Source organism: Hyperoodon ampullatus (genome assembly GCF_949752795.1).
Source record: "Hyperoodon ampullatus genome assembly, chromosome: 1".
Classification (NCBI taxonomy): Eukaryota; Metazoa; Chordata; class Mammalia; order Artiodactyla; family Ziphiidae; genus Hyperoodon; species Hyperoodon ampullatus.
Window position 1 is genome coordinate 127,377,370 of NC_136914.1, and position 71,109 is coordinate 127,448,478.

The following is a 71,109-nucleotide window of genomic DNA, read 5'->3' on the forward strand; positions in this document are numbered from 1 at the left end:
ATCAATGACCCCTACAACTGAGACGGAAAGGTGAGGAATCTGATTCATTTAAATTTTTATACAAATTGAAGGTTAAAAGGAGAGGCCTGGGAATTCCAGTGGGGCCTCAGGTCGAATGGTGTGGGGAGTCCCTTCCTGCCACCCTCCTGGGTTCACTGGCAAGCAAGCAGGACCCCGAGGCTAAGTGGCTTCTGCCCAAGACCCTCAGCTATTAAACGGGGCCAGACCCCCCTAGCCCGGCCCCCACTGGCAACAGCCAAGGCCTGAGGCTCTAACTCCATGTGGGAAGGGCTTTCTCAAAGCGGGAAGGGGGTCAAACCCAGGGGGGTCACAGAGGATCGGCATTCTCCAAAAAGCCCTGTGAAGTAGTGAGCTCCCTGTCACGGGCTGGAAGGGGGTCACCAGTCAGGACGTGGCCCCTGAGGACCGCTCCTGCCCCACCGCCTGGCCCCTCCGCCCACTGGCGTCGCCCTTCCCTTCCCAGGAACCGCGGTGGGTGAGGGGCCGACACTGATGCGTTCGGACAGCCGAGAGCAGCTGCAGACAACTTTCTCGGCCTTTCTGAGTAATGAGTCCACTCTGACCACACCGCTTCCGCGAACAGTCAGGGAGCTGGCCTGCCCAGGAGAGGCCCGCAGCCTGCCCGCGGTCAGCCTGTCTGTCTGCACACATTTGACCCTGGTCCTCCCTAAACCTTTTCTCACACCTAAAGAGCAGACCTCTGACCTGGGCCTGCAGAACTCGATCAGCGCCTCTGGGGTCTGTTTATCTTACGTATTAATTCTGGCCACGTGGGCTCGGCCCGGAGACCGCCTGACCCCCGATTCTGGGGGGGATGGCAGCCACTGCGCTTTCACCGTCACTCAACACGGGAGCCTCGCCGGCCAAGCCAGATGGGTCAGAACCAGCAGTACTGTTCCTTCTTTCCGCCACTCATCACGTGTCTGGGGGATGCCCCCTCGGGGCCAGCCTGTGCACACGGAGGCGGTGGACCAGAGCCTCCAAAACCCATCCTCTCTGTCTCTCACATTTTATTCTTGAATTGCGCTGGCTCAGAGATGAGTGTTTCAATCCAGGTCAGGTCTGAGCCCCTCCAGAAAACTCTTCTGAACTCTTCGAGTCAGATGCAGTCAGATCAGACAGAACCGGGAAAGTGCACAGGAAGCTGCATTAGGAGCCTCTCGCCTGGGTCATGGGGGCTGGGACCTCATGCAGTGGTTGGAACCATGGGCAGGACGGAGCTACCCCCAGTTCTCCCACCTGCCGTGAGGCTTGGAGCAGGTCACACGTCACCTGTAAGGTGAGACTGGTGATCCCTGCCAGGTAGGATGGCTGTTAGGGTTAGAACAGCGGATGTGATGTGAACAACACGTGGGTCACAGGGCTCCTCCCATCCACAGACCGTGTTCCATTAGCTCATGGCTGTATCTCCAACACCAGGCACATAGTAGGTCTTCGATAAACATTTGCCTAATGCAGTCATTTATCACCCACTTTCTCTTTTGCCAGTTTCTCTCAGGCCCCGACCTGAGAACACCCTGTCTTTCCTCTGAATAAATGACATTTTAAATCTTGTGGACACTGCGAACCATGAAATGATCCTGTTCTCATCTTTGGTCTGAAGTCCAGGCTTGAATTCCACCGCCCCTCACCTGTGTACAGGGGCTTCTGGTGGCATTTTGTGTGTGATCCTTACCTCTGACTTATTCTTCTGTTCCTATTTTCCCTTTGTCCAGATTCCTTCATTTATTAATTCTTTCCTTTATGATAGTATTTCTATAAACTCTCAGACGTTTTGGGACATGGAACAGAATTAAAATTTTTTTTTCTACTTCCACAGCCTTCTTTTTATTTTTTCTTTTAAATTTAATTTTTATTTCATGTTGGAGTATAGTTGATTTACAATGTTGTGTTAGTTTCAGGTGTACAGCAAAGTTATTCAATTATACATATACATATATTCCTTCTTTTTCAGATTCTTTTCCCATACAGATTATTATAGAGTATTGAGTAGAGCTCTCTGTGCTATACAGTCGGTCCTTGTTGATTATCTATTTTATACATAGTAGTGTGTATATATTAATCCCAAACTCCTAATTTATCCCTTACTAGAATTTTTTTTTAAATCACACAGATAAATCCTCAATGGACAACTAGGTCTCAGTTATCAACTTGTGTAAAGGAAAAATAAAAGTAACAGAGGGCAGCTGCTCTTTCTCAGCCCCACACTTGCCACAATGCTCCTGGGGGTCCAGCACACTAATAGCAAACAGCAGTTGCCAGATTTTGAGGGCCTACTGTGTGTCACACTCTTAGTGACTTCATTTGATTTAGTGGACACGATGCCAGTCTGATGGATGAAGAAGCTGAGATCCAGAGATTTCGAGCACCTTCTCTGGGTTACCCCAAAAGCGAGTGGAGGGGTTGGGATGTGAACCAGGATCTCGCCCACGCCTGAAGTCTTCTCCCGTGTCATAAATGCCTCCGAGAAAGCCTGAAACCAGCGTGAGTCTCCAGCCTCGCAGGAGACAGACTGTCCCACCGTCTGGCTCACAGCCACCCTCCCACCCAGCCCCGGCATCACGTGTGGAGCAATCGAGTCAGCAGAGTGGAAGCCCCCCACCCCCAAGCGGGTCTCCAGCTCGGGTCCCATCTCAGAAACAGGCTGACGTTTCCCACAGGAACTCTGAGTTCAACTAATCAGTCATGCCTCCGGATGTGAACCAAAATACATGTTTACCATAGAAAATTGGGAAAATGCTGGAAGCGGAGAGGCACAAAATGAACATCAAGCCTCCGATGACAATTCTGAAACAAGTGCCAGGGCCATGTTGCCGTGGATCTTCTAGCTTCTGTCTGCGCTTTCCACGTGGCTCCTTCACACTCTGTTATCTGCCCACAGAACCAATGAAGAGGCCCTGCATTAAGTTTTTTCTTACGGGTTCCTTCTAGAAAATGGAGGAGCCCGCATTTGATGGGCGTAGTGGCTGGCGTGGAGGTGAGGTTGGACCAGCCGGGAGGAGGAGAGCGCTGATTGGCCCCTCCAGTTGTTGGTCATTGTCCTTGTCTTCTCTTGTCGGACGTGGCGCTCTGGGGGTTTCTAAATCATTTCTGTTCTCTGTGAACAGCGCCTGGTCCTGCCCTGAGGCAGCAACCTCTCTCTTCCTGTAACACTTCCCGTAACGGTATCTGTGTGTCAGGGGCCCAGAGCCCAGGTCAGGCCAGCACGCGTGTGTGCTCCTGCGGCTCTGGGGCCTCGCCCGCAGGTCTCGGTGCGCACATGCTCGGCGAAGCACAGGCCCAGGGCCTGAGGATGCAGCCGCAGGTCCCGCGGTTCCTGCTGCCTGCTGCCCCCAGAGGGCTTACCTGCTACCACTGCCAGCCCTGCCAGAGCCCGCCCTTCCTTCACCCAGCAAATCTCATCCTCTAACTGGACGGCCGCCCCCGCCAGTGACAGCCCACGTCCATGTACAAATCAATTTGTCTCCACTGAGGGGAGAGAATTGCAAAGCCAACCAATTATGCGCGTCCCACTGCACTCGGGGCACGCGGGCCACAGCTTCCGAGGGATTTGCTTCCTTCACTCTCACAGAGTGACCGCCCTGGGGAGAAACGTGATGCTCCCCAGCCCCTGAGGAATAACTGCCCAATTCCTTTTCCCTTGAATGATCCCGTCACCAGATGTGAAGAGAGGACCAGCCATCACTTGAGAAGGGTCTGTATCGTTTCCTGGGGAGGCCTTAATGGAGCACTGCAAACTGGACATCTTAAAACAGCAGAGGGACTTCCCTGGAGGTACAGTGGTTAAACTTCACCATCCAATGCAGGGGGGTGCGGGTTCAATCCCTGGTCGGGGAGCTAGATTCCCACATGCCTTGCGGCCAAGAAACCAAAACATAGAACAGAAGCAATATTGTAACAAATTCAATAAAGACTTTAAGAAAAAATAAAAATAAATTAAAAAAAATTTTTTAAAGGTCACAGAAATTCCTCTCTCACAGTCTGGAGGCCAAGAGCCTGAGACCCAGATGTGGGCTCACCTGAGACTGTCAGGGTAGATCCTCCCAGGCTGCTCCAGCACGGGGGCCACCTCAGTCCTTGCATCCTTTGGTTCATGGCTGCGTCACTCCAGCCTCTGCCTCTGTCATCACGTGGCCTCTCTCTGTATGCCTGTGTCTCTCCTCTTCTTAGAAGGACACCAGTCATTGGAGTGGGACACAGCCAGTCCAGCATGACCCTGTATTAACCTGACTACACCTGGAAAGATCCCATTTCCAAGTGAGTACCTGGGGCTTGGACGTCAGCATAGCTTCTGTGGGCACACAGTCCAACCCCCAACGGGATCCACCCACCATCCTCCAACCTGTGGACCCACCGGGGAGGGAGGCCCGAGGAGCGAGGCATACACCAAGGCCTCCTAGGCATCATCCCATGTGGTCTCCCCAGGAGGGAGCATGTGGCCTCAGCCTCGCAGCCAGGCCGGTCACACAGGTTCACAGTGAGACCTGCTGTCCCCGCTGCCGTCACTGCACAGGGGGCCTTAAGGCCTGGCACCTGGCCCACAACATTTGGCTGGGAGCCCAACGCATGGGGGCTGCCTATAGCACAGGTCGATCCCAGAAGATGCATTGGGCACGATGCCCGTCTGGCCACCAATGGGCTGTGCGACTGAAGCCCAGGCCTCAGTTTCCCCTCCTACAGCCTGAGGGATGGGGAGAAGCAGGGTCCAAGTCCTCCTGCCATCTCTACCTCAGGAGCCTCCAGCTCCGGGAAGGGGGTCAACCCTGTCTCCCTCCAGAATCAGGGCATCTGGAGGCGTCCTGCTGATGAGGACTCCATCTACCTGATGGCAGGCTCTGCCCCAAGTTCTAGTGGAAATGATGCGTTCCCCCCCAAGCACTCCGCTCCTGCCCGCAGAGGGCCGCTGCACTGCGGCCGTCAGTCCACTCATTGTTGAAGGCAGTGGGGACCTGGGTGTCCATGCTTTTCTCCATTTAATCCCGAAACAGCCCATGAGGACCGTGTCAGCATCATCCCATTTCCTGATGAATAATCGGAAGTGGAACGTTTAAGTCACTTGCCCCAGGGCGCTGGGCTAGGAGGTGACGGAGCTGGTCTGACCCCAGCTTTTGAGTCGAACTGGGATGCTTCAAACGTGAGGCCCAGAGGCCTCTTCCGCTGGTCACGGAGTCCCTCATTTGGTGGGAACTTGGGAACCCCCGCTGGCCACTCCACTCTGACACTGCACAGTAGTAGCTTCCAGCTGCTTCACTGTAGGGCCCCCTCCACGCGTCCTTGGAACCCCTGCGAAGCTTCCTTCTGAGGCTGGAGACAGCTGACGAGGAGGTCCCCCTCCTGGCTCTAGACAGTCCGCATGGAATAAGGCGAGAAGCCACGTCTGGCCCAGTCCCTCCCAGGACCCATATTATTTAAAGAGGTATTGGCTGCCTTCTGTGGAATCAGTGGGGAAGGACAATGCCATTCTGACTAGGGTGATGGTGATGGTGAAGCCTGCACGGAGAAAGCAGAATCTGCACTGGGGTCAGGGGTTCAAAGGACTTCCCCCACCCCACTTTTTCTATTGAATATTCTTTGGGAGCCCTGACCGGGTGGCGAACGTGGCCAGCCTCAGACATCTCCTGAGCTCCTGGCCCCTTGTCTACATCGTCCTCCTCCACGAATCCTCCGCCCCAGGAAACCGGGATGCACAGTAAGCAACAGCCAAGGAGGCTGAACTCCAGCCTCCCAGAGCCCATCCTTCACACCCGCCGTTCTCTTCATCACCTCCGACCGGGTGGCCCAGCGGAATCACGGTTCTCAGTGATCCGCTCTGCTGGTAGAAAGAGGTGTAGCCCAGGCTGGTGCTGGTGGCTCAGACTATCCCTGTGCACCGGAGGCCAATCCTCTGGACACCACTGCCATCTTGGTAAGACGTCATGGCTTCAGTTCAGCTGGGAGGGACACAGACTGGCTGAAACAGACTCTGATTCTCTTTATTGAATTGGGTGCTATTGAATTTATGAAACTCAACTTTCTGATGACAAAAAAATTATCTGTGTGGCCAAATAAAGATGAACGAAGCTCAGAGCCAACTCCAAAGGCAATTTCGTCCGCTAATCCAGCTCATGGGTTGCTTATCGTGTCAGGGGATGGTGTCATCTGCAGGGTTGGGATATAAAGTGCCCTTTTGGATTTTTCTTAAGCTAACATTAGAAAATTGTGTATAAATTTAATCTCAGCTAAAAGGTAAAGATAGTCCACAGCCAAAGGGCAAGGCCACCATCACATGGCAATTGCTGTGCTTTATGTCCAATCAGACGCAAACTAAGAGGGGAAAATAGGGTTCTCGAGACTAATCAATTACATTTGAGTAATTGATCGTATATTATTATTGATGAAAGCCCGTAATATGTGAGTTAGAAGAAAGTAGGTTCTCAAAAGATTAGATTTGTATACGAAAATGGAAGGGAAAAAATGACTCTCATAAAATCATTTGAGAGTGGTTTATGGTTTAATGCAGAGTGGAGCGTGGAGACTGGTCCCAGATTGCTCTCTCCTCTCCCTGCAGACTGTCCACCTGGGAAGGAGGGACCTGGACGCTTAGCAGAGGGGAGCACAGGGAGTCCAGGGGAGCTGCCGGGATGGTGGAAGAGTTGTCATGGGAAGAGAGAGGACTTGACGTAAGAAATGGACCCCCTTTAAGGAAGTGCTTTCTCACAATACGAAACATCTACACAGCGATGGCGTCCTTGTAAGGGGGTAATCTTCCCACCCCTCAAGGCACGTAAGCAAAGATTGTAAGACTAACTATCAGAGATGTTGCAGAGGAGTCTCTGCTTGGGCAGAAATGTCTCTAGAAGACCTGCAAGGTCACTTCCAATCAAGAGTCTAGGGTTCTAGAGAATGCCCGACACCTAAGTTGTGGGTGCGCTGGAAGGGACCTTGAACGTGCACACCCTTGGCGCAGGTGAAGCCCCTCCCTCACAGCCCCTGAGTCTTGTTCAGTGGTCCCCTCCGATTTCCCAGGATGACTCCCCATACCATCACCCTCCCACCCCGCTTCACTCTCACCCAACAGTTTCTTCTCCTGCTTCACAGGGAGAAGAGAGGCCCTGCTTTTCCCATGCCTGTGGCCACCCCACCTCAGCCTTGGCAGTGGCCAAGAACCCTCACCACCCCTGCTCTGGTCCTTGGCTCTCTCTCCTCCCCTGTCCCTCCCAGGCCCTAAAGCAACAACCAACAAGCAAAGGGGGCTCAGGAAATGCTTGGTCAACAGTCAGGCCACATCTCCTCCATCCTGGGAAGATGAGAACCCTCGGTTGACCCCCTCCATCTTCTGGCGAGAGCCAATGCCCATTTTCTTCCCAGGCAGCCCGGAAAAGCGTGGCCAGCACCCCCAGGGCACCCTCAGCCCTGCCCTACCTCACCACTCCCCAGGCATGCCCAGCTTTCCTCCTGTTTCTCACTCATTCATTCCTTGTTCAGTGAACATCAGAGATGCACTAGCCTCTCACAGGACCTGGGACCCAGTGACACCTTCCCTCCCCCGAAGACCTCACAGTCCCCGGAGATGGGAGGATGCGTGTGTGATGAGCATCCCATGACCGAGGACAGATGTGCCCCAGACCCACTCCCACAGTCTGTACATCCCCTCAGTCCTTGACATCCCATTAGTGAGCACTGTCACCTGGATGTCACTCAGTGTCACTCAATTCTTCATCTCTGGACGCTCCTTCCAACGAGACTTCTCTCTACCTTCTTTAAAAAACAGAGATAAAATTCATAAAACATAACATTCGTCATTTTAACCATTTTAAAGTGTACAGTGGATTTTAGTATATTCATAGAGCTGCACAACCATCTCCACTACCAAATTCCAGAATATTCTCATCACCCCCAAAAACCCACACCCATTATATTAGCAGGCACTCCCCACTCCCGCCTCCCGCAGCTCTCAGCACCCATGTTTTCATCTGCTCTCTAATACATGATTGGTTCAAGTTACCTACCTACCTTCTTCTTAGGTTAAGTCTTAAAATTTATACTTATTTTAAAAATATATTTTATATATTTAATTCACATTTTCCCAGGAAACCATCTTTTTTTCTCCAGGTCTTCAATTTTTTTTTTTATTTTTTTTTATTTTTTATTTTTTTTGCATTACGTGGGCTTCTCACTGCTGTGGCCTCTCCCGTTGCGGAGCACAGGCTCTGGACGCGCAGGCCCAGCAGCCATGGCTCACGGGCCCAGCCGCTCCGCAGCATGTGGGATCTTCCCAGACCGGGGCACGAACCCGTGTCCCCTGCATCGGCAGGCGGACTCTCAACCACTGCGCCACCAGGGAAGCCCAGGTCTTCAATTTTAATGCCATTGAGTTATATAAAACTTTCTGTAAAAAGATATGTTTAAATCTCTTCCAATTTTTTAGTTATTGTCTTTTTTTCTCATTTTTGATCATGTCTCTTTTACTCTCTTTCTTAACCAGGTTTGTGAGAGATTGATCTGTTTTGTTGGTCTTTTTAAAGAGCCAGTTCTGGAGCTTGTGAACACTTTCTACTCTTTTGGTTTCTTTGCTCTCTTTATGTTTTTTTCTTTATCATTTTCCTCTTCTTATATTCTGAGTTTAAAAAAATAGTTTCTTCAGGTGATAAATTAACTCCTATATTTTTAGTCTTTCTTCTTCAATGATGAATGTATCTAACCAGTGTACCAGCTTTCACTGTGTCCCATTGAGAAGCTTTCCTTGTCACTGCTCTCAGATTAATTTCAAATTCCAGTTTTCATTTCCTTTTACTCCGAGGATTTAGTACCAGCTCTAATTGTCTTACTAAATCCATTCTCCTCTTTTCTATGGTAACAGAGCCCTCAGTTTTTATTGGACATAGTCCTACCCAGGATAAAAACTACAAATCCCAGCATTCCTTAAGCTAGGCATGACCATGTGACTGAGTTCTGGCCAATGGGATGTGAGCAGAAGTGATGGGGGCAAGTTGGGGACCATGTGGATGAGGGCAGCCCCGGGATGGTGGAGCAGCAGGATGATGGGACCTGGGCTCTCGTGGAGCATCCTGCTGTCTGACCACAACCCAGGCCAGACTTTTAAACTTCCATCGTGTTAATTCACTCTTCTGTTGGTTCTCTGCCATGCAGCTAAATCTATTTTCTAAGATAAAGCATAATTTAAGAGAGTGTGCATGTTACTTTCCAACTGGGAAAGGGTTGGGTTTTTTGGGGGGAGAGAGATCGAAATTTTATTTATTATTTCTAATTTTTCTAGCAAATGGCTAGAGAAAATCTCAACCTTTTAAATTTTTTCTAAAGGTTTACTTTGTGACTAAGTACATTATCAATTTTCATAAATGGTCAGTGGCTCTCGGAAAGAATGTGAATCTGTATTTGAAGTATGAAATATTTTGTATACATCTATTAAATTGAGTTTGCTGGTGATTCCATTTCTCTAAAACTTGATTTATTTATTTATCATCTACCAGATTGGTCTGATTCTGAAAATGGTACATTGCAATTCCTGTTGAAATTCTGCTTTTATGATGTTCTCCTCATATTTTTAAATAACTTGGTTTTATATAGTTAGCTGCTAAATTGATTAGTGTATAATACAGATTTATTATTTTATCTTACTCATAAATTGTCCTTTTAATCCTTCAGAATGCCTCTCTCCCATTTAATGTTTTTGATTTCCAGTTCCACCTTCTCTGGACTAAAAATGATGCCCTTGCTTTCATTTTGTCTGCATTTCTTGGCATCCTTTCAACATCCCTTTATTTTCAAGCATTCTTTACCACTTGCCTTGAAAACTGCTTCTTTAAGAGAATGTAAAAACAGAATATAAATATTTATATGTGTATATATATATATATATATACACACATATATATACATATATATATCTGAACCACTTTGCTGTACACCTGAAACGAACACATTTTAAATCAACTATATTTCAATAAAAAATTTTTTAAAAAGAGAATAAAAAATAAAGTAAAATACATATAGGCTTTTTTTTTTTAAACCCAAATTGGTGGTCTCTGCTTTTTAACAGGGTATTCAGCCCATGCACAGTTTTGGTGGTCTGCATTTTACTCCTTCCATGTTCTTTATGCTCATTGCTTACTTTTTCCTTGCTGTGTGATCTTTTCCTTTTCCTCCTTTTTTCTGCTATTTACCCCCACCCCCTTTCTCCTCATCAGCATCTGTGAGTCATCTGGGCTCTCTCTTTATGCCAAGCGTCACCTTCCCTTTCCTGCTTCTACATCAAACTCCCAGTTCTGTGTTGAAATCAAGACCCCCTCCCCCCAACCAGTGACCCCCCCACCCCCAGCGGCTGCGAGCTCTGCTCCCTTTCGAAACCATTCTTCCCCAGTGCCCGGCCCCATGCAGGAGAGCAAGGACCAGCTCCTGCAGCCAGTGCTACCCAGTGCCTGGGATTCTTTGCTGCCCCTCAGTTTTGTGCCCTCAACTGCCAGGACTAGTAAAATCTAATAACTTGACCTTGTATCTTTAATGGGTTGTTTCCCAGGACAAAAGAATTAAAAAAAGGAAAAATTTGAGCTGTTTTCCATCATCACACCATGGGTGGTGGGGCGGTGGTGTCCTCTGAGGCTGGTGTGTGTGTATTCGGGATACAGCAAATGAGCAATTATAACAAACACTCACTCTATCTTCCCCATTGCTGTTGAAAACCGGGTTTCTCAGAGTAGCACAGAGGGCTAAGTAATTCTGCATTTGGATTGGAACCATGAATGTGAACTCATCTATGTTCCCCCTTCAAAGGAAACCTATTTCCAGCTCTGTCTGTAACAGGGAAGAACCTTTGTATTCTGTTACAAGTTCATCACTAAAGGGATGTTGCCTATAAGCTTAAATTACACATCATTGCCCATCTCTGGGAACCCTGACTCCCAGGTAATGAGCATTAAGCTAAAATACCTTTGTTCAGCTCACAGGAAACATCCTGACCAGGCCCACCTGTGAATGACTGCAGGGGGAAGAAATTAACACATCCCCTCTGGAGGCTGATGGGAACCAGGAAGTGTTTGACTTTGATCCCTCCCCTTTTAGTATAAAAGGAGTCTGAATTCTAACTCAGGTGAGATGGTTCTTTGGGTCATGAGTCCACCATCTTCTCTGTCTGCTGGCTTTATGAATAAAGTCGCTATTCCTCGTCCCAACAACTCGCCTCTCAATTACTGGCCTGTCGCGCTGCAAGCAGTATGAGCTTAGACTCAGTAACGTGTCCTCTGCAGGGCCTGGAAACCATGGCCAACCCCTGGGGGAAAATGAGGAGCTAGGTGTGCGGGTTATATTTTTAAACATCATCTCCCACGATAGAAACCAGGAGACTTGAAAAGACGGGGTGGAGCCAGAGGACCCTGGCTCAGGGCGCTGTCAGAGGGCAAGGGTGTTGCCAAGGACTCCTGGTTTCTACCGAAAGGACATAAGAGCTACCACAGGGACTCTGCTGGCCACAGACAGATGATGTGAGCACCAGTAAGGGGCTGGGGGGGGGGCCTCTTGGACTTCCATCTCCTCGTCCTCATCCCCATTTCCGGGGCCCTGCTCTCAGCACCTGGCATGAACCAGGCGCTGGACAGAGCTGTTTCTGCCTCTCACACTGACTCTGGGAGGTGGCTGTGATCAGCAGAGAAAGTGAGAGATGCCGGGAGAGCAGGAGCCCCACACACGGGTCCTGCAGGAGGGGTCCAGGTGCTGCCCACATGCTGCGAGGTCCTGGGCTCCTCCCACAAGCTCTCTGGGCAGTACCCATATCCGTGCAGCAGGGATAGAGTGCCCAGTACACAGTAGGGCCAAATAAGTGCTGGTCTTCGGGACCACTGACACATGAGGGGGTGAATGTGAAGTAGAGGGGCTCTGAAAGCTGTGACGTTTGACCAAAGCTCCAGATCATCCCTGGATGCACACACGTGCCTCGCTTTGCAAAGTGTGAACTGCTGTATGGGGCCGGATTGTGTGACTGGGGGATGCCCTCGTCCCCTCCTGCACCTTCCCCCCCAAAGGCAACACTACCCACCATCGGAGGCATGCCTGCTCCTGTTGGCTTTGGCCCAGGCTGACAGGAAGCAATCCCACAATGCTGATGATGTTAGTAAGTGTTGGGCTGGTATCCAGCTGGGGTGAAGGCACTGCTCCAGAGGGATACCGCACTTCTGTGTGGGGTCAACCCTGACCAGGCCAGGGACACTAGGATGCAAAGGACCCCAAGAACACAGCCAGGAGCAAGCAAGGATCCCATTTCTCTTATGGGTTGAATTGCGTGCCGTCCCCCACCCGGAATTGATATGTCGAAGTCCTAAGCTCCAGTACCTGTGAACGTGACTGTATTTGGAGACAGTCTTTACAGAGGTGATCAAATTAAAATGAGGCCATCAGGGTGGACCCTGATCCAATAAGACATAAAAAGAGGACATTTGGATAGAGAGACAGACAGGCATGGAGGGAAGAGGATGTGAAGAGACGGGGTGAAGACAGCCATCTAGAAGCCAAGGACACAGTCTTAGAGCAGATTCTCCCTCATGGCCTCAGAAAGAACCAGCCTGCTGACACCCTGACTCGGACCCCTAGCCTCCAAGACCAGGAGACAAGTGTCTGTGGTCTGAGGCCTGGTCTGCGGTGCTTTGTTACGCAGCCCTAGCTGACTAGTGCATCCTCTCTATGAGCCTTCTCTGATAGGCTACCTCACTCCCTGCCTGATAGATCCCAGGACCGACAGACCCATCGAACTTCAGAAGCGGACCAGAAGGGGGTCCTGTGGGGAGTTTGGAGCCTCAGGTACCCCTGGACCTAAGTTGGTGGCAACATAGGATGAGGATGGGGCCGAGGGAGACCCTCCCTCCTGGAGTCAGGAGTCTCTGAGCGTGACCATTGGGTGATGCTTCTTTTTTTTTTTTTTTTGCGGTACGCAGGCCTCTCACTGTTGTGGCCTCTCCCGTTGTGGAGCACAGGCTCCGGACGCACAGGCTCAGTGGCCACGGCTCACGGGCCCAGCCGCTACACGGCATGTTCCCTGCATCAGCAGGCAGACTCTCAACTACTGCGGCACCAGGGAAGCCCTGGGTGACACTTCTTGCCAGCTCTCCTGCCCTTGAGGCTGTGACCCTGAGGGGGTCACCTGCTGCCCAGCCCCCACGCCCCCAGCCAGGCTCCCCCCACCTTTCTCCTTGGCCTCCCACCTCCACATATTCCCAGACACACAACCTTCAGCTGTAGGACCCAGAGTCTTGGCTCCCAGCCCGGCACCACCCTCTGCATGTGTGACCTTAGGGTGTCACGTTCCCCGCTAAGCCTCGGTTTCCGGTCTGTAAAGTAGAGGACCCTCTGGATTCAAGGGCTCACTTTCTGGGAATGGGCCACACACAGAGGGTTTGAAGGGCAACCTCGCTACTGGCCGCCTGCGGGACAGAGGAGCCCTTGCCCAAGTGACCCTCTCTCCTCCAGGGACCGTGTCTTCCCCTGCAGAGCCTCACACACAGAGCCTCTCATCACAGCGGGAGGTGAATAGAAACACTTTAATAAAACAGAAACGGCTTTGTGGGATGTCTTTGGAAGATGGAATCAAGAGCAGGAGAGTGCATGGCGGGGCAGGGGTGCCTAGTACTTGAGCAGCCAGCGCGGCTGGTGCTGGCCAAGCGACGTGAAGTAGGACCACCACCAGGGCTTGCTGCCGCCAGCCGCGGGCTGTCTCCGGGCCCCCAGGGGCTCCTGGCTGGGCTCCTCGGGCTCCCTGTATGGGCCGGCGCCTCCGGGCCCACTTCTCCGTGGCCCGAGAAGGAACGTTTTGGGCCCGATCCTCAGCGGCTGGAGAATGAAGTCCACACGGCCGGCCCTCCTCATCCGGGCAGGGATGGTGACTTTCTTGATGACCTTGGAGTAGCCAGGGGCTTGAGCGATGACGATGTGGGACCCTGGGGGCAGCAGTCTCCAGTAGTCACCGTCTGGGGCTGTGGACAAATGGAATGAAAATGACTCTCAGACCTGGGCTCAGATAGCTTTGTGATAACGGGTAATGGGGGGCAGGGGGGCATCAGCCTGGAGGGCAGCAGACCCCAAAGGTATACCTCTGCATTGGCCTGGAACGTCCTTCCCACCTGCTCCCTCTGTCAAACTCCTATCCATCCCTCAAAACTCTACTTAGGCAGCACCTCCTCTCTGAAGCCTTCACAGACCATTCCATCCCCCACACAGTTAGCAATCCCTCCCTCCTCTGGACTGTGTTTCCACAAGGAATTCACATCACAATGTACGGTATTTTTCAAATCAGCTGTGAAATCCCTGAGGGCACCTGGAGCCCACATGGGCACCCCAGCTTATCAGTGGGATGTAAGCTCTAGGATAGGAACCAATGGGCTCCCTCCTGTAGTCTTTGAGAAGGTTTGCCCAGCAGTCACTTCTTGAGGAACATGGAATCCGCATCGATGGTCACTGGCAGCCAGGACGTGAGCGCAACCCCTACCCCCGCACTGGACCCAATGCTGCAGGAGACACAGCTCGTGGTGGACGCAGACCCCAGGGCTCCCCACCCTCACGCCCACAGGCCGGCGCAGGACGGAGGGAGTGGCGGGCACGCTCTGAGCACTGCAGGTGCCGGCACCACGTGGCCCCAGGAAGTGCTCACCGGTGGTGATGTCATGGCGGATGCCCTTGACTAAGATCCGGGCGTTTTTGACCGGCTTGCCAAATTTGTCCATCACCACGCCTTTGATGCCCCGGTGCACCTGAGGAGACAAAGGACAGGGCATGGATACGGCACGTACCCTCCTGAGTGCCCGGCAGCCCTCCCAGCCAGTTCCCACCCATCTCCAGGGAAAGGGCCTGGCTAAGCCCAGCTCTGCACCACTCGCCTTGCCATCTTGAGTAAGCCACACCCCCTCTGGGCCTTGGTCTCCTCATCTGTGAAGCCAGGGTGACCAGTGAGCCCGCCTCTGGGGTCCCCCCGTGGCAATCAACCCCCTCCTGGGTTTGTGAACGGCCCACAGTCCAGCTTGGGGGTCTGGCTGACATCGTCTCCTGGGCCATGAGCGCTGAGCAGCAGACCCCTACGTGTCCACCTGTGAACACATCTGAGCCCCCTGCCTTCACAGGCAGAGCCGGCGTGACAGGTTCTCTCTGAGCCGAGGTTCCGAAGGCAGCGTGCGGCAGCGGGAGGACAGGGGCCAGAGGGTTTGGACCCCGGTGTCAGTCCTGGCCGGGCACCAACCCGCTCCTTGACCTTGGAAAGCTACCTGGCATCTCGGCCCACTCTCCCCATCTGTAACACAGGGTCACCGTGCCCACCTCAGGAAATAAGAATTAATACACGTGAGGCGCAGCGGCCGAGATGGAGGCAGGATGGCCCACCCTCCTGATGGGTCCTAAGCACAGCCACTCCTGAGCACACGCCCTGCAGCTCCTGCACACATCACAGTCAGACTAGGAAGCCGCACTTTCCAAAGAAATCACCTCCTGGAGCCCTGAGCCCATGCACAGTTCTCCTGAAACAATCAGCAACAAACACGCTGAACACCCTTGCTCTGTCAGGCTGCAAACAACCAGAGGTTGAAGCTCACATCAAAGGTGGCCGGGACGCCCTGGGGGGAGGGGAGACTCAGCACGTGGGTGCTGTCCTATCCCCGGAGGCTGCCCCTCACGCCTTCAGGGCTGCCCCCGGACTCCCCGCCTCCATCCTGGCCCTTCCTTTGCTCAGAACACCTGACCAGCTCCCTCACCTGGCCTATTCCTCTCCCCCTTAGAGACACAGTTCACACTTCTCTTCCTCAGGAAAGCCCTCCCTGATGACTGGCCACATCAGGGGCCTCTTCTGGGGTCCCACAGTCTTGGTTTCCACTCTCCCAGCCCTGACTTCACTGCGATGTCATCTGCCCTTTCCCCTCCCCCCCAGCCTGAGAACAGAGGCCAGCACACAGTAGGGCCTCACGTAATACCGGCACGCACCAGCGAGATTTTGGTCCGGCCTCACTCTCGGGCTGAGGAGTCACCTTCATGCGGAACCAGGGACGCGGAGCTCTCAGGCAGAGGAGGAGAGATGGCGTGCCTGCCCCTCCCCTCCTGTCCAGGGGGATGTAGACGCCCCCCGCCCCCGCCCAGGCCTGGTCAGGATCATGTGCAAAAGGCCTCAGTGGACACGACAGACGGATCCTTATCAGGAGGCCCGGGCAGCTGTCCTGGGGGCCATCCTAGGAGGCTGGCCACGCCCGGCCATGTGCTGCCCAGCCTTCCACGGTATCGCACTTGCTATTAAATCTTTATACCCCGAGCCTTCACATACAATATCCACGGAGTAATCCCAGCTCCATTTAAGGCTCCTTAAAACTCATTTTCACCAGACAGCTGTAAAATGAAACAAGCCAAGAGGCCTGGCCTCGAGCCATTATCGATGATGACCAGGCCCTGCAGCGAGGTCACTGGCACAGCCGCAAAGAAGGAGCAGTGCTAACAACGGCCAGTTATTATCCGCGGCCTTGCTTCCTTCCTATTGCTGCAGCTGCTGGTCCGGAGGCTCGGCTTGCTTCCTGCCTGGAGAAAGGTTCCTGATCTTTCTAGAAAGCAGGGGGCTCGACAACAGAACTGGCGTTTGGGGCAGGCACATCTGAGTTCGAGCTCTGCGCAGTGGCTGGTGACACTGGACCCGCCCGGTCACTCTCTGACCCTCTGTCTCCTCTGGCTGTATCACAGCCTCTGTGAGCCAGGATGGGAGCCCAGCGACCCCTGACCAGCACGATACTCCCCCCAGCACCCCTGTTCCTCCAGCACGATACTCCCCCCAGCACCCCTGTTCCTCCATCTAAAAAATGGGGCAGCCCCATCGCCTGGCCAGGACTGGTGTCAGGATTCGATGTCACGTGGACACCAACTGCAAAGCTCTGTGCACTCACAACCTCTCGTTGTCTCCCTCGGGCAATCCTGTTTTCCTCTTAGGACCTGCTTCTCACCGGGACACTGCAGCAACACGCCATTTTTATGATTCTTAAAAATGCTCAGGGATAAGCAAAATGTAGAGGCTTCTACTGTAATACAAAAGCACTGTCTTGTTCCATTTTGAATTCCTGTGTCCCTTTCATGAGTGTTATCCTATTCAGAACCACATCCCCTGGTGGCAGGCCATGCTGGGGAGACTGATGGGTGGGGCAGGGCTGGGAGAGGCAGTGGGACCTGCGGCATCTGGTCCCCACGTGGGCACCAGGCCACTGGGAGACCTGGCTCTTGGGGTCCAGTGATGGGCGATTGTAGACACGTTCTCCAAGGCCCCCGCTCACAGCCTGCCCACCTCTGGGTGACCTCAGCCCCATAACTGGTGGGGGGGTTACCCCTCAGTCCGGGTGCCTCACTGCTGCCCCAGCAGCCTGTGCCCTCCCCTCTGAGTCCCAGGGGCAGATGTGCACAATGCCCTGCCCGGACCGCAGACACCCTGCTGCCCAGCCATCACCTCCAGGCCCGCCCCCGACCAGGGCCTGCCACATTCCTCCGGCCACGGCACCCCTGCAGGCCTAAACGTCCCACTGAATTCTAACATGTGCTGTCCCCTCTGCCAGAGGGGTCCCTGTCCTGTCACCTGATCTCCTTCCTTCTTCAAGATGCAGCCCAGGTGCCGTCTCCTCCAGGAAGACCCCCGTGGCCTCTGAGGCTGGGTCAGGCGCCTCTCCTGGGCTGCCCTGGTCCCTGCACTCCCCTTGTTGAGACCTTTCCTGTACTGGGGGCCCTGTTGTATGCCCCATGGTGTCCCCAGCCACCCCAGGGTGGCCAGTGAATCTTCACTCGTGAACACAGGTGGTTAACTAATAAACAAGTGCAGTGTAATCACGTGACAGCACGGGCGCTGAGCCCCTACGCACGGCCTGGGTCTGGCCCTCCCCACGCCAGGCCCCAGGGGCCACCCGGAGCTCACCATCTCCACGAAGTTCAGGAGCGGTTCCTTATTGTGCTGCCAGATGGTATAGAGGGCCTCCTCGGGCGGGAATTTCACACAGCCCAGCTCCACCGTGATCTCAAAGCAGTTGCTGTGCAGGTAGTTGAAGTCGGACATGCCTGCAGCACAGGGGGTGGCTCTCAACGCCGGCCCCGCAGGGCCCTGGGCCGGGCAGCTGGGAGGGGCTGTGGTCCTACCCCCGCCTCCCAGACAAGCAGACTGAGGCCCGGGAACGTCACAGCTCCCACCCAAGGTCCTGGGAGCGGGCAGCTGCACTGTGGACCAAGCGGTCTGGCGCCCACGTCCACGGACTCACGCAGCATCCCTGCGGCCCCTTGCGGGGTACGGAGCAAGCCCACTTCCAGCAGAGAAGCTGGGAGCATGTGGGGGCCATACGTGCCCCTGGGGCCCAAGTTGCTGGCCCTCCCCTGGCCTGAACCCCCAGTGATAACGTCCATCTACCTGGACGGTCCCGAGAACAGCCCAGGGAAGAAGGTCCTACTACCTTCCTCTCCGGGTGAGCCTGGCCCAGCGAAGCCGATGGCCAGCCAGGGAGATGGCAGAGGCTTCGGAGCAAGTGGGGCTGACCGCCCCCCCGTGTCTGCCCTCCACCCCATCTGCTTTGGGAGGTCTTGTCCAGCAGAAGCTGCAGCCGGGCTCTGAGGCAGCCCTGGGCCCTGATGGGGCAGCGGGAGCCCCGGCCTTCAGAGCTTCAGAGCCTGCTCCGAACCCCGGTACCCACCTTCCCGACTTAACGTTCACGTCCACAGAGGCCACACTCCCCTGCAGATGGCCCTTCTGTCCCTGGTCACTGGCCCCATGCCCTCCCTGGGTCCGTGTCCTGAGGGAGGGGAGCCCAGCTGGCCTCTCCCAGGCTCAGCCCCCCAGTGGGGCCTTTGCAGACCCCAGGAACAGGTCGTGCCTGAGACTTGGAGCCCACCCCCCGAGGGTCAGGGAATCCGTGCGTCTGGATCCTGGGAGGGAGAGAAGCCGCCCTGACCCCCGGGAAGGATCACATGTGCCATCGTGGGCAGCAGGGGTGCTGAGCAGGGGGTGAAAGTGGCTCTGGAACGGGAGTTGAGTGGCCTCCCTCTCCGCCTCCACAGGAGAAGGTGGGGCACAGGCAGGGTGAGTCCCAGCTCTACCACGTGCCGTGGCCCTCGAGCTGGTCCTGCTCTTGTCTGAGCCCAGTTTCCTCATCTGCCAAGCGACATGAATAATAAGGGTCGTGCTGGCGTGGAGGGGTGGCCGGCAGCATGTGGAAGCATGTGGGCCCAGCCTCCAGTGTCCCCGTGACACAGGGTGTCACCTGCTCCCACATTTCAGAGAAACAACGAATATGGTTGTAGCATAAGTATATCCCGCACAATATCTGCGACTTGCACAGTACTTATACAGAACTAAGAACTCTTCCTTCCTTCTCTGAAATTCACATTTAACTGGGGAATCCCATATTCCATCGGGCAACCCTACTAAACCCCAAAAGGCAAAAAAGAACTGGTCACGGGTGGAACCGTGAGATGTTAAGTGACCATTAAATAAACCACAGAAATGGCAACGGGGAAGTCACAATCTAGCCCTTCCACGACAGTCTCACGTGAACTTCACCAAGGCCGCAAGAGAACTAAAGTCAGCCACGCCCGAATCCTCCCACCCCAGAGCCTAAGTCTCCCCACACGTGAGGCATCCCTGCTGCTTTCCCTCGTTCTGGAAGCTCCAGAATCGAGTTCCCAGGAGAAGCTTTTGGGAGGAGGCACCAGCCCGCCCCCGCCCCATCCCAGCCCCGCCCCTGCCGGTCCAGGGCGCACCTCCCGTGAAGCTGTACCAGTCTGCCCCGTTGATGATGCTGCCGCTCTTCAGGAAGTTCCCCCCACACCTGTTCTCCGACTTGTCCATCATCATGGGGTGCACGTCGGCGTAGGCTTTGGCCAGCAACTTGAACATCTGGAAAGGAGATGGAGAGAGAGGTCCCCTTGAGGGTAAGACCAGAAGGCGGGCACTCTGCAGGACGCCCTCCGAGCTAGGGGCAGTGGGGTGAGGAGGGGCCACCACAGGGAACACCTGCAGCTCGGGTGGGAGGCGGACCAGGGTCCACGCAGAGGGCACAGCACGTGCAAAGGCCTGGAGGCGGGACGGCCAGAGCTCGGGGCACCGGTGGTGAGCACATGGGCGCATCATGGAGCCCCTACGCACCTGGCTAGGGAGCGTGGGCTTCCTCTCGAGAAGGAGTCACCCTGTGGGGATACTGGCAGGGCACCTGGAGGTCGGCTTTGCAATTTATAAAGCGTTTCCTGCCACTGTGCAGAGGGCAGGCCTCGGGAGAGGCGGGAGGCTGGCATGGGGCTCATTTTCACTGACTTCATCCCCCAAGCGAATGGCTGTGATAACTGTCACTTCATTTCCCTAGGAGACAACCAGCCCCGGCGGCCGCCCACCAGCCTGCTGCCATAACCACGTGCAGTTCCCACCACGGTTGGGATGCAGCTCACAGGGCCTGCCACCCCCTGTTGGGGAGCCTCAGGGGTAGGGCCCGTCTGGGTGCGACCCTGATTCCTGGGTGGTGTGGAGCCCCTCCCCCACTAACCTCCCCCAGCCCAGAGCTCCCCCGTTACACTCCCCACCCCACAGGGCCACCAGGTCCTTCTCCCAGGCTGGACTCAGCCACCTGTACGTCCCAGGACCGGACACGGGTCTGACCCAGGGCAGAGGCTCCAAGTAGAGGTCAGAGGGAGGAGGGCCCACCTGTACTGGGCCTGTTCAGGCCCTGCAGCCCTGAGAGAGGTCTGTCCTGGGCTGGGCATCCCTCTTTAAGAAAAGGGGAGGTGGGGCTTCCCTGGTGGCGCAGTGGTTGAGAGTCCGCCTGCCGATGCAGGGGACACGGGTTCGTGCCCCGGTCCGGGAAGATCCCACATGCCGCGGAGCGGCTGGGCCCGTGAGCCACGGCCGCTGAGCCTGCGCGTCCGGAGCCTGTGCTCCGCAACGGGAGAGGCCACAGCTGTGAGAGGCCCGCGTACCGCAAAAAACCCCAAAAAAACAAAAAAAAAAAAAAAAAGAAAAGGCGAGGCGGGCAGGTGGGGTCAGAATTGGGGAGCTGCTCCAGGCCAGAGTGAGAGTCTCTCCTGGCGACTCAGACCCCGGGACCTTGGGTTTGGGGAAGGATGAATCCACTTTCTCAGGGATAAGACTGCAGTTTCAACTCGGTCCCACAGACACAAACCAAGCACCCAAAATACAAGCCCACGCATGTCCTTCCAGTCACCGAGGTCGGCAGTCAGGGACCGCCATCCTGCCAGCAGCCCGTCACCCACGGGCTGTGGTCAACCATCTTTATCCAGGCGTCCAGGTGGTGACGGGGCTGTTTCTGGAACTGTGGCCGGGCCTCCACCGCCTGTCTGCAGAGCGGGACCTAGGCTGGTGGGCGTAGGTTGAGCCAGCCCCTCTCGAAGGTCTGCTCCCCGACCACGCTCCCTCCCAGTCTCTCTCTCCATCCTGCCCTGGGGCCTCCTCCTGTCACCTGTCAGTCAGCCCCCTCAGGAGAGCAGGGAAAGTCACCACCAGTCCCTACAACCCCAGGGCGCTGGAGCCCCAGGCCCGGCTGGGAACAGGCCTGACCTGGGGGCAGGATCTCCACCCAGGGTCCAGGCGGGGTGGTGGGTCAGTGGGGGAAGGACACAGAGACAATGACACCCCCAAATGAAACAAGGTGGGGTGCAGTGGGCTGCTAGGAGGGGCAGACATGGGCTGACGAGGGGCCTAGGATCACAGGTCAGGGCCACGGAGAAGGACCGGCCTGCCTGGGACCTGGATACACCGCAGCTCCTTCCCACTGCGGGGTGGGCTGCGTCAGGGAGGGCTTGGTCGGCAGGACGGAGCTTGAGCCCAGCCGGGGAGTAGGATTTTGGCAGAAAGGGCAGGTGTGAGGGGGACAGAGTGGGGTGAGGCAGGCAGCCCTGGCTGGCCTGGACGTTGCTCTGAGGCGCTGGCCCCCATCCACCAGGCACCGTGGAAGTTTGGGGGTGTGACTTGGTCCCCCTGAGCGAGCCCTCCTCACGTGCCCCAACTCCCCAAGCCTCTCCTGGGACCCTGGTTTCCACAGAGACTGCCACTGGCTGAGGGGCTGAAGGAGTATCGATTGATGATTGATGATTGACGGCTGGGGGGCCAGTTCTCAGGGTTCTGGCTCTGCGGGGAACCCCTTGAGGCAAATTTCCCCCCAGAGGCGTCTTCACGCACCTGCCCCTGAGATCCAGAGATGCTGAGTCCAGCGGCCAGGGGCCCCTCCTGCCTGGAGGACACAGGCCTCACCCAGGCATTGGCCCTGATCTCTGACAGCACAGCGGGCGGAGGCCAGGCACAGCGGAGACCACCCAGCCACCCCAGGGGGCCCTGGCTGAGCTCCAAGCATAGAACCTGGCACCCCTCCAGGTGCTAGGCTGGTTGCAGTGGTCAGTGAGGGAGTGAATGAATGAATGAATGAGGGCGTGAACGAGTGACTGAATGAATGAGAGAGTGGGAGCAAGAATGAACAAGTGCAGGAACAATCACAGGAGACACGGGCTCTGTGCCCCCAGCTCTGGAGGAGGCTGGCCCAGCCCGTCCCTGCTGGGCCTCCCCAGCCCCACTGCCCACAGGCCCCTGAACCCTCACTCCTGGGGGGCTGGCGGAGTCTCCACCTGCTCTTTCAGGCTCCACTGTGGTAGCTGCCCCTTGAGGGCACCCTCCTTAAAGTCCACCTTAAGGCTGAGGATCCAGCACACACACACACACACACACACACCCCATCCCTGTGTGTCCCCGGCCTCCTGGGCAGCCCCTTGTTCTGGCCAGGCCATACCTTCTCACCCTTTCCTGTTTCTGGCTCCGTCTTCCACCCTAAACTAGGACCCTCAGCCCAGGGCCCAGTCCATGGGACTGGCCACACACAGGGAGGGACTGGGTGAGGCAGGGTTGACCTCTGGGTGGCCACAGGAGGAGAACACGAGGGGAGCCAGCTTGTCTGTCCAGGACCAGTCCCACCCTCCCTGCCCTGCCCCCAGTACTAGGTGGAAAGTGCGAGAAGGCAGCAGAGGCCAGGCCTCGCTCTCCACCCCGAGTCCGGCCCACCAGGGGGCCTGCTGAGTGACCAAGCAGACAGCTCAGACCCTCCCAAGCCTCCCCAGGCTGGTCAAGGAAAGACTATCAAACTCTGTCTTCCCGGAAGGGCAGGAAAGTCTCCTGCCTCCTGATGGGGGAGGGAGGGCAGGAGCTGGCCTGGGGGCGGGTGGTCATCAGGGCAGTTGGGGTAGCTAAGCTCCAGTGCACTCGGCTGTGACCCACCGAAGATCACCCCCTGCCTGGCCTCAGTCTCCTCAACCCCCATGCCCTTCCCAGAAGACCAGCCTCTACTATCAGTCAGGGTAGGGGGTGCCCCCGGGGAAGGGAAGAACGGGGTTGGTGAGGGGCCCGGCCATCATCACGGGTCTCATGCCCTGCTGGTCTGAGCAGCGAGCGAAACAGTCCTGGAGGCAGGAAGGGTCTCCTCAGGGCCCACGTGACCGCTGGGGCCAAAATTCCTACTCTGATCCCACTGCATCCTCAAGTCCCAGGGTACCTGACCCTTAACAAACTGGCCACACCCACAAGAAGGAGGGAGGCGCCAGGAGCCAGCTGGGCGCCATGCACGATGCAGCGCTGCCCTCTGCTGGTGTCGCCTGGAACCCCACCCTCCCTAGGACAGAAGACACGGGGCGGCCTCGGGGGAGGGCACTCGGCCAGGGTCCCCACCCCAGAAGCTCCCAGGCGAGATGAGACACTGATGAAAGGGGGGCAGCCATAGGAGGGAGGGGCTGCTTCCAGCTGGCTGGAAGGCTTCCTGGAGGAGGGGGTTTGTAGGTGGGCCTAGAAGGCTCCTAATGTTTCAGAGCTCCATGGGCTTCACCGGCTCAGAACCGGAAGGACTCCGGGGCCCCGAGGGCACCACCCACACTGCTGCCTCTCCTGCACCCACAGCACTTCTGCCCAGCCTCTCACCTTCTCGTCAGGCGTGGGAGAAAACATCTTCTCCTCCTCGGGATGCTTGGAGAAGTCGAAGGGATAGGACACCACAAGGTCGCCCCCATGGAGGCTGGCGGAGAGCACGAAGGGGATGGTCCTCATCCACTTCATTATTGCCTTCGTCTCAGGGGCCACCTGCCCAGGCGGACGAGGCAGTCCTCAGGACCAGGCACGTCCCCGCCGACCACCCAGCCCCATGCCCAAGATTCAGGATTCCGTTCAGGCCCCACCGGGCACTCGCACGTGCCCGTCCTCTGGCCTGGAACTCTCTTGCCCACCTCCTGGGGACGCCAACCACTCCAGGCAGCCCTCCGGGGCACTGCCCCTGAGCACCTGCCAGACTCCGGGTGCTTTCGGTACACGCTCCCCGAATCCCACCAGCGGCCCAGTGAGGACTATCCCCATTTTGCAGGCAGGAAACCGAGGCTCAGAGGCTAAGGCTGCTAACCACCCAGCTCTGCTGCCCTGGGGAAGGATGACACCCGAGGGTCCCAGAATACCCAGAGACCCTCGGCTGCATCAGAGGGGCGCGCGGCGGCTCCTACCTTACCCCACCAGTAGTGCTGTGGGATGGCGATGTGGCCACTGCGCATGTTGCGGGCCGAGGCCAGGCGGTAGTACTCGGACGTCAGGTCGGGGAAGTTGCGGTTCAGGTCCAGGTTCTGCGCGTTCTGCCTCCCACTCGTCCACCCATTGTAGCCGGCACCCTGAACACACAGGTCGCCCCCGACCAGGGGTCAGCACGTCCACCCTGATCCTTCTGGAGGGAGGCGCAGGGCTGGGCTGAGAGTCGCAGGCAGGGCTGTGGTTTCTCTCTGGCTTCACGTGATGAACTTGGGAGCCGCCCTTGACCTCCTCTGCCATCTCTCCAGCCTCTGGGCGGATCCTCCAACCTCAGGCCCTGCACTGGCTGTCCTCCGCCTGGAATACCCCTCGCCAGGGCTGCACTGCTCGCTCCCACCTCCCGCAGGCCCTGCTCAGGGCCACCTTCCTTCTCCCAGAGCCCCCCCTCCAGCCAGCACACTGTCCGGCTCCTCCCACCCCTGTCATCCTGTTTCCACGGCGCGCGTCGCCTTTTAACCCACCATAGAACTCCCAGCGTCTGTCCGCCCTCCCCACCCCCAAGCAGGACCTTGCGGATGTTGATGCCCACTGAGCCCTCGTGCACAGAGACCCTGAACAACCGCTAGAGGGCGAACGAACGGGGGGGGGGGTGGAAGGCAGCGGCCACGGGGCCCGCCTGGGGGCGCTCACCTCGGCGGCCGCCACCTCATAGCCGTCGGGGTTCATGGAGGGCAGCAGGTGGATGCGGGTGGTGTTGAGCAGGCGCTGGACGCGGGCACTGCCCAGCAGGTACTCAGAGCACAGGTACTGGGCCAAGTAGATGAGCATCTCCCTGCCCGCCACCTCATTGCCATGGATGTTGCCGATGAGCTTCACCTCGGGCTCCACTGGGGGGGGGATATAGTGACCTGGCGGCATCGTCTCAGAGCCCTGGGGTCCCCAGAGACTTGAGGGCCCACACGGCAAGGGTGGCCAGTTGTTTTGGAACCTATTCCTACTCGTTTTGGCCCAAGTGACTCTGTGACTAATGAGGTCTCATCAAGGTCATCACTTTGGTTGAGCTCATCTGTGATGTAGAGCCATGACTATTAGCATGATGGATCACGGATGTTGATTAATAATAATATAAGTTATCATTGGTCTGTCAGAATTTCATTCATGGCCACTCTTCATGTTTGCGCAATAGAGTAGGGTATACATTGGTGCTTAAATGAGAAGGCAGCTGGCCCTCAGATGGATGGATGGATAGATGGATGGGTAGGTGGAAGGAAGGAAGGAAGGGAGGGAGGGAGAGAAGGAGGAAGGCAGAAAGATGAAAGTATGGATGAAAGAATGGATGGATGGATGGGTGGCTGGAGGGATGGAAGGAAGTAAGGAAAGAAGGAAGGGAGGAAGATGAATGTAAGGATGAAAGGATGAATGGATGGATGTATGGGTGGATGGATGGATGGAGGGAAGGAAGATGGATGGAAGGATGAAAGGATGAATGGATGGATGGATGAACTGATGGATGGAAGATGGATGGATGGATGGATGGATGGAAGAGTAGACCAGGAGCCTGACAGTCTTACTAACTGTGTGACCTAGGACAAGTCACCTCTCCTCTCTGAGCCTCACACTGCTCACCTGGAAAATGGAAAATGGCATCTCCCTCCCTGGTTGTGTGCAGCCCAAGGACCACCAGCTGTGGGAACAAGCGGCCATGTCCCTCCCACATTCCGAGGGTATAAACAGCCCTGAGGCTTTCCACACCAGCCACCGCCCTTGACCCTCTCACAGGGGACACCCCTCACCCACATGTTCCAAAGCTGCAGGCCAATCAATCTGAAAGCCAGAGTCCTGTCTTCAGCCCAGGGCTGGAGGGGTAGGAGACAGGGTGGGCCTTGGAGGCTGGAGTGGGGCTAGATGACCTCTGGCCCCTGACGGGAGACAGGGCTTAGGGCTCATGACGTCCATGCCGCCCAAGCCACCAGGATGGAAACTGGCTGAGTGTGGCCAGCCCAGCAAAGGGGCCAGAGCCACTCAACCAAGATGAGGGGTAAGGACCAAGGTCAAGTGGGGCTGTTTCTAGACCAATCCCGTCTGACTTCCACAGTCACAGGGACAGACAAGCTGAGAGACCAGACGAGAAAGAGTCAAAGGACTAGGACCCTCACTCATCGACTCCCCGGCAGAGGCCAGAACAGGGCCCCTGTGCCCGATGCTCTCAGTGCCCTGGACGGCGGGCTCGTGGTCATCTTCTCCCCGCCACCCCGGAAACAGGCTGCAGCCAGGGCGCTGAGTCTTTGCTAGAACATCTGGATTCTTGGGCCAGACCCCCGAGCCCCGCCCCCAGGGCCCACTGCCTTTCCTTGACCTGGCCCTGAAATTCAGTTTCACAGTAATGTTTTTTCAGTATCCGCACTGCAGGCCCTTCTCAGTTATGGCGGAAGACCCAGGACTGTGGTGGAGTCTGACTCCTCCTCAGCCCAGCAAGAACACGGCTCCGAGGGACAGTAAGATGTGGCACTTTCCACATGGTCCCCATCTCCAAACAGGACCTAAGCCTGATACGAGCTGATATGGACGTGGGTTTTAAATAAGTGGAAAAATGGCTGTATTCACATCACTCTCTGAATGTGGACCGCACAGCTTAAAGTAGCAAACGTAAAGGGCCAGGACCCAGAGCCCCACATACCTGCCTGGGGTCCGGGTGTGCCAGGGCAAGGTTGCAAAAACAACAAAAGGTACAGACAAAGCACAGTTAAGTTTGCACTACAGATGCACAAGGCCCGACGTGCCTGCAGCCACTGTACACCTTCACCTCACGCCCCCTGACTTGTGCAGCCCACTTCTCCAGGACCGTGGCCCACCCCACTGCTCCTCCCAGCGACGGGGCTGTGACAGCGGTCACACATGCGCGGTGGGATGGGACTTGCACCTCAGTGCCCCAAGCACACCCCGAAGCCCCCGCCCGCATCCTGTCCCCCAGACATCGGGGACTTTGATCAGGATCCCGGATCTGGCTCGTGCACCCCAAGGCCAAGCAGGCCAGAGCCTTTTCCTGGCCCAGGCTTCTCACCCCTGCCCCCGACGGCGACAGTGGCTTACTCAGCTCGTGCCGGCCAGGCAGGTTCGAGAACTCGATGACCAGCAGCTCCCGGCCGTCGAAGCTGCGCCCGATGCTGTAGGTCTTGGCTATGTGGGTGCAGCGGGCCGCCGTCTGCTTCAGCACGCGTACCATCTGGGCGTAGGAGTGGTGGGTGAAGCGAAGGAAGGTTGGCGGATGGCCCGAGGGCAGCGCCTCCTCGACGACATCCAGGCCTCCTGGGGGAGGGACGCGGGTGCCGGGGGTCAGCTGGGCCTGCCCGCCCGCCCCCCTCCCCCCGCCACGATGACGACAAGGGGCCCTGACCTCTCCCGGCGCCCTCACCCCGACCCACACTGCACTGTGGCAGCTTGGGGGTCGGGACCCAGCTGTCCCCCTCGGATGGCTCCCCGGCCAGTCCGTGTTCGCCGGTAATGAAAGTTCTCTTTATAATGCTTTGTATCAACAGCTAATAACAGCCCCCGACAGATGTACCCAGCAACACAGTTCCTAGCGTTACTATGAGTAACAATCATATGTCGTTAGTTTGGAAATTTTACAAAATACAGAACAGTAGAACACGAAGGAAGGGGCACACCGACAGAATCCTCAACCCAAGGGAAACCTCCGTTCAGCGGCCGCCTCCTGACTTTGGGTGTTTCTGTGTCCCGGGAACATCAAGCTATAATTGCGGGGGGGGGCGGTGGATGCAGGTTGCTGTTCTGCTTTGTTTACTCAGCATGGCGGTGGGAACAGTTTCAACATCTTGTCAGGGAGGCAGCAAGGCTCTGAAAGGCTCCTTACTGCCCACTATTCCACTACCCTCCTGAGGCCAAACGCTAGCTGTTATTACCCACACAACAGTGAGCATGCGGGGGGGTGGGGGTGGGGGGGGAGGTGGAGAGAGAGGGAGGGGGATGGGAGAGGGAGGGAAAGAGTAAGAGAAAGAGGAAGGGAGGCGGGCGAGAGAAAAGCTTTTTCCCCAGTTTTAAAGTTTTCTTAGGAGAAATTCCTGGGCTTCCAGGTCGAGGGAAGGATTTTTTTTTTTAGCACAATCCACAGGCCAGCAGGCTGTCCCCTCCCACCCACATAAGCACCCCAAGGCCGGCCCCAGTGGCCCCTGCCCACCCCCTTCCCCGGAGTCTCTGCACAGAAAGACGCAGGTCCCCGCAGGCTGGTCCTGGGGGGAGCACTAATGGGGAATGCTTTTCCCAAGCGTCTCACTTGCGCTGCGGTTTTGTTTCTCCTCAAAATGGTTTCCGAGGGAGAAGCAAGCAGATGGAACTGGCAATTTGGTGGCAGAATTGCCCAAAATAAACTCTCTCCAGCCCACTCTGCGGGCTCTCTCAGGGCGGGCAGGCTCAACCCCAGGGAGATGTCTGGTTTCCTTCCTCTGTTTCTCGTCCCCCGCCCGGCTGTTCCCGCTGTCCACGCTTCCTGCGTCCTCACGTGCAGATGGCTCCTATCTGCCTGCAAGGTGCCACCCACGGGCCACCACGTCACACAGAAGCTGCAGGTGGACAGAACCCCCCAGCCCCCCAGATTCAGCTCCAGGATCATCCCTGAGCCCTGCACAGCCAGCGAGCGGCAGATCTGCAACCCAGAGCTCACTGGAGGCCAGCCCAAGGCACCTCTGTGTCCAACCCCCCGCCATTCTCATTGTCCCAGCCAGGAGCCATGGACACAGCAGGTGCCCAAGAGCTGTTTGGTGAATGGACAGATGGGTCCATCCATCAGTGACTGGCCTGGCTCACACCAGCTCCACCAGGCAGGAGCCGGCCACCTGCCGCCACTGGCCTTCCCAGAGCCTCCACTTTGCCACCTGTAAAATGGTTACACCAATATTCAGGGTCGTTGTGGGGTTTTCATGAGATGGTACGTGTACAGCACTTGGTCCCAGATCACATGAGCCTCCCCGTGAGCTCCATGACATGAGCACGTGAGAAGCCAGAAGCCAATGTCATTCTGCACCGCCCAGTGTCACACACGGGCCACGTGTGGCTATTTGCATTTAAGCTCAAATTCATTAAAATCTAATCAAATCAAAATTTAGATCCTTAGTCACACTCGGGAGCCACGTGTGACCAGTGGCTGCCGACTGGGGTGGCGGTGGCACAGAGGGTTCTATGAGTGGGGCTGCTGTGGGTTCCACTGTGCACTGGAGCTATCCCTTCTCACCCAGTCTGGAAGCCCAGCCAGGCGGTAGGGAGGCCTACAGAGGCACTTGGCCTGCACGCCCCCCCTCCTCCAGCATCTCTGCCAAGCTCCTTGCTTAGGAGAAATTCCTGGGCTTCCAGGTCGAGGGAAGGATGTTTTTTTTAGCACAATCCACAGGCCAGCGGGCTGTCCCCTCCCACCCACATAAGCACCCCAAGGCCGGCCCCAGTGGCCCCTGCCCACCCCCTTCCCCGGGGTCTCTGCACAGAAAGCCAGGAGCTCCTTGCACACCCCCCAAGACGAGGGGCTCACCACCACTCAGGGCTGCCCATTCCATCACCACGACCCAGGGCTGCCCATTCCACCTCCACTGGTTTGTCCACACGACAAACCGAAGCCCATCTCTGCAGTCCCTCTTCCCCTCTCCCCTGGGGCTCCACGGACCCCACTTTGAGGAGTTTGGCTGCCACTCCCGGCCAGTATTCTACATGTGGTCTTTCAGGACTGACCACAGGCATCACCAGGCTTTGCCAGGCAGGCCTCACAGGGGGACAGGTCCTCCTCACAACAGTGCCCTCTGTTCTCTGATGGCGGGGGACGGTGCCAGGACTCACACACCTCTGCCCTCCCAGCCGGGCACCTGCATCCAGGGCCTCCTTATCGGCGCCCTGGCCCAGGCACTTCCCGGCCGACGTGTGTCCTATCCGCCTGCCCGACCCCCAGCTGCTCACCACCACGGGACACCAGAGCCCACCTCGCAGCTTCTCCAGGGGATTGTAGCAGCCTTCCTCCTGGCCCACGAAGTAGCGGCCGCAGTCAAGGAAGTAGGGCCACGCCATGTCGATGGCGTCGAAGGCAGGCAGGCAGGCGTCCCGTAGCGCCTCACAGACATGCCGGCAGGGCCTGCGCATCCGGCCGCCCTCACACTGTGGGGCCAGCACGGCACAGCCCAGCAGACGCAGGTCCGGGTTGCACTGGCCCTCTAGGAGGTGGTGCAGGACGCTCAGCAGGATGTACTCGGAGCTGGACTCCACCGCCGCCCGGGACCGGTGCTCCAGCAGCGTGGGGAAGGTCGTCTGGTTGTAGGAGGCGTCGCTGCAGGTCTGGAGCTGCAGGTCCACGCATGTAGCTGGGGGAGGCGGGGTCACCACGTCACTCCTTCCCACGACGGCCCACCCAGACGCCTACGAAGGGCCTGCTCTGCCCAAACCGACCCCGCTCAGGGCCAGGGCCTACGGGATGGGCACCTGCAGCCTGGCAGGGAGAGGCCAGGGCCCTGTGGGAGGACCAGAGAAGGCTCCCAGGGCTCACTGGCGAGAGAGCAGGGCAGGCTGCTCTGGATCTCAGCTTCCACGTCTGCCAAAGGGGTGCAGGAAAGCCACCCTGGCCGAGGGTCTGCCACGTTAGGGCATGTCACTGACTTCTGTATGGGGAAAATATTTTCCTACTTTTAAAAAAATCTAGTCCCTTCACTTAGAATATACCAGATGCCTAAATCTGGCAGGAGGGGCATTGAGGAAATGTCTGCTTCTGAGCACCTCTGATAGGTCAGACCCCACGCCATCTCCAAAATCATCCCGAGATCAGTATTCCCTTCCTCGTTTTACAAAGGAGGAGCTCAGGGCCAGGGAGGGAAGGGGCTTGTCCCAGCCCTGGACTCAGCAGGTGCCGGGCACAGAACTGGGAACGCACAGGATAAACAGCCAATGCAGCGGGTGTGTGCACACCTCACGATCGGAACCCAGCCTGCTTAGATCCCACCTTGGTGGGGGGGGGGGGAAGGGGGGAGTGTGGGGGGGAATGGGAGGACCCTCTGCAGGAGCCCGGGGCAGAGTCAGGGTCGGGAGCTCAGCTGCACAGAGGGAAGGGCCTCCTTGTCTTGTTTTGTCTAATTTCTGGCTGTTTAAAATGGGTCTGGATTTAATCGATGGGCCACCTTATTCATCAGCCACTTTAGAACGGTGGGTTCCACCCCCTAAAACGCTTTGATAGTGTGAAGGGCCTGCATCACTCCTACAAAACAAGACCGGGAAGTCCATGTACCGTACCGCTGTCCACAGCTGCTGCCCTGGGACATCCACCTGGGGAGAGAAAGGGTGGTGCTATCAGGGGAGTGGTCCCCTGCCCATCAGTCTTCCCCCAAATGTGTACAAAGGCACTGCTGCTTCTCATTGGGTACTGGCCAGGCCCCCAGCCCCCTGCCCACCCTCCCCTTCACAGCCACCCTCTGATGTCCACATGGCCGTCCTCCCATATTTCACAGGAGGGGAGACTGAGTCTCAAAGAGGTCACATGACTCCCCTAACGGAAGACAGCCAGGACGAAAGAGCCCTGGCTCAGAGTGTGGGCCGATCGCTGTGGTGTGAATACTTCCACTGTGGCTAATTTCAGCTTCCTGCAGCTGAACTAGTTCTCACCAAATTCCCAAATATTTAACAAGCAGCCCTCAGAGGCTGTACCAGGGGCTGCACCCCACCAGTGACTCTCACCCCACGCTATTCCAAGTTCCCCCGAGAGTCAGGCAGGCAGCGGCCCTCTCCCCTCCAGAACACTCTGCAGTGCGCTGTCTCCTGTTTTTTGAGAAGAGGACCAATGCCTGAACTGTCCTTGGAATTGTGGGTTTCAAGGGTCCTCCCCGAGGCCCAGACACATGGACCCAACAGTGAGACCCCTGGGAAGGTCACTAAGACCAACCTCAACCAACACTACCTGCCAGGTTCCCCATCAGAGGCAGGTCCCTAGTGCTCTGTGAGAGCTAAGAGGGAAAAACTGGCTCCAAGAGACGGAAATCAGATTTAAAGCTCAGCTGGTGCAGGGGTCCTGGTGGGGGGGAGGGCAGGCTGGGCGGCAGAGCAGCAGGAAACAAGAAAGTGTTGGGTAGGGGGGAGGGCACTTCCCTGGTGGTGCAGTGGTTAACACTCTGAGCTCCCAATGCAGAGGACCCGGGTTCGATCCCTGATCAGGGAACTAGATTTCACATGCATGCCGCAACTAAGAGTTCACATGCCACAACTAAGGAGCCCGGCTGCCGCAACTAAGAGTGGGGCAAAAAAGTAAATAAATAAATAAATAAACAAACAAAAAGAAAGCGGGAAGTGGGTGCAGGGGGTGCCCAGGAGGAACACGGTCAGGATGCTAGGACCAGAGGGAAAGGCTGTTTCTAACCCCGTAACCTCATCGGGAACTACACCTGTACCACAGCAAGGGTGGGAGCTGCTTCTAGGGATTTGCCTTAAGATCTGGGGGTCGTGGAAACCTGCCTGAGCACATGTCAGTCCCCAGTGGCAGGGACGCGGTGGGGGCCAGACAGCCCCCCATGAGGACCTCTGCACACGGTTCCCCCACCGTGGACTAGGCGGCCACAGTCCCTGACCCCTTGGGCCAGCTCGAAGCTCTCATGGGATGGAGACGTTCAGGGTGCCCTCTCACCGCCCGGTGAGCCAAGGATTCAGGCTGTCCTAACCGGCTGGCACCACTTGGCAAAGTAACAGGCAAGAGAATAATTTTCCTAAAGTATCCAGGCAATGGAACTGCCACCCCTAATGCAACAGAGAGGGCTGCTGCGTGCCCACCTCCCGTGCCCTCGGCTACCCCGCAATGCCTGCTGGACTGAGGCTGGCGGTGAGTGGGGACACCAGGCAGAGTGTGAAGCACGTGCTCTCAGCCTGCAGCCTGGGAATTTCCACGCGCCCGCCCGACTCCATCACCCGACTCCACGCCTTTAGGGTCTAAAGTGTCTCCAGATTTGTGCCCACTGCCCTCTGCGGAATGAGGAGGCATGAGGATGACTCAAAACATAAGGGAAATAAAGAAAGAACCAGAAACTGGCCCAGGACAGCTTGGAACACTGCGCTGTTATCTGCTTCTCTGCGTTGATGTCGGGAGAACAGATGAAAGGACGTGGTTGGAGCAAGACCCCCTGGGAACATCCGTGCCCAGGGCTCACACTCAGAATTCACGCTCAGCTCAGCCGACCCGCCCTCACAGCCCGTGCGAGCTCGGACCCATACAGACGCCACGACTCTGTCAGCTCAGGAGCCCAAGGCCTCCCTAGGCGGATGGCTTCAGCCAAGGCCCCCACCCCCTCCTTTTGCCTGCACCCACCACACCGAGGCTGCACCTGCTGTGTGCCCAGCCCAGAGCTGACGGGGGCGAACCTGAAGATTTGCTCAGATTCTCAGCAGGCGCTCAGTGAGCAGAACCCCCGCTGGACCTGGGGCCTCTGCTGGCCTCAGGCAAACGCGTGGCGGGGAGGCCGGAGCACAGTGACTCCCACGCCTGCTCCTTCAAAGCCATCAGATGCCACACGGTCGCCTGGATTTGAGTGGATTTGACAAGTGGATCCTCCCGGTTTCACGTGGCTTCGAGCCTCCCTGAGTCACAGATGAGAAAACTGAAGTCTGGGAATTAAGCTGCTCTCTGTGCCTCAGTCTCCTCATCTGTAAGATGGGGATGATGATAAGAGTGCCCACTGTTGTTGCAGGGTCCGATGAGGTGGTGCTGAGGCCAGGGCCTGGGCCCAGTAAGGGCCCAACACACAGTGGCTCGGGGTCGCACGGGAAAAAGGAGGGACGGCCCATTGTGATCCTCCTGCCAGACAGCGATGCCCAGTGGGAGGACAAGGGGGCGGCATCTGCTGATTTGGTCACCAACACTTCCAGGGTGGGCACCAGGGGCAAGACAGAGAGATGGGTGGACTCGTTTCCTGCAGCCACCGTAACGAAGAACCACAAGTTAGAACAACAAACATTGTTCCTCTCATGGTTCTGGAGGCCAAAAGCCCGAAATCAAGCTGCTGGCAGGCCACACCCTCCGCAGGGTCCGGGGAGGGTCCTCCTGCCTCCTCCAGCTTCCACCCCCAGCAACCCTTGGCTGTGGCCACATCACCCTGCTCTCTGCCTCTGTCACCACACGTCCTTCCTGGTGTGTCTGTGTCCAAATTTCCTTCTTCTTCTAAGACACCAGTCATTGGATTCAGGGTCCACCTTAAAGCAGTGCAACCTCCTCCTAATGTGACCATACCTGCAAAGACCCTGTTTCCCAATAAAGTCACAGGTATGGGGGAAGGGGGGCTAGGACTTCAACATATCTTTGGGGGACACAATTCAACCCATACCAATAAGCAAGCCCCAGGGGGTGCCTTTGGGGAGCTTGGGCTGGAGGTGGTGCCAAGAGGGGACACACCATGCAGTACGGTAGCCACTAGCCATGTGTGGCTATTGAGCACTTGAAATGCTGTGAGTCCAAATTGACATGTGTTTTAGGTGCAAAATATCAACTTTCAGATCTAGCACTTAAAAAAGAATGTAAAACAGTTCATTCATAATTTTTACATTGATGACAAAATACTGAAACAATGTTTCAGATATATTGGGTTAAATAAAATTTGTTATTAAAGTTAATTTCGCCTGTTTCTTATTATCTCAGTCGTGTGGCTTCTGGGAAATGAGAAAGGATGTAGGTAGCTGGCATCATTCTGTTGGGCAGCGCTGGTCCAAAGGCTGCTTTGGAGCAGAGTCCACACGTGACTGTTACACCTCTTGACCACAAGGTGTCAGCATGTCTTCAACGAAGGGAGCAAGATTGACCTGGGGCTGAAGGTCTTAAAAACGAAGAGCAATAATAGAATGAGGTAAGAGAGGTGGGGCCACCTGCCCAAGACCACACAGCAGTGTAGAGGACTCAGGATTTGAACCCAGACCTGCCTGGCCCCTGGGAGCTTGAAAGTTGTCTCAAACCCCAGGCTCCCAATAAAGGCCTGAGGGAGGCAAGGGACAGGCGGGGGGAAGGGTCTGGGCCCGCTCGGAACCCTGGGACAGTGAGGACCTGGATATAGTCCTGGACATAAAGCCTGGACTCAAGTTGCCTGGCCCTGCCCACGTCAGCGTGCGGTCTGGAAAAGGCACTGGGTTTCCACGGACCACACATGCGCATCTGTAAGGAGAAGATCCAACTAGAGGAAGGAATTATTCTAGAAACAGTCACTGATGCCACCATGGAGTGGAGGACAGAGATCCACTCTGCCCATCCCTCCAGGTGAGGAAGGGGCAACCTGGGTCCAGAGGAGGGGGCTGCATTTCTCCCTGGAAAAGGGGGAGGTCAGGGAGAGCTTCCTGGAAGAGGGGACTGTGATCCCTGACAAGCCTATAATTCTAGACATTTCCTGGGGCCTCAGGGGTTCAGGGGAGGGTCCATCCATGACACCACGCAAGTTCCATCTGCATCCCGTGCACAGATGTGCAGGCGTGCATGTGAACACACACACATGCACACTCTGCCTGGCCCGGGTCTTTCTGTAGCAAGTGGAGGAGGAAAAAGGTGAAGGGGGGCAGAGGAGGAGAGGAAATTCAATTTGGGCTGAGGGAGAAGAAAAGAAGAAGATGGCCCTTGGCACATTTGAGAGAGGCATTTTGCTCCTGGCACGCCCACTTGGCTGGTGCCCGCAAGTTCTCAGGTATCCACAAACCTCCAGTGCTTGAGAGATTCCGAATCTGACACGCCCAGACCCCTGTGCCCCAGGGGACCCCCACCCTCCAGGGGCACAGATGTCTGCTGCTGCTAAGAACCCTGAGGGCAGCGGCCTAGATACACCCTCACCTTTAAACGTAAAGGGAAAGCGAGGCCCACTCCAGAACGGGAGGTGTGGTCAGGACCGGAGCCTGGGCCCCCAGCTGGCCCCCGCCTCAGCCCGGCACCTCACACTCCCAGGCGCACAGCGCCCAGGAGGTTCCCAGGTTCCCGCCACTCTCCCCCTCCCCCTGCCCCAGAATCCTACCCCCTCCTCCCCGGCCCTCTGCGCCCACTTCCGGAGACGCTGTTGTCCAGGCCACAGAGATGGGAGGGAGGGGTCAAGAGTGTGCCCTGCCCAGAGGCCGCCCCCTTCCTGGAAGGACCGGGGACCTCGGACGACCTCTCCTCCTGCAAAGTTCTGGCACCCGCTCCCTCGGACGCCACCTGCAGGGCGCCCTGCCCGCTGTGCCCAGACCGAGAACTCCCTGCCAGAGCACTGGGTACCTCCGCTGCCCCCAAGCTGCCTGCGCGTTCCGCCCGGGGGTCCCAGCCTGGATGCGCTCAGAGAGCCGGCTGCCCCCTCCTGCGCAGACCCCGAGGTCCAAGGTCACAGGGTGCCCACTTGGGGACCATGGGTCACGCGGGGGAAAGTTCCCGGTTCCGGGTCGCCGGCCTTACCCGCGGCATCCGGGTTGGGCTCGCACCAGGGCCGGGCGGCGGCGAGGACCAGCATCGAGAAGAGCAGCGGCGGCGGCGGGGGCCGCATGGTGGGCGGCGGGCAGGGTGGCGGGCAGTGATGTGGCACTCGGGCCGGGGCGCAGCGCCGCTCGGGCTCCCGCCCCCCACGAGCGCGGAGTCGGGTTACAGCACGGCGGCGCCAGGAACCGCGCAGAGCGATGCGGCGGGAGGGACCAAGGAGCGCTCAGCCCGCTTCCGGGCCGGTGCTCCGCCCCGAGGGGTGGGTGCCCCCCTTGGGGCTCGGTTTCTGCCTCCCCCCTGACCTCCAGATCCCCTGCTGATCCCGCCTACGGACCCTGATTCCTGGACCCCAGGGGTCTGTGGGCAAGACGGGGTCCTGGCCCGCACTGGACCCAACTGGCGGGGAGCCAGGCCAAATCATCCCCAGCTCTGGGCCTGGGTCCCATGAGAGGAGTGATGGAGTGTCCCCACATCCCCACACTGTCGCAGGCTGTGGATGCACCTGAAGGGTCTTGGCGGGGGGAGGGTCGGTGCCAGGAAGGGCAGGCAGCTCCTCGGTAGCCTTGGGTGACTCCCCACCTCTGAGCCGGCACCCTGGGGGGAAGCCCCTTCCTGGTTTGCTCCCAGCAGGACCTGGCAGGGAGTCTGGCACCAGGGGTCCTCAGTGAAACGTGGCAGTCCCTCCACTCAGCCCATTAAAGGAGCCAATAGAGGTCCAGGTGATGGCATAAAGGCTCACTGGGGTGTCTCCTCCATCCCCCACCCCCCGCCCCCAGCAGATGACAGGACAAAAGCAACTCAGAGGTGGGCAGAGAGCCCAACGCAGACACTCTAACTCCAGGGAGACCTGTCTACACCTGGGGGTGTGTGAGAGCCACTCCCCTCTCCTCCCCCATTCTCCTGCCTGCATCACCAGGAGCCATCCGGCAGGAGGCTTGAGGGTCCTGGGAAGAGGTAGGCCCAGGACCTCAGCCCCAAGGTGAGAAAAAGGTGGTTCCTAGAGCCCCTCTCCTCCCAGGGTCAGGACTGCTTGGGCATTCAGCCAACGCCCTTGAAACCCTCACCCCCGCCACCCAAGGAGCTGAACAGGTGCTCACTCTGTTATCCAGATGTGCACACATCTGCCTGCCAGCCATTTCTCACAGCCCCACAGCTGTGGACCAGCCAGCGTGTACGTCGCTGTGCTCATGCCCTGAGCACTGGGAACACTGCGGGCCAGACGCGGAGGTCCTCAGCCCAGCATCGTCCCCTGGGGCAGGTCCCTCCCCAGCTGGGCCATTGGCCCAGACCATCTTTGGAGCCCGGTTCCTTTATGGGCCTCCTTCACCAACTGTCCTGGTTGGCACGGAGGCCGGACCCTGGAACCAGATGTCACCCAGCCCTAAGACTTGGGACGAGCCGCTTAGCCCAGAGGCTGGGGTGACAGTGACAGTACCTACTGTGGAGTACACGTGGGAAGAGGGCTTTGATCCATCCTTGGCTCAGAGAAGGAACCGCTCACTCCACTCATGTCAGCACCTCCAGAGTCTGGGGCTCTGGCCTCCATGCTACCCTCTGTCCACATGGACTGCAGGCTTGTCCTTCCAGAAGCCCCTGGCCTTTCTCTGGGCAGTCTCCCGGGCACTTTCCTTTGACTTCCCCTCTGAGGTTTCTGGCCCACACTGGGAGTGTGAATGTAGACCCCAGTCTTCCTGAGTGCCAGCTGGTGGTGCCTGTACTGGGGGACGTGTGTTCCCTCCCCCTCCCTCCCCCACATGCGCCCACGTGGGCACAGGTGAGTCTCCTGGCTGTCCCCTCCTGCGACGGCTTCAGTTCTGAGCCTGAACCATTAGGTGGTCAGCTTCATGCCTCCGATTACAGCCCTCTCATCCGGTTTGAGTGAGTGGAGCATAACAGTAATGATACAGCTTTAAACCAGAGGCGTTTTGGCTTGGAATGAAAAGATCAGTGTTAGCTGTTGTTTTTAAAGACCCAGTGAGAAGAATTTAGTAATCCCCTCTAGGACTACCCTCTTTCCTCTCCAGTGAAGTTGGAAGGAACAACCTCTTGCAAAAGCTTTTTAGCCAAGAGGTTGATCCACCAAATCGTTCTGACCCAAATCAGATCGTTCTGATCCAAATCGTCCATCGGGGGCAAGTCACAGGCAAAGTTCACCCTTCCCAAGGGCCAAATCCTCCCCATCCACTGAATCCCTGCCACCGAATAATGGGCCAGAGGGGTGGGGGCAGCCTGCAGCGAGACCTGCGCGTCAGGATGGAACAGATGAACGGGAGAGGCAGGGAACCTGAGTCTGCAAGCACTCGGGTGCCTGGGCCGGCGGACGAGCCCATGGTGGCTACTTGTAGAATAAGATGCTGGGCAAGAAGCCACACGGTGTTTCAGAAAGCGCAGACTCTGCCATTCCTTATCTGCCACTTCACCCTTCGAAGGACGCTCAGCCAGAGACTGACCTCAGCAAGGGGCTCCTGATGACCAGGGGTGGGTGCCCAGCAGCCAGGAGCCCATAGGTGATGGGAATCCACTCCCCGCCAGCCGGAGGTGGTTTCCTGTGCGCCCCTCCTTCAGCACCTGGCTGAAGCATCAAAGCCTCGGGGAGCCACCCCATGCCCCCACCTCCCCAGGAGCCCCTCCCCATGCTTCCTCTGAGACAGTGCTTAGTTCAATAAATTTACCATGTTTAATTCAAGCATGAGGGCTCTCCAGACACAGGCTCGGTGCCACCCCTGCTGGGCACTGGAGCGACGTCCTCCTCTCATGCAGCCCTTGCCTGGAGTTGCCAACAAGGAAGCTGGCAGCCACCCTCTGTGCAGAGGCGAGTCATTCCCGCCCTGTGCATTCCCGCCCTCAGGTCCTCTGAGCATCGGAGAGGAGGCAGGGACTCTCCCCAGAAGGGCATGAGCTTTCCAGGAGAACCAAGTGCATCTCCCGGCACACATGGTGCAGGTCTAGTCGGGGTCATCCTGGAGGCCCAGCAGGGGACCTGCCTTCCTGGTCACAGACAGCTGGCTTCGGGCTAATGCAAAGGCAGCTTTTTCTCCTTCCCAGAGACATGAGAGACTTTTTGAATAAAGTGTTTATTGGTTCACAAAGTTCTTGGGACACAACACCGTTTTGCAATACATTTAAGTGCACATGAAAAGTATCTTTCAAAAAAAAAAAAAAAAGACCACAAGCCCAGGATGAAAGACAACACAGGGACTTCCCTGGTGGTGCAGTGGTCAAGAATCCGCCTGCCAGTGCAGGGGACACTGGTTCGAGCCCTGATCCGGGAAGATCCCACATGCCGCGGAGCAACTAAGCCCGTGCGCCACAACTACTGAGCCCGCATGCCGCAACTATTGAAGCCCGTGCACCTAGAGCCCATGTTCCGCAACAAGAGGAGCCACCGAAGTGAGAAGCCCACACACCGCTACAAAGAGTAGCCCCCGCTCACTGCAACTAGAGGAAGCCGGCCTGCAGCAATGAAGACCCAATGCAGCCAATAAACAAATAAATAAATTTATAAAGAAAAAAAAGAAAGACAACACAGTGAGTAAGCCACATCAGCTGAGAGAGAGAATGTTCTAGAATGCCCAGCACAGACACTGCTAACAGCACTCCCCCGGGACGGGCCTGTGCCTGAGTGGTCTTCTAGAAAATTCCGTGGGGCTTCAGGGAAGGCAAAATAGGGAGAGGAAGAGCCACCACCTCTAATAAGTGTTGTCTCTTTCCAACTGTGACATTTTCAGCAGGACAGTATGCACACATTTCCTCAAGTGGATTTAAGGCTCTAAGAGTGGATTTTCACATGGCAAGACTGTGCATGGTGTGGCATGGGGCCCAGCCCCGCCGGTTGGCACACTTCTCTCACCCTGGGGATGTTTCCAGGAAGTAGAAGCGGGTTCGACCTGCAGATTCATGGCCTGGCTCTGAAGTCACAGACAAGGGGACCACACTCTCCTTTGCAAGAACTGGGGGTGCCTGGGAGAGCCCCGTGGGCTCTGGGTCCACATGCCTCCTGTGAATGAGGGCAGCGAAGCCCGCCACCACCTTGTATCTGCAGCCTACCACCTAGGGCTGGAGTGATGGCTTTCATTGACCTGCCTGAGTAGTTTATTTTTTAACTGCTTCCTGACCCCGTATCTATAGCTATTATTCTCTCAAGTAATTTGCTTTATTTGAATTGCACCTTATATTTATGAGCACTTAAATATATTCTGCTGGCGGGAGGTGCTGGAGAATCAGCCAAAGCAGCCAACGATGCCCAGTTAGTTGGAAAAGAATTTGTCAAGGCGGCTCCACCAGGCTACAAACTGTTACTAACGCCTTGAGAGTCCAAAAGAGTTGACTGCTGTGTGTGTGTTTGGAAGGGACGAACTCAGGACCCACCTCTCCCTGGACCTGGGCGGGGGCCAGCGCTGCGGGCTCTGCAGGGTCCTGTGGGCGGGCCCCTGTCAGACAGTCCATCTTACCAGGTGGCGACCCCCGCCCCCAATCACACCGCCCACCCCTGGTTCTGCAGGGGATAGCACGGGGCCGGGAGGAAGGAAACAGTGATGAACAGGATTGAAGAGGGAATCGAATTCATTCATTCATTCACTCACTCACCTGTACAGCCTCCCTCTGCTGAGGGGAGACTTCTATGCTGGGCACCATTCTCTCTTTGGACTGTGAAATATGACAGATGTGCACGCAATTCCCGGACACTGTGCCCTGGGTCCATTTGGCAACAACGACGGCGGGTGGCCCTACCTGGGAGCGTTCCCCTGGATGGACCACTAGACAGAGGATGATGCCACTCAAGGGAAGCCCCACCCTCTCTGGGCTCCGAGGCTGAGGAGAGTGGCCTCAGTGGGGGCGGGAGGCCCCCAGCCTCCCGGCCACTGCCCCCCTGGACTCCTGGGCTCTACCCGCTGCTGTTACTTTCTTGACCTTCTCATGACTGTCATCAAGAGGCCCAGCGGTGGCCTTGGGAGATGGGGGTGGGGTGGGGTCCACGTGCTCTTATGTCCTCATCAGAAAAGGCTGCGACACAGACACTCTTCATGTCCTTCCCCAGTCAAGATTCTGATCCGTTGGAGGAAGTAGACCAAAAAAAAGGCAGACGGGGTGCAGGTGTGACCAATGAGTCCAGCCTCCGCGGATCACGATGAACGGAAGTGGAGCAGAGGGAACCGACAGCAAGATGTCTCGGGGGACCCGCCCCTGCCCGCACTGGAGCATCCCACCCTGACCACACAGATTGTCGGACGTGACGAGTGGGGGCCCCAAACTAGACTCCCCGCAGCATTTAACTCCCTCACCTGGACAATTCTGAGAGGCAAGGGGGGCAATGTTAATAACTGGGCTGGAACAACAGGTGCTGACCTGGGCCACCCCAGCAGACCCTAAGCGAGTGTAGTCACCCTACGCGTAATGACAGCTGTCACTTACAAGAGACCTACCGTGTACCTGGCACTGCGCAGGGGGCCTGCTGACCCACCACCTTGAAGCATCACAACAACCTCAGAAAGGAGGTGGGGAAACAGGCTCAGAGAGGGCAAGCCACTGTCCAAGGGCCAGCCCGCAGCCACAAGCCCAAGCCTGGAGCTGAAACGATCCCCACTGTGACAAAGTGGGCACTGATGGTGACAAAGGGCACGAGCTCCACCAGCCTGCTGGGCAATCGAGCAGGTAGTTCGGCAGCAGTGACCACACTCGCACAAGCACACCTGTGCTCTAGAGAGCTGGAAGTTTCTAGACCCACAAAACCACAGGGGAGTACAAATGGCAGCCCTGATGCTTACTGGCTGAGTGGCTCTGGGCCTCAGGCACAGGTGTCCAGGGAGTGAGTCTGGGAGCAGCACAGCGGGTTAGTGTTCGGAAAGTGTTGTCTGGCTCGAGCTGTTGAAACTCAGGCTTTGTGTCCTAAACACACACACACACACAAATGTGTACCTGTGCACCTGCACACATGTGCTTACACACACATGTGCACGTGTGCACACGCAGACGTGATCCTGGGTCAGGTAAACTGCTGGCTCATGGAGAATACCACCCTTCCTTCTGTCTGCGATGGCTCCATGCCGTCTCCCCAAACCAGAGTCCTTGCCAGGTTTCATGTGAGGAAGCACGGTGCCCACGACCCAGGAGAAACCCACACCGTGTGCCTGAGCCAGACGGGGTCAGTGACCGACAGTCACGTGACTCGGGTCCTGAGCAGTGATTCCCAGCAGGAGCTTGACGGGGAGAAGAGAGCCCCCTCCAGCCAGCAGAGAAACTCAGGGACGCCCCCCCTCAGCTTGTGGGGAATGTATACCTCCTCCCAACACCAGCTAACAAACCACATGGCCTGAGGAGACAGACAAACTGACCTCACAGTGTGTCCTAGAGCCCCAGCAGAACCTTGTGTGAACAAAGCCGGGCGCCTGGACCCGCGCCCCGTGCCTGCTTTCTGCCCTGGGCTGTGGCCTGGGCCATGGGTGACCCAGCCCCATGAGGCTGAGGGCCATCAGCTCCTCCTGGGGGCAGTGAGGACCACCCAGGGAGTCTGACCACAGCAAGACCCTGGCCACGGAGTGAGAATCCCAAGAACGCAGACCCACGCTGCCCTCATCACAGGACCTTGACAATGGTACCCAGAAGGCCCTTGACACGGGCTCTTTCCCAATCCCCTGCAAGCTCCAGGCCAGGGTGTCCAGGGAAAGGGATGGGGGGGAGCAAAGAGACCACTCACTCAGGTGTGACCATCCTGAGGCCCCGGCCTGGCCCTCCCCCCAGGGTGCCTGCAACCCATGCCCAGGGGACGCTGAGTTTCAGGCTTAGATTGCTCCCAGTTTGCCTAACTGATTTTAAAAACTTCCTAGGATGAGAAAGAGCCAGGTGCTGGCTCAGACGGACCCACTTTACTGTGCCGGGTCAGTCTCCCTGGGTGGGGCAGTCTCTTCATTTAAAGCACAGTAAGTGGGGCTGGGGACATCCCAGTCCGAGCGCCTTTGACAAGAGCTGAGATGAGGCCCCTGGTGCCTCAGGTGTTGAGGAGGGGCCTGTGGATGTTGGCTTCCCTCCAGGTCCCCGGCTGGAAGACCTCAGAGGCCGACTGAGCCAGAGCCCACCCCGCCCAGCAGTTCCCAGGACCGGGGTCTGACAGCCAAGACCCATCTAGTCACAACACATGGGGCAAAGCAGATGATGAAGGACCCGCTGAAGATGCTGGTCTTCCTGGCAGCCCCCGGGCAGCCCTGCTTCTGTGCACAGAGGCAGCCCCACTGCACGCTGCAGGGAGAGGAGAGGTCAGCAGTCAGGGCGTCCAGGAGGGCAGGGGACAGAGCTAAGCCCAGAGCCAAGAGCCGAACCAGGCAGGTTCAAGGGGACGTTCAGGCCCAAGGGATACAGAGGGATAGAACAAGAGAGAGAAAGAGCAATGGAGAGCTGGGTTTCTTTTGTAAAGGTGAAGTCGTGGAGGCACGGGCAGAAGGAAGGAGGGGACAGTCTTCCCCCCTTTTCCCCGTTTTAAGCCCCTCCCCACCCTCCCCTGGCGCTTCTTCCGCTTAGTGCAGAGAGAACTAAGATCCGCTCAGGGGGGAGCAGGCTGCACCCTGGTGAGGAGAAGCCACCTGGGCCTGCGGGGACATGGGGAGAGGGCAGCGTGGCGCAGGGGCTGCGGGAGCTCCGTGCACAGGTGGGAGAAGGCAACACTTAGTAGCGACCCCAGCTGGAGAGTCAGCGGGCACGTGCATGCCAAGTAGTGAGCTGACAGAACCCGGCAGATCCTCCCCGAGACTCGAGTCCCCAGGTCAGGCAAAGGCACAGGGTCAGCAGGACAGAAATGGGGAGGGCTCCGAGAACCCACCTGCCCCAGGATGGGCGTGGCTGATGTCCTTACATCAGAGCGGGGGCAACCCTCCCCCATGGCGCAGACCTCACAGCTTGGCGCAAAATGTCCTGTCTGCTGCAACACATGTTCCACAGGGACATGAGAGACACCCATGCCTTTGGGTGTGTGGACACACAGAGGAGTGTATAAACAAGCCAACGTGGAAGCTCATGAGCAGCGCGCAGGGGAAGCCCTTGAGTGCAATGCCTGAGCAGGTGACCGAGCCTGCAGGGTCCTCTGAGCCACCTGCCAGGGGAGTACAGGAGCTCGGATGCGGCCTTCGGGGCTGGGGGGTGGGGGGAGGTCAGCTACCTGCGTGGGGACGACGTCGCTGCGCTGAAAGTGGCCTAGTGTCACCCGCAGCAGCTTGAGCGGCAGGCGGAGCGGCCGGTGTGGAGCAGGGAGGCCAAGGCCCCCGAGGCGCCCGCGCAGTGAGCAGGACGCGAAGGCGCCGGTAGCCGAGCCACCAGCAGACGCGCAATGAGCTCAAAGGCCAGCGACCCTCCCCACTAGCAGGCCAGCAGCAGGTGGGTGTCGCGCGGTCGCAGGCTCAGGGCGTAGGGCGCAGCGCAGCGGGAAACCCACCGCCAGCCTTGAAAGCCGAGGAGGTGTCCAGGAAGCCGACGGGCCAGGCCCCCGTGGCGACCGCCCGCGCAGCACGCCGAGCAGCGTAAAGCGCAAGTCCGGTGCCGGCAGCAGCCCGGGGCCCAGGAACAGGCTCACCGGGAAGACGCCCGAGGTGCGCGCGCAGCTGGCTCCGTAGGCTCAGAGCAGCAGCGGCGCGCTGGACAGCGGCGACACGGCCAACACCAGCGCCAGCAGCACCGCCTCTCCCCGGCCCGTGGCGCTAGCAATTCGCCAGGCACCCGGCTGCGGCGTGGGACAGACCGGGTGCGAGCGGGAGAAAGCGCGGCGGGGCAGCGGGCGCGCCCGCAGAGTCCGAAGATCCGGAGTCGGCGCGCAGGTCCGGAGCGGCTCTCAGAGCGGCGGCGAGCGCAGGGTTCCAGTGCACCGACCAAGGCGCTGCGCTGCGGAGCGGGGCGCCTCCCTGGAGGGCGGAGCGCGGAGACCGCCGCAGAGGCCACCGCCCGTGGCGCTGTCCAGGGTGCTGAACGCGCTGCCGTCCCCGCGCCCGGCGCAGATCTGCCCCTGGCACCGTCTAGCCCCTGAAGCTAGGCAGGAGGGCGCAGGGTGCGGGGGACCCAGAGGTCTGCTCGCTGTTGCTTTGCCTTTACTTCCCTTCTCGTGGAGTGGCGGGAGGGGGCTCTGCGCCCCTCTGTTCCGGACCAGGTTGGTCCGTGCAGTGGTCACACCTTCACGGGAGGCTCCGCGGTGACTCACGCACAGTTGAAATGCTGGCCAGCCAGTGAGCTCCTTCTCCAATGCCCCTCACCGTGCGCCTCATCCTCCTCTTCGCTGGCACCGTGGTTTGTGGGGGGCTCTGAGTAGGGAGACTGAGGGGGCAGGGAAGTGTGCAGCCCAGGCAGAGGGTGTCACAAGGAGGGAACTAGAGAGGGAAAGCACGCACTGGCTGGGTCACGTTCCCCGTCCCCAACCCCCAGCTCAGGGTCAGGGACTGGATCCATGCTCGTTGAACCAAGAAGCATGGCAAGAAGTGGAAACAGGGTTGGAAGAGGGGTGAGGGGAGGAGGGAGATGAGGAAGGAAAGGTAAAAAGGAAAGGAGGCCATCAGGAGATGGAGGGGGAAAGGAAGAGAAACAGAAAGACAGGCTGAAAGACAGAGAGACAGAAAGAAAGGCTGAAAACTTGGGAGGGGCTGTTCCCAGCGCCCTACAGTCTGGAAGCACCTTTGGAGCTGGAGCTCTGCTGCCCCGCATGACTCCTGGAGCCTCTAGGAGAGGGTCTCTCTCCCTCCCCACCTCCCCTGACCCCTCATGGTTTCCAAACCTTGTCACTCTGTGGGAATCTTCCAATCGTTTCAGTGACCAGCTGGCAGGACAAGGATGAGGGGAAGGCACTTGGAGGCCACTGGTTCCAGGAACCTTCTTGGCATCTTCTCTGCAGTGGCAGCCCTGACATAAGAGCCAGAGGACAAACCTTCATCCCACCTTTCCCCACTCCTTCCTACCCACCCTCACCCGGAGGCTCTGCAAGCCTAGCCCTTTCTGAAGAACAAAGTGTGGCTAGTAGGTGTAGTGTGTAGTGTGTCCCTAGTGCCAGTGCTGTGAGACCTGGAGAGAGGGCAGGAGACCGGAGGAAGCAGCAGGGCGGACTGGCCCCTCACCTGCCACGTGGCCTCGGGCAAGTCACTTGACCTCCTGGGCCTCCTTTTCTCATCTGTGTGATGGATATCAATAGCTAGTAATTGCATCTTCCTTGTGTGGCCGCTATTAGGATTAAACTAACATATATGCATAAAGGGCTTAGAGCAGTGCCCGGCACACCACACTGACCACTCAGAGAAGTGTCAGCCTCTATTATGATTCCCACCTTATAGCTGGGGAAAGGAAGACTCAGGTAAGTTAAGTGTCTTTTCCAAGGCTCCATAACTAGAAACCAGGAGTGCTGGGAATCACTCTGGCTCCAACCCCAATGTCCTTATCATCCCTATGCAGAGAGGCCATCAAACCAGCTCCAAGCCCAGCCTACTTCCATTAAATGCAGCAGCTTCCTCTTGCTCCCTCCTTCCTGCCAATCTGCTTTCAAATCCAAGAGAAATTTTCACCCAATCAGACCTTGCGTGAAACCAGAACAGCAATCAAACATATAGAGGCTAAACAGTGCACTGCTAAATAAGCAAGAGATCACTGAAGAAATCAAAGAAGAAATCTTAAAAAGTACTAGAAACAAATGGCAACAAAAACATGATAATCCAAAACCTATGGGATGCAGCAAAAGCAGTTCTAAGAGGGAAATTTATAGCAATTCAGTCTCACCTCAAGAAACAAGAAAAGGGCTTCCCTGGTGGCACAGTGGTTAAGAATCTGCCTGCCAATGCAGGGGACACGGGTTCGAGTTCTGGTCCAGGAAGATCCCACATGCTGCGGAGCAACTAAGCCCGTGCTCCACAACTACTGAGCCTGTACTCTAGAGCCCATGAGCCACAACTGCTGAGCCTGTGTGCCACAACTACTGAAGTTCGTGTGTCTAGAGCCCATGCTCTGCAACAAGAGAAGCCACCACAATGAGAAGCCCACGCACCACAACGAAGAGTAGCACCCACTCACTGTAACTAGGAAAACCCACGTGCAGCAACGAAGACCCAATGCAGCCAAAAGTAAATAAATAAATAAATAAATAATTTTTTTAAAGGAACAAGAAAAATCTCAAATAAAAATCTAATCTTACACCTAAAGCAACTAGAAAAAGCAGAACAAAGAACACCCAAAGTTAGTAGAAGGAAAGAAATCATAAAGATCAGAGCAGAAAGAAATGAAATAGAAATGAAGAAAACAGTAGCAAAGATCAATAAAACTAAAAGTTGGTTCTTTGAGAAAATAAACAAAATTGATAAACCTTTAGCCAGACTCATCAAGAAAAAAAAAGGGAGAGGATGCAAATCAATAAAATTAGAAATGAAAAAGGAGAGATTACAAGTGACACTGCAGAAATACAAAGCATCCTAAGAGACTACTACAAACAACCATATGCCAATAAAATGGACAACCTGGAAGAAATGGACAAATTCTTGGAAAGGTACAACTTTCCAAGACTGAACCAGGAAGAATTAGAAAATATAAACAGACCAATCACAGGTAATGAAATTGAAACTGTAACTAAAAATCTTCCAACAAACAAAAGTCCAGGACCAGGTGGCTTCACAGGAGAATTCTATCAAACATTTAGAGAAGAGCTAACACCCATCCTTCTCAAACTCTTCCAAAAGATTTCAGAGGGAGGAACACTCCCAAATTCGTTCTACGAGGCCACCATCACCCTGATACCAAAACCAGACAAAGATATCACACACACAAAAAGAAAATTACAGACCAGTATCACTGATGAGCATAGATGCAAAAATCTTCAACAAAATTCTAGCAAATAGAATCCAGCAACACATTAAAAGGATCATACATCATGACCAAGTGGGATTTATCCCAGGGATACAAGGATTCTTCAATATATGCAAATCAATCAATGTGATACACCATATTAACAAATTAAAGAATAAAAATCATATGATCATCGCAATAGATGCAGAAAAAGCTTTTGACAATGTTCAACACACATTTATGATAAAAACTCTCCAGAAAGTGGGCATAGAGGGAACCTACCTCAAAATAATAAAGGCCATATACGACAAACCCACAGCAAACATCATTCTCAATGTTGAAAAACTGAAAGCATTTCCTCTAAGATCAGGAACAAGACAAGGATGCCCACTCTTGCCACTATTATTCAACATAGTTTTGGAAGTCCTAGCCACAGCAATCAGAGAACAAAAAGAAATAAAAGGAATACAAATTGTAAAAGAAGAAGTAAAACTGTCACTGTTTGCAGATGACATGATACTATACATAGAGAATCCTAAAGATACCGCAAGAAAACTACTAGAGCTAATCAATGAATTTGGTAAGGTTGCAGGGTACAAAATTAATGCACAGAAATCTCTTGCATTCCTATACACGAACAATGAAAGATTAGAAAGAGAAATTAAGGAAACAATCTCACTTACCATTGCAACAAAAAGAATAAAATACCTAGGAATAAACCTACCTAAGGAAGCAAAAGTCCTGTACTCAGAAAACTATAAAACACTGATGAAAGAAATTAAAGGTGACAGAAACAGATGGAAAGATATACCATGCTCCTGGATTGGAAGAATCAATATAGTGAAAATGACTATACTACCCAAAGCTATCTACAGGTTAAATGCAATCCCTATCAAACTACCAATGGCATTTTTCACAGAATTGTAACAAAAAATTATACAATTTGTATGGAAACACAAAAGACCCCGAATTGCCAAAGCAATCTTGGGAAAGAAAAACAGAGCTGGAGGAATCAGGCTCCCTGACTTCAGACTATACCACAAAGCTACAGTAATCAAGACAGTATGGTACTGGCACAAAAACAGAAATATAGATCAATGGAAAAGGAGAGAAAGCCCAGAGATAAAGCCACACACATATGGTCACCTTATCTTTGATAAAGGAGGCAAGAATATACAATGGAGAAAAGACAGCCTCTTCAGTAAGTGGCGCTGTTAAAACTGGACACCTACATGTAAAAGAATGAAATTAGAACACTCCCTAAGACTATACACAAAAATAAATTCAAAATATATTAAAGACCTAAATGCAAGACCAGACACTATAAAACTCTTAGAGGAAAACATAGGAAAAACACTCTTTGACATAAATCACAGCAAGATCTTTTATGACCCACCTCCTAGAGTAATGAAAATAAAAACAAAAATAAGTGAATGGGACCTAATTAAACTTGAAAGCTTTTGCACAGCAAAGGAAACCATAAACAAGATGAAGAGACAACCAACAGAATGGGATAAAATATTTGCAAATGAAGCAACACACAAAGGATTAATCTCCAAAATATACAAGCAACTCATGGACCTCAATATCAAAAAAACAAACAACCCAATCAAAAAATGGGCAGAAGACCTAAATAGACATTTCAGCAAAGAAGACATACAGATGGCCAAGAGACACATGAAAAACTGCTCACCATCACTAATTATTAGAGAAATACAAATCAAAACTACAATGAGGTATCACCTCACACCGGTAAGAATGGCCATCATCAGAAAATCTACAAACAATAAATGCCGGAGAGGGTGTGGAGAAAAGGGAACCCTCTTGCACTATTGGTGGGAATGTAAATTGATACAGCCACTATGGAGAACAGTATGGAGGTTCCTTAAAAAACTAAAAATAGAACTACCATATGACCCAGCAATCCCACTACTGGGCACGTACCTTGAGAAAACCATAATTCAAAAAACACATGCACCCCAACATTCATTGCAACACTATTTACAATAGCCAGGACATGGAAACCACCTAAATGTCTGTTGACAGATGACTGGATACAGAAGATGTGGTACATATATATAATGGAATATTACTCAGCCATAAAAAGAAATGAAATTGGGTCATTTGTAGAGATGTGGATGGACCTAGAGTCTGTCATACAGAGTGAAGTAAGTCAGAAAGAGAAAAATAAATCTCATATATTAACATGTATATGTGGAATCTAGAAAAATGGTACAGATGAACCTATTTGCAGGGCAGGAATAGAAAGGCAGACATAGAGAACGGACGTGTGGACACGGTGGGGAAGGGGAGGGTGGGATGAACTGGGAGATTAGGTTTGACATAAATACACTACCATGTGTAAAATAGACAGCTAGTGGGAACATGCGGAATAGCACAGGGAGCTCAGCTCGGTGCTCTGTGATGGCCTAGATGGGGGGCATGCGGAGAGGGAGGGGAGGTCCAAGAGGGAGAGGGTGTGTGTATGCGTATGGCTGATTCACTTTGCTGTGTGGCAGAAACTAACACAACATTGTAAAGCAATTGTACTGCAATAACAGAACAAGCCTTGATGATTTTCCCAGGAAGAGCAGACAGGTCTGCAGCCTCTGGCATCAGTCAAGGGCTCAGGGAAATAGCTGGAACAGACTCCTCCAAGGGTCCTGAGTGACTGTCTGAGGCCCCATGGATCAATGGAGGTATCAGGTAGCTTCACAGGGAGGCTTCAGTCCAGCCACTTACAACAAATGCCGTCCCCTCTAAGTGTCTCCAGGGAGAGACAGATTCCAGTAAGTTCCCAGGGGAGATGAGGTAGGAGGAGGGATTATGTATTATGTAAAGAGAAGCCATCCACTCCTCCGCAAGGATTTACTGGGTGCCCTGCTTGTGTGAGGGACCCTGTGGACACTACATAGACTCTGGAGATTAAACAGAGAGAACATTTGGGCAAAATAAGATCTGATAAACGCAACCGCCCTGACCTCCTATAAGAAATAATGATCTTGTTCTTTTTTTTTTAATTTATTTATTTATTTTTGGCTGTGTTGGGTCTTAACTGTTGCGCGCAGGGTTTCTCTAGTTGCAGCGAGTAGGGGCTACTCTTCCTTGTGGTGTGCGGGCTTCTCATTGCGGTGGCTTCTCTTGTTGCAGAGCGCAAGCTCTAGGCGTGCGGGCTTCAGTAGTTGCAACACACAGGCTCAGTAGTTGTGGTGCATGGGCTGAGTTGCTCCACAGCATGTGGGATCTTCCCAGAGTAGGGATCAAACCCGTGTCCCCTGCAATGGCAGGTGGATTCTCAACCACTGCACCACCAGGGAAGCCCTGGTCTTGCTCTTTAAGACAAGTGAATTGCATCATTTATATCAAAATGAAGCACAGTCCTATGTGAACCAATTCATTTCCAGGAACGTGCACTGAGACCTTGCTATGTGTAAGCAGGGAGGGGAAAAATGATGAGTAAAGAGGAAAAAGAACAAGTGTTAACTGAGTCTTTTGATTTTTACTTAATTTTAAGTGTATTTTATTATTGAGCTTATTTAATTCTCATTCCTGCCCCAGTTTTTCAGATCAGGAAACAATTTGGAGCAGTTAGCCTTTGATTAAGTCTCAGAAACATCATCATTCAAGCCCAGGTCTTCTATTTGGGCTGAAACAGAAGTGTCAGTGAGTACACAGAGGAGCTGGCACTCTTCCAGCCGACAGGTGGGGAAAGGCCTAGGAGAAACAAGCAGGGGGAGCTCTCCAGGACAAGGCAAGGCCATAGATGAAGTCAGAGCCTGGGCACCTAAGATGTGACCAAATGGGCGTCTGCGTGTGTATGTGTGTGTGTGTGTGTGTGTGCGTCTGTGCGTGTGTGTGGGTGTGTGAGATCACAGTGGCAAAAGGAGCCAGCAGATCCTGGAGGGTTCTGGGGGGTCACTGAGGGATGTCTCAGGCAATGTGGAACCGTTAAATATTACTGAGCAGGGAAGGGGCTAGGAGCTCACTCTGAGCTTTGCAGTAGAGGTGGATCTCCCAGAAAGAATGAGCAAGATCTGGCTTCCCTGGTGGCACAGTGGTTGAGAGTCCACCTGCCGATGCAGGGGACACAGGTTTGTGCCCTGGTCCGGGAAGATCCCACATGCTGTGGAGCGGCTGGGCCCGTGAACCATGGCCACTGAGCCTGCAGGTCCGGAGCCTGTGCTCCACGACGGGAGAGGCCACAACGGTGAGAGGCCCGCGTACCGCAAAAAAAAAGAATGAGCAAGATGGAGTAGTGAAGGGCACACACTAACTTTTTAGAGCAACATTTTTACGTCAAGGTGAAAATATTAAACATTTTAATAAAGTTTTTTTAAGGCTGGAAGGTACATGCACTAGACCCTGTATGCCACCCTACAGAGGAGTTAAATTTTTCATCAGGAATGAGATTGGAGGGTAAGATTAAATGGTACTATAAGACCACAGGACTCAAAACCACCACCTACAACCCCAGGTGATAGGAGGCAGCCCAGCTGGCGAGATCTGAGCCCAGACACTTTGTGGGCTTCAGGGAAGAGCAAACAGAATGTCTCCAGATCTACCAAGATGCCCCTCCATATACTCCAGTGATCTGCCTTCCAGAAAAGCACTTCAAAAAAACAATCTGAGACAGAAATGTTTGCTCACACAGGCAGGAAATCTGAAAGAAAGAGAAATGAACTGAATACCCAACAACAGAATATGGCAAATACAGTACTGTATCCTCCAACACAATACATGTAGCCATTAAAAGGCAGGCCAATGATTATTGAGTATTATTTAGTGGAAAACACTGATCATGGCATGAAAACATACTATGATCTCAACTCTGAGCAAGGTCTGGAAAGGCTGGGTGGAAATGTGCCAGACCACTAAGAGTGGTCACCTGTGGTTGGTAGAATTGTGTTTGGGTCTGTTTTTTTCTGTTTCTTTATACATTCCGTAACTTTTACATTTTTTGTAAGAGCATGAACTGCTTTGAAAATCAGGAAATAATTCAAAAAGAAAGATCCAGGTCAAGTCCTCTGTCAAAACCCGGAGCAATGCTATAAACTTCCACACCTCAAAGTCTGCCCATTATGGCTGACTTTTGTTTCCCAGGTTTGGAGAATCTTTTTAAAACTTTTTTTTTTTTATTAGTTTCTGCTTTATAACAAAGTGAATCAGTCATACATATACATCTGTTCCCACATCCCCTCCCTCATGCATCTCCCTCCCTCCCACCCTCCCCATCCCACCCCTCCAGGCGGTCACAAAGCACCGAGCTGATCTCCCTGTGCTCTGCGGCTGCTTCCCACTATCTATCTACCTTACGTTTGGTAGTGTATATATGTCCATGCCTCTCTTTCCCTTTGTCACAGCTTACCCTTACCCTTCCCCATATCCTCAAGTCCATTCTCTAGTAGGTCTGTGTCTTTATTCCCGTTTTACCCCTAGGTTCTTCATGACATTTTTTTTTTAATTCCATATATATGTGTTAGCATACGGTATTTGTCTTTCTCTTTCTGACTTACTTCACTCTGTATGACAGACTCTAGGTCTATCCACCTCATTACAAATAGCTCAGTTTTGTTTCTTTTTATGGCTGAGTAACTGACAAAGGATTAATCTCCAAAATTTATAAACAGCTCATGCAGCTCAATAGCAAAAAAACAAACAACCCAATCCAAAAATGGGCAGAAGACTTAAATAGGCATTTCTCCAAAGAAGATATACAGACTGCCAACAAACACATGAAAGAATGCTCAACATCATTAATCATTAGAGAAATGCAAATCAAAACTACAATGAGATATCATCTCACACCAGTCAGAATGGCCATCATCAAGAAATCTAGAAACAATAAATGCTGGAGAGGGTGTGGAGAAAAGGGAACACTCTTGCACTGCTGGTGGGAATGTGAATTGGTACAGCCACTATGGAGAACAGTATGGAGGTTCCTTAAAAAACTAAAACTTTTTTATTGGAGTATGGTTGATTTGCAATGTTGTGTTAGTTTCAGGTGTCGGAGCATCTTAGTTTTGTAAAATCTGGTAGAAGTGACCTTCCTGTGGGGTGCAAGGGGGAAGAGTCAGGGAGAGAGAGGAACAGAGAGGGGATAGAATTCCTTAAAATCACAGAGGGGTAAAAAAGTACTGAAGTTGGTGATATTGTCCAGACTTCTCAGCCATCAACCTCGTCTGCATTAACAACAATTAAGACCTCTGTGAATCAGGGAGAAGTCCCCAAGCACCAGGGAGCCGGCACGTGCGGATGCTAGATGAGTTCACATCTGTCCTCTGCGCTCCTGGGGTTTACAGGATGCAGATGAGATGGAGAGCAAGCCAGAGGCTGGACATGACCCCCTGCAGGATCAGGGCTGTGATAGAGGGAGACCCAGGGTTCTGGGGGAGCCTGGGTGTGGCCCCTAACACGGCCTGGGTCTCCCCAGAGCAAGGACGCAAGAGTCAGACCAAGAAGGAGCAAGTAAGATAATTAGATAATCGTAGCCTGTGGCGGGAACAGATCCTAGAAAACCTCGATATTGGGCTACACAAGCCAGGTTTGTCCCAAAAGGCTCTGGATCCCTCAGTCTGGCAGCCCCAGAGGCCTGCGGGGTCTGGTCAGTGCTAGGAGTGCTGAGCACACAAGGGCCACATCTGTGCAGGAGCCCAGCCCGTGTGTAGCCCATATGAAGACCCCTTCGGGATGGGGAAGGAGGTGGGGACCCAGGAGAGTCTCAGGAGGTCCTGGAGGCAGCAGCTCAAGGTCAATGATCAGCCTGGAGCCCTGCCTACCTGGACCACCTCTGTTCATCCTGCAGCCCCACAGCCGTCAGATCACGCCCAGCCCTGAGCCTGGCCTCCTTCTCCTGAAGTACTCGAAATTCTCAAAAAGCTCTTCCCAGAGACGTCCTGAGCAACTGGAAGCGAGTGGCCTGGGCTCAGATCCTGGCTCATTGCCTTCTGAGCAGTGCGGCCTCGGGAACCTGAGCCTCGGTTTCTTTATCTATAAAATGGGAACATCATTGCCACAAGCTGAATGTTTGTGTCCCCAAAATTCCTAGGTAGCATCCTAACACCCAGTGTGATGGTATTAGGAGGCCTTGAAGGTGGACCCACTGGCCAAGTCTGGACCTCAGGTTTTCCAATTCAGTCAAACGTATATACTGAGGGCCGACCAGTGGGAGCCCTTGTAGTCACCAGGCTGATGGGCAAAGACTCCCCTTCTGAGAGAGAGGGGCAAGGGCGCATCCGGCTCCAGGGCTGGGAACTCCACGTGGAATGCTCCAGAAACCCCAGATTCCCCAGAGGTAATGTCTTTTAAATGACTCTAAGATGAAGCGCTGCTTTCTGTCCTGCTCCGGAGATCACAAGCTGTGCCAGATGGGTCACCAAGTCCCATCCTGTGAGTGACAGCAGTCCAAGATGGGACAACCCTGTCTACGGGCATCTGCACCCTCATAGCACATCTGGATCGATGGCCACACAACAGACACACAGCCAAGCTGGGAACCAGCCGCAGAGGCCCGGCATCCCAATCCCTGTGCAGCCTGGTTCCCATGTGTCAGAGAAACCCCTCGCTTTTGTCTCCATGAAAGTAGATTCACTGTGGGAAGACAGGGCGAGCAGAGACCAGGAGATGACCCCCACCTCTGCATCCCTCCTGGTTGCACACACACGATTTAGCAAGTAGCCATCACTTCGTCTGGGTTGGGGACTTAGCCTCTGGGGAATGTCTCAGTCCCTCCAGGCTGCTATGACAGAATACCACAGACAGGGTGGCTTCTAAACACAGAAATTTATTTCTCACAGGTCTGGAGGCTGGAGCACGGTCAGGGTCCTCAGGGGCCCCTCTTCTGAGTTGCAGACTTCTTGTGTCCTCACTCGTGGAAGGGGCGAGAGAGCTCTGTGGGGTCTCTCTTGTTAGAACACTAATCCCATCGGGGGGCTCCCTCCTGATACTGCACATTACGGAGGTTAAGGTTTCCACATGTGAATTTGAGGCATGCAAACATTCAGGTCACAGCTTGGGGAGACTTGTGTTATATTTCCACTGAAGCTCGTTGTAAAGAAAATGTTGATGATGTGGAGAGTAGGAGGGAAGGGATGTGTGAGGCTACAGACAGCCCTCGACCTGAGATTCGTCTCCATGGAAACAAGATTTAAAATAAATACTCCATTTATTCATTCTTTGGTTCATTCAGGAAACATCTGATGCAGGTCTGAGGACATGGACAAAACCAGGGCTCAGTGATATTGAAAGTGATGATGATGAAAGTGATGGTGATGGTGATGGTGATGATAATGATGGTGATGATGATGGTGATGTTGATGGTGATGATGATGATGGTGATGTTGATGATGGTGATGATGATGATGATGATGATGATGATGGTGATGATGATGATGGTGATGTTGATGGTGATGATGGTGATGATGGTAATGATGATGATGGTGATGATGATGGTGATGTTGATGAGGATGATGATGATGGTGATGTTGATGATAATGATGGTGATGATGATGGTAATGATGATGATGGTGATGATGATGGTGATGTTGATGGTGATGATGGTGATGATGGTGATGGTGATGATGATGGTGATGTTGATGATGATGGTGATGTTGATGTTGATGATGATGGTGATGATGATGGTGATGTTGATGAGGATGATGATGATGGTGATGTCGATGATAATGATGGTGATGATGATGGTAATGATGATGATGGTGATGATGATGGTGATGTTGATGGTGATGATGGTGATGATGGTGATGGTGATGATGATGGTGATGTTGATGATGATGGTGATGTTGATGTTGATGATGGTGATGATGATGGTAATGATGATGATGGTGATGATGATGGTGATGTTGATGAGGATGATGATGATGGTGATGATGGTGATGATAATGATGGTAATGATGATGGTGATGTTGATGGTGATGATGATGGTGATGGTGATGATGATGGTGATGTTGATGGTGATGACTGTGATGATGATGGTGATGATAATGATGATGATGATGGTGATGATGATGGTGAGGAAGACGGTGGTTTTAATAATGATAATGGTGATAATGATGAGGACAATGATGATGTTGACTATGATGGTAGTGGTGATAATGAGGGTGATGATGGTGTTATGATGTCAATATACACATTTAATGAGAATCCATCATGTTCTAGCCACCAGCTAAGTCCCTTGGATATATTATCCCACTCAGTCCTCTCACCTGTGAGGTAGATATTGCGATTATCTTTATTTTAAAGTTGAGGAAATTGAGGCACAGAGAGGATAAAAACTCACCCAAGATGTAGCAGGTATTTAGTGATGGAGCTGAGATACGGCTGTTTCCCTCAATGGTTCTTGCAAGAATGGCTGAGACCCCACAGGAAAAGGGTTGGGTGTGATGCCAGGCTCAGGAAGGCTCAGTGGCCAAGGAGAGAAGAAGGAATTCCTGGAGACAGGAGGCCAGGGGGCTGCTCAGATGGTTCTGGTGAGTAGGGCAGGGAAACAGGTCCTTGCACATTAAACAGACTGACCCACAGGCCAAAGCGAGATTTGATCAAATGTGTTAACGCCCATCACTCATCACTCAACAAAGATTGCGAGGGCCCTCAGAGGCTGGTGGCCCAGCATGCCCCTGTCCTCTGTGCCCAGCTCTCTCCGAGATGGCCCCGCTCCCCTCCCCACTGCTGGACCCCAGGTCCTTCCAGAGACTGCACTTAGTAGGTGCTCAACAAATACCCATGGAATGAAAGAGTATTTTTAAAAGTGTGGTTCTCATGACTGGATTATAACCACCACATCAGTCCATCAACCAGGGAAGTGGAACCAGCAGGTTTTTCGTAGGGATTTTTTTCGAGGAATTGGCTTCCGTGATTGTGGGGTCTGACTAGGCAAGTTGGAATCCATGGGGCAGGTGGTTGGGAAGAGCCAGCTGGGACTGGGGCACTAGGTGAGGCTACGGCCACAGCGGATTCCTCCCTTGACAGGGAGCTGGATCAGCCACCCAGATGACCTAGGATAATCTCTTTAATTTAAAGTCAGCTGATTATGGACTTTAACCACATCTGCAAATACCTTCCCAGCAAAATCTAGATTTGCATTTGATTAAACAGCTGGAATCTATAGCCTGGCCTAGATGACCCATAAAACTGACCATGATGACAGCCACCAAGTTTAACCAACGATGAGATGTTACATGCAGCTCATCAGAGTCAAAACAATCAATGCACTGTCTTTTGTCTGCTTGCCCAGCTGTCTCCCCGATCAGCCCCTCGAGGCTGGGGTTTGCGCCTTGGTCTTCCCTCCATCCTAGGAGGTGAGGGGTTTCAGGGAACTCTGCTGCCCTCAAATGTGTGGGTGGTGACCGCCAGACCAGAGCTCTGCGAAGGGCCCCTTGCGCCCACAGCAAATCGGGTGAAGCTCAGGTCTCTAATTTGTTTGATCCTCTGCTGCCCCACTCCCTGCTAAGCATGGGCCACATTCCCAGGTGCCCTGCAGCACCATGCCATTCAGACCCCCTGAGCTCCAGTGGTACCTCCGCCCTCCCTCCCTCCCTTCCTCCCTCCATCAAAATGTACCTGTCCGGTCCCATCCCTGCGATCTGGCTCTGTGGTGGCTAAAGCAGAGCCCCCATGAGCCCCCTGCCCACTTTCTAACGTGTCACCCCCTCAGGGCAGTGTGTGTCTTCTCGGAGAGCTTCAGGGTCCTGACCCACAGGGCAGCCCGAGGTGTGGAGGAGACACTGGGCTTGGAGCTCAGACAGAGCAGGACTCCGTGAGGCCTTCCCGGGAACAGAACCTCCAGTGTCCCCCTCCTCTTGTTTGTAGAAAATCTTTAGCCTCCTAGGCCTTCTCTGAGTTCCAAAGAGCAAATGGAATCAGAGAAGTGAGAAAATGCAGAAACAAAGGAAAGCAGTCTAGCAGGACAAAATAATAATAGCTAAGCCCTAAAACAAAGTCAAGGACTTTAAGTTCCTCCTTAAGGGCTCTAGATAACATCCTGAGCTGTGTCCTTGAGCTGTTCTGCAGGTACTGAGACCCCCACCAGGTGGAAGAAGTTATGCAGGCTGCCCACCAGCAAGGAAGACCCCAGACCAGGTGGATCGAGGAAACTGATCACTGAGATTCCCGAAACGTCACCCAGTTACCTCACCACCAACCAGTCAGAGAACTGTGCACGAGCTGATCACACACCCCGTGAACCCCTCCCTCACGCTGTCTTTTAAAAACCCTTCCCTGAAAGCTCACCTTGTGGGAGTTGGGGTCTTTTGAACATGAGCTGCCTGTTCTCCTCTCGGTGGAAAAAATACAAGCTGAATTCTGTGCCAAACCAGTAAGCCGATCCTGGGAAGGATGGGGTAGGGGTGGGGCGGGGGGTGGTGAGCTGACCCATCAGGTCTGCACCCATAGGTCTTGTCCATCCACACTCCCCCTAAATAAATACCCACTGAACGCCTGCTCTGGACCACAGCGGCCAATGAGAAGACAGGGCCAGGGACCTAGCGAGGCAGGAAAGTCATGAGTCCTGTTTCACAGATGAGAAAACTGATGCCAGCAGCGGCCCCCTTCCTTCCCAGCTTGGCTTCCTTTCCATCCTATCGGCTTTGGGGTGAGTCATTTCTCTCTCTGCACACCGAGAAGTCTTGGCTCTCTGAGAACCTTCTTGAGACTACAAGTTCCTTCCTGGAACCTACTTTCTGCATCCACACAGAACCCTGGGTGGCCGCCTCCACCCCAGGGTGAGGAGAAGGAATGCCGGTGGGTGGGGGGGTGTCCAACCCGAGTGGGGGGTGGGGTCCCACCCTTCCTTTCTGTAGCAAAATGCTCACATATCGCTCCTGCCTTCAGACCCTCACACCCAGCCTGGTGAGGAGGAACACTCAGAAGTCTTTTCTTTAAATTTAATTTTACTTATTTTTTTTATACAGCAGGTTCTTATTAGTCATCTATTTTATACACATCAGTGTATACATGTCAATCCCAATCTCCCACTTCATCACACCACCACTGCTTTCCCCCCTTGGTGTCCATACGTTTATTCTCTACATCTGTGTCTCTATTTCTGCCCTGCAAACCGGTCCATCTGTACCATCTTTCTAGGTTCCACATATATGCATTAATATACAATATTTGTTTTTCTCTTTCTGACTTACTTCACTCTGTATGACAGTCTCTAGATTCATCCACGTCTCTACAAATGACCCAATTTTGTTCCTTTTTATGGCTGAGTAATATTCCATTGCATATTTGTACCACATCTTCTTGACCCATTCATCTGTCGATGGGCATTTAGGTTGCTTCCATGACCTGGCTATTGTAAATAGCACAGCAATGAACATTGGGATGCATGTGTCTTTTTGAATTATGGTTTCCTCTGGGTATATGCCCAGTAGTGGGATTGCTGGATCATATGGTAATGCTATTTTTAGTTTTTTAAGGAACCTCCACACTGTTCTCCATAGTGGCTGTATCAATTTACATTCCCACCAACAATGCAAGAGGGTTCCCTTTTCTCCACACCCTCTCCAGCATTTGTTGTTTGTAGATTTTCTGATGATGCCCATTCTAACTGATGTGAGGTGATACCTCATTGTAGTTTTGATTTGCATTTCTCTAATAATTAGCGATGTTGAGCAGCTTTTCGTGTGCTTCTTGGCCACCTGTATGTTCTCTTTGGAGAAATGTCTATTTAGGGCTTCTGCCCATTTTTTGATTGGGTTGTTTGTTTTTTTAATATTGAGCTGCTTATATATTTTGGAGATTAATCCTTTGTCCGTTGACTCATTTGCAAATATTTTCTCCCATTCTGAGGGTTGTCTTTTCATCTTGTTTGTAGTTTCCTTTGCTTTGCAAAAGCTTTTAAGTTTAATTAGGTCCCATTCACTTATTTTTGTTTTTATTTCCATTACTCTAGGAGGTGGATCAAAAAAGATCTTGCTGTGATTTATGTCAAAGAGTGTTCTTCCTATGTTTTCCTCTAAGAGTTTTATAGGTTCCGGTCTTACATTTAGGTCTGTAATCCATTTTGAGTTTATTTTTGTGTATGGTGTTAGGGAGTGTTCTAATTTCATTCTTTTACATGTAGCTGTCCAGTTTTCCCAGCACTACTTATTGAAGATACTGTCTTTTCTCCACTGTATATCCTTGCCTCCTTTGTCATAGATTAGTTGACCATAGGTTCATGAGTTTATCTCTGAGTTTTCTACCCTGTTCCATTGATCTATATTTCTGTTTTTGTGCCAGTACCATATTGTCCTGATTACTGTAGCTTTGTACTATAGTCTGAAGTCAGGGAGTCTGATTCCTCCAGCTCAGTTTTTTTCCCTCAAGACTGCTTTGGCTATTCGGGGTCTTTTGTGTCTCCATACAAATTCTAAGATTTTTTTGTTCTAGTTCTGTAAAAAATGTCATTGGTAATTTGATAGGGATTGCATTGAATCTGTAGATTGCTTGGGGTAGTATAGTCATTTTCACAATATTGATTCTTCTAATCCAAGAAAACGGAATATCTCTCCATTTCTTGGTATCATCTTTAATTTCTTTCAACAGTGTCTTATAGTTTTCTGCATACAGGTCTTTTGTCTCCCTAGGTAGGTTTAATCCTAGGAATTTTATTCTTTTTGTTACAATGGTAAAGGGAAGTGTTTCCTTAATTTCTCTTTCAGATTTTTCATCATTAGTGTATAAGAATACAAGAGATTTCTGTGCATTAATTTTGTATCCTGCAACTTTACTAGATTCATTGATTAGCTCTAGTAGTTTTCTGGTGGCATTTTTAGGATTCTCTATGTGTAGTATCATGTTATCTGCATACAGTGACAGTTTTACTTCTTCTTTTCCAATTTTATTTCTTTTTGTTCTCTGATTGTCGTGGCTAGGACTTCCAAAACTATGTTGAATAATCGTGGCGAGAGTGGACATCCTCGTCTTGTTCCTGATCTTAGAGGAAATGCTTTCAGTTTTTCAACATTGAGAATGACGTTTGCTGTGGGTTTGTTGTATATGGCCTTTATTATGTTGAGGTAGGTTCCCTCTATGCCCACTTTCTGGAGTATTTTTATCATAAATGAGTGTTGAATTTTGTGAAAAGCTTTCTCTGCATCTATTGAGATGATCATATGGTTTTTATTCTTCAATTTGTTAATATGGTGTATCACATTGATTGATTTGCATGTATTGAAGAATCCTTGCAGCCCTACGATAATTCCCACTTGATCATGGTGTATGATCCCTTTAATGTGTTGTTAGATTCTGTTTGCTAGTATTTTGTTGAGGATTTTTGCATCTATATTCATCAGTGATATTGGTCTGTAATTCTCTTTTTTTCTAGTATCTTTGTCTGGTTTTGGTATCAGGGTGATGGTGGCCCCATAGAATGAGTTTTGGAATTTTCCTTCCTCTGCAATTTTTTGGAAGAGCTTGAGAAGGATGGGTGTTAGCTCTTTTCTAAATGTTTGATAGAATTCACCTGTGAAGCCATCTGGTCCTGGACTTTTGTTTGTTGGAAGATTTTTAATCACAGTTTCAATTTCATTACTTCTGATTGGTCTGTTCATATTTTCTATTTCTTCCTGGCTCAGTCTTGGAAGGTTATACCTCTACGAATTTGTCCATTTCTTCCAGATTGTCCATTTTATTGGCATATAGCTGTTTGTAGTAATCTCTTATAATCCTCTGTATTTCTACAGTGTCAGTTGTGATTTCTCCTTTTTAATTTCTAATTTTATTTATTTGAGTCCTCTCTCTCTTTTTCTTGATGAGTCTGGCTAATGGTTTATCAATTTTGTTTATCTTCTCAAAGAACCAGCTTTTAGTTTTATTGATCTTTGCTATTGTTTTCTTTGTTTCTATTTCATTTATTTCTGCTCTGATCTTTATGATTTCTTTCCTTCTGCTAACTTTGGGTTTTGTTTGTTCTTCTTTCTCTAGTTCCTTTAGGTGTAACATTAGATTGTTTATTTGGGATTTTTCTTGTTTCCTGAGGTAGGCTTGTATAGCTATAAACTTCCCTCTTAGAACTACTTTTGCTGCATCCCATAGGTTTTGGATCGTCGTGTTTTCATTGTCATTTCTCTCTAGGTATTTCTTGGTTTCCTCTTTGATTTCTTCAGTGATCTCTTGGTTATTTAGTAATGTATTGTTTAGCCTCCATGTGTTTGTGCTTTTTACGTTTTTTTCCCTGTAATTGATTTCTAATCTCATAACATTGTGGTCAGAAAAGATGCTTGATATGATTCCAATTTTCTTAAATTTACTGAGGCTTGATTTGTGACCGAAGATATGGTCTATCCTCGAGAATGTTCTGTGCACGCTTGAGAAGAAAGTGTAATCTGCGTTTTTTGGATGGAATGTCCTATAAATATCAATTAAATCTATTTGGTCTGTTGTGTCATTTAAAGCTGTGTTTCCTTATTAATTTTCTGTTTGGATGATCTGCCCATTGGTGTAAGTGAGGTGTTAAAGTCCCCCACTATTATTGTGTTACTGTTGATTTCCTCTTTTAGAGCTGTTAGCAGTTGCCTTATGTATTGAGGTGCTCCTATGTTGGGTGCATATATATTTATAATTGTTATATCTTCTTCATGGATTAATCCCTTGATCATTGTGTAGTGTCCTTTCTTGTCTCTTGTAACATTCTTTACTTTAAAGTCTATTTTATCTGATATGAGTATTGCTATCCAGCTTTCTTTTGATTTCCATTTGCATGGAGTATCTTTTTCCATCCCCTCACTTTCAGTCTGAATGTGTCCCTGGGTCTGAAGTGGGTCTCCTGTAGACAGCATATATATGTGTCTTGTTTTTGTATCCATTCAGCAAGCCTGTGTCTTTTGGTTGGAACATTTAATCCATTCACGTTTAAGGTAATTATCGGTATGTATGTTCCTATTATCATTTTCTTAATTGTTTTGGGTTTGTTTTTGTAGGTCCTTTTCTTCTCTCGTGTTTCCCTCTTAGAGAATTTCCTCTAGCATTTGCTGTAGAGCTGGTTTGGTGGTGCTGAATTCTCTTAGCTTTTGCTTGTCTGTAAAGCTTTTGATTTCTCCATCGAATCTGAATGAGATCCTTGCCAGGTAGAGTAATCTTTGTTGTAGATTCTTCCCTTTCATCACTTTAAGTATATCATGCCACTCCCTTCTGGCTTGTAGAGTTTCTGCTGAGAAATCAGCTGTTAACCTTATGGGAGCTCCCTTGTATGTTATTTGTCATTTTTCCCTTGCTGCTTTCAATAACTTTTCTTTGTCTTTAATTTTTGCCAATTTGATTACTATGTGTCTCGGAGTGTTTCTCCTTGGGTTTATCCCGTATGGGACTCTCTGCACCTCCTGGATTTTGGTGGCTATTTCCTTTCCCATGTTAGGGAAGTTTTCAACTATAATCTCTTCAAATATTTTCTCGGGTCGTTTCTCTCTCTCCTCTCCTTCTGGGACTCCTATAATGCGAATGTTGTTGCATTTAATGTTGTCCCAGAAGTCTCTTAGGCTGTCTTCATTTCTTTTCATTCTTTTTTCTTTATTCTGTTCTGCAGCAGTGAATTCCACCATTCTGTCTTCCAGGTCACTTATCCATTCTTATGCCTCAGTTATTCTGCTATTGATTCCTTCTAGTGTATTTTTCATTTCAGTTATTGTGTTGTTCACTCTGTTTGTTTGTTCTTTAATTCTTCTAGGTCTTTGTTAAACATTTCTTGCATCTTCTCGATCTTTGCCTCTATTCTTTTTCCGAGGTCCTGGATTATCTTCACTATCATTATTCTGAATTCTTTTTCTGGAAGGTTGCCTATCTCCACTTCATTTAGTTGTTTTTCTGGGGTTTTATCTTGTTCCTTCATCTGGTACATAGCCCTCTGCTTTTTCTTCTTGTCTATCTTTCTGTGAATGTGGTTTTCGTTCCACAGGCTGCAGGATTGTTGTTCTTCTTGCTTCTGCTGTCTGCTCTCTGGTGGATGAGGCTATCTAAGGGGCTTGTGCAAGTTTCCTGATGGGAGGGACTGTTGGCGGGTAGAGCTGGCTGTTGCTCTGGTGGGCAGAGCTCAGTAAAACTTTAATCCACTTGTCTGCTAATGGGTGGGGCTGGGTTCCCTCCCTGTTGGTTGTTTGGCCTGAGGTGACCCAACACTGGAGCATACCCAGGCTCTTTGTTGGGGCTAATGGCGGACTCTGGGAGGGCTCACACCAAGGAATACTTCCCAGAACTTCTGCTGCCAGTGTCCTTGTCCTCACGGTGACACACAGCCACTCCCAGCCTCTGCAGGAGACCCTCCAACACTAGCATGTAAGTCTGGTTCAGTCTCCTATGGGGTCACTGCTCCTTCCTCTGGGTCCTGATGTGCACAGTACTGTGTGTGTGCCCTCCAAGAGTGGAGTCTCTGTTTTTCCCGTCCTGTCGAAGTTCTGCAATCAAATCCCACTAGCCTTCAAAGGTTGATTCTCTAGGAATTCCTCCTCCCGTTGCCGGACCCCCAGTTTGGGAAGCCTGATGTGGGGCTCAGAACCTTCACTCCAGTTGGTGGGCTTCTGTGGTATAAATGTTCTCCAGTTTGTGAGTCACCCACCTAGAAGTTATGAGATTTGATTCTTTTGTGATTGCGCCCCTCCTACCGTCTCATTGTTGTTTTTCCTTTGTCTTTGGATGTGGGGAATATTTTTTGCTGAGTTCCAGTGTCTTCCTGATGATTGTTCAGCAGTTGGTTGTGATTCTGGTGCTCTTGTAAGAGGGAGTGAGTGCACGTCCTTCTATTCTGCCATCCTGAACCAATCTCCGCACTCAGAAGTCTTTTAAAGGGATGAAAAATACTCAGTAGAAAAACTGGCAGTAAACAAACTGGAATGAGAGAGAGAGAGAGATACAAATATACAAATGCCAGGAACCATAACTATGTGAAACATTGTTCCAAGTTCCTAATGATCAAAGTTACACAGGGAAAAAGGAGAGACTGCTTCCTCACCATTAGTTGCAAAGCCAGGGAACCATGGTTCAGGTGACATGGGCCCAGGAATCTGTCCAGACTTATTACTGAGTTAACAAAAAGAGAAGACACATGAATTCACGTATCAGATGTTTCACTGTGAACATATGTCTGTGTGTGTGTGGTGCAGGTGTGTGCAGGTGAGCACACATGCACATGGGGGGTGGTTTGTGTGCACCCCTAAAAGGCTGCCATGAGGTTCACCAAAAGGTTCAACATTGATTTCTCTAGGAACAAGACATGGTCTGATTTTTAAAAATTGTTTTTAATCTCCTGTGTATTTATTTTACTTCTTAATGGTATTCAGATCCTATTTAAAAAAACAAAAATACTATTTTCAAAACAATTCTCTGTATGATCACCTGCAGAGAAGCCATGGAGAAATATGCATCTGCTCTTTTATTGATACTTCCAGTCTTGAAGCACAGCTTGAGGTCGCTTCCTCTGCAGCCTGCGTGACAGGGCCAGAGCACCCTCTGCAGGCCGGCCGCTTCCTCTGCAGCCTGGGTGATGGGGCCAGAGCACCCTCGGCAGGCCGGCCAGCCTCACCTGCCAAGGTATGCTTCTCCTAGCAGCCCCCTCCCAGATGCAGGCCTGCCCTCGGGGGGCTCCAGGTACCAGGAAGTTCTGAAAATTCTTTAATTCAATACACACCATGGGAGACCCTCAAGGCAGAGCCTGGGCTGGGGGTTGGGTGGCCTGGAAATGAGCAGGGCCCTGGTTGGCTCCTGTGAGGATGGGTGAGTGGGACTTCATGAGGTGAAACAGGGGCTTCCGGGTCTTTTTAAGTTATGTATTAATTGTTTACGCTGCCTAAAAAATTACCCACTTAAATCGACATCCATTCATCATCTCCATTCCAGTAGGTGAGAAGGCCAGGACTTAGCTGGGTCCTGGGCTCAGGGTCTCACACAGCCGGGCTGTAGTCTCACCTGGAACATGGGGTCCTTTTCTGAGCTCACGGGGTTGAGGGCAGAGGCTTGCTCTTGGGTCCTGGCCATGTGGTCCTCCACCTCCAGAGCCAGTAACAAAGAACATTCTTCACATAGAACCCCTCTCTTCAGGAGGAGCCCTGATTAGGTCAGGCCCACCAGGATACTTCCCCTTTCTTGAAGTCAAGAGTGAAATCCTATCACATTCCAGGGGCACTGATGATCTCAGCTTGCACGCCAGGGAATGGCATCTTGGGGTCACCTCAGGATTCTGCCTTCACACCCGCAACTCACTCATGCAGCCTCACCCCTCACCTTGAGCACTTAGCAGAAATTAGCGCACGTACCCTGGGCACAGTCGTTGGAGACACTGGCCCAAGTTTTCAGCCACTTAGGCCTGATTACCAGGGCTGTGGTCAGTGTCCAGCCCTGCAGCATTGGCCACTGCCCTGACTCCACGCAGCTGTCTCCAGGGCCCAGCTGGCCCAGCCAGGCCTGCCAGAGCCCACGGGAAGGGAGGCCAGGACTCAGAGATCAGAGGGGGTGCAGTTGCAAGGAACGTGACCCTTGGGCCCTGGCAGAGGTGGACATGGCCCAGACCCCTCACTGTGGACCACCTGCACCCCCAAGACCACACTGAATGCTTGGAAGGCTCCCAGGACCCCTTCTTTCCCATTTTTCAAGAGTTGGAGGCCCGCCCAGGGGGGCGGCTAATGCGGGAAACAGCTGGTCTGGAGGCTTGGCCACGTTGGGCAAGATGGCTGATGTGGCAGTCTGGTCTGGCTTCTGGCTGTGGGGCTCACTCCCCGCCCAGCTGCCCCGGAATCTGGGCCAGGCCCCAGCTCTGAGATCCTGGGATGCCACAACATGCCCTTAGCCATGGCCGATCCTGTCCCTCCTTTTATGGGCAGGACATGGGGACCCTGAGGATCTTGTACTTATATGCATTTCTCATTCAATCCTCACAACCACCCTGGAAGAAAAGGGGCCTCATCCCCTTTCGTACACCAGAAAGCAGAGCCTCCGCTGGCGAAGAGAACAGCTGAGGCCTCTGGTGAGTTAGTGGATGAGTATCAGTGTCTTGCATTCATTCAACAAACGTGTGCCAGGCACTGGGTCCGGGCTGGCCCTCGCTGGGCCCAGGGCATATAGCAGACACACCGTGGTCCCCAACTTCAGTCGCTCATAGCAGTGATGCCAGCACAACTGGAGGGGCTGCAGGGCCGGGGCAAACCCCTCCACCAGCAGCAGCTTTGCCTACAAGCAGTGTAAGACTTCACTGGCCACTTGGGGACCTCTCTGCACACACACCCCCAGGTGGTAAAGGGCACCTTGGCTTGGCAGATCCTACTGCCTGCAGGCCAGACAGACCTCGTCCTGGGAGTTTCTGGAGACCACCCCTCCTCTGAGAGTGGAAACCCCCCAGGATCCACCTCTTCTTAGACCCCCGCCGTCTTGGACCCTGCCAGGGGCAGGACTCTGATGGGTGGCACTTCTCAGCTGAGCACTGACCCCAGCCTCCCTCCTCCCTCTGCACGGTTCCTTTCCAGCCACCACCACTGACGTCCCCCAACCCTCAGGCTCTCCCAGTTTCCCTCCCTTCCAGGGCAACCCTGTCCTCCCACCACCCCAAGAATCCTTGGAGCATCTGTGACTCCTACTCCCTTCTGCTATTCCTCAAGCCAGATGCAGGTCCTGTCCATCTCCTTGGACATCAGCCTTCACTTGGCTGTCTCCAGGAGTGGGGAACTCACTTGCTTGTAAGGGGGCTCATTCCCTTATTCGAATGTTTCGGAGCTTCTTCCTCTTCACCTTGAGTCTTCGCACATGCCAGGCCCTCTGCCTGGTGTACTCTCCCCAGTCTGTTCCAGGCTCCATTGCTGAGGCTGGCTCTAACCTCCTTCAGGTCTCGCCTCCTGGAAATCACAGACCCTTCCTCAGCCTGGAGGACGTGAGCCCTATGGTTCCATGCCCCTCCCTGTCCTGTCAGGGCTGTATAAGCACCTGCTCACATGTGCCCTCCCCCCACTAAACTCTGGGCACCAAGCCCTATATCTTGGCAGAACCATAACCCCACACCAGGCCCAGAGCTGCCTCCCTGAAACCTGATCATGAATTCATATAGTTCCAGTGAGAGCCATTTTTTATTCCCAAACAAAAGATGCCCAGCTTCCCTGGCTTCACACCCCTCCCCTTCCCAGAGGAACTGGCATTCATAAGCCAGGGGCCAAGCAGTGGCTGGCCACCAGCAATGCAGTCTTCCCAATAAACGGACTACATAGACATATACTGCACCCATTTTATAGACAGGGCACTTGTGTCTCAGTTTTTTTGGTTGATAATGAAAATCAAGACATCAATCAGGATTTGGCTCAGCTACATAAGAGAGAAAACCCAGTCAGTGGCTCAACAAGGCAGAGGTTTCATCTCTCCCATATGAAAGTCCAGAGGGAAGAAAAATCAGGGCAGTAGGCAGTCCCATGGTCATCAGGGACCCAGGCACCATCCTTCTGTTTCACTGTCCTTAGAGAGTGACATATATCTTCTAGGTCTCCGCCTGGTCCAAAATGGCTGCTGGAGCTCCAGCCATCACATTCAAATTCCAGGCAGAAAGCAGAAGGAAAGGGAAAGGAAAGAGAGAGGATATATACAAGTAGCCTGTCCCCCTTTTAAGATTTCCCAGTAGCCACATACAGTGACCTCCATTACATCTCTTTAACCACCCTGGGTTACAGGGGAAGCTGAGAAATAGAGTATTTTAACAAGTACATTACCACTGTGCTGGGCACCTGCTGCTTTACTCCCAGCCTCACTCCTGTTCTCTGTGATGGGGACATTTCTCAGGCTCCCAGGCCAGGTGGCCTCCAGTTAAGCTCCAGCAGTGGGAGATGTGGAATGGGGGTGGGGGGGGTGGCAGGTGGAGAAACAAACTCTTTGCTGTTCCAGTTTCACACAGTGTCTCTAGGCACCTGAGTTGACAGCAGTGGCAGCCTCGGCTGTGGTCCCCACCGGTCAAGGCAGCACTGCTTCAGTGGACCCAGAGCTGTGACAGCATCTTCACCGCTGTGCAGGGACTCGGGGCTCAGTCCAGTGGAGGAAGCATCTTCTGATCTCAGGGCATCACCTCCTTTCCCCTGCTCCTCTAGTCCTTCCAGCACTGTGACCAGCACCTTGTGTTAAATCCCCTCTGTTTGAATACCTGGATGGGTTTCTGTTTTGCAGACCAGGAAATTACAGATCCGCTGCTCATGAGAGCTGAAGTCACTGTAGGTACAGAGCAGCTACAGATAAGGGCTCACAATGAAATCTGAAAACCCCCCATGTCTCCCCGGGCCTTCACCCCACATGCAATGTGGTTCAGAAGGCACATGTCCCCCGTGTAGAACTGCTTGTCAACCATGGGCCCTGGGGTCCAGCTGCCTTCAGAACAGGGAGCTCTCTGTCCTCTGAGTTCCAGGAAGAA

At 53.4% G+C, this 71,109-nt stretch overlaps 1 protein-coding gene across 2 annotated transcripts; it reads right to left on the reverse strand.

Moving 5' to 3' along the window:
• Positions 1-13,536: 13,536 nt before the first annotated feature.
• Positions 13,537-37,035, reverse strand: CPZ (carboxypeptidase Z; the record flags this gene model as incomplete). 2 transcript variants are annotated; one of them, XM_079711846.1, is made up of 11 exons in its annotated part: positions 13,537-13,976; positions 14,651-14,750; positions 17,918-18,057; positions 19,747-19,882; positions 23,948-24,106; positions 24,517-24,678; positions 25,226-25,422; positions 27,626-27,841; positions 30,514-30,888; positions 31,808-31,840; positions 36,948-37,035. In XM_079711846.1, the coding sequence occupies 11 exons, from the start codon at positions 37,033-37,035 to the stop codon at positions 13,627-13,629; spliced, it is 1,956 nt and encodes a 651-aa protein (XP_079567972.1). In that variant the 3' UTR covers positions 13,537-13,626. The 2 variants fall into 2 exon arrangements, with proteins under 2 accessions (XP_079567972.1, XP_079567973.1); XM_079711847.1 differs by lacking the exons at positions 31,808-31,840; positions 36,948-37,035 and having other exon boundaries at positions 27,626-27,821; positions 30,497-30,613.
• Positions 37,036-71,109: the final 34,074 nt, after the last annotated feature.